The 72089-nt window shown below is 35.4% G+C and overlaps 2 protein-coding genes across 5 annotated transcripts; one reads left to right on the top strand and one right to left on the bottom strand.

Moving 5' to 3' along the window:
* The first annotated feature begins 30454 nt into the window (after window positions 1–30454).
* LOC110729361 (growth-regulating factor 3-like) lies at window positions 30455–33959 on the top strand. 3 transcript variants are annotated; one of them, XM_021909095.1, is made up of 4 exons: window positions 30455–30843; window positions 31359–31556; window positions 31838–32165; window positions 33255–33959. In XM_021909095.1, exons 1-4 carry the CDS (start codon window positions 30567–30569, stop codon window positions 33700–33702), a joined length of 1251 nt encoding a protein of 416 aa, XP_021764787.1. In that variant the 5' UTR covers window positions 30455–30566; the 3' UTR covers window positions 33703–33959. The 3 variants fall into 3 exon arrangements, with proteins under 3 accessions (XP_021764787.1, XP_021764786.1, XP_021764785.1); XM_021909094.1 differs by having other exon boundaries at window positions 31826–32165; window positions 33258–33959; XM_021909093.1 differs by having other exon boundaries at window positions 31826–32165.
* A 367-nt stretch (window positions 33960–34326) lies between these two features.
* On the bottom strand, window positions 34327–54387 carry LOC110729360 (1,4-alpha-glucan-branching enzyme 1, chloroplastic/amyloplastic-like). Of its 2 annotated transcripts, XM_021909092.1 has the most exons (23): window positions 54030–54101; window positions 52892–53283; window positions 52345–52493; window positions 51433–51638; window positions 50014–50112; window positions 48156–48198; window positions 47203–47262; window positions 45989–46069; window positions 45676–45792; window positions 45483–45566; window positions 43672–43793; window positions 43337–43456; window positions 42744–42873; window positions 42550–42660; window positions 41994–42122; window positions 41175–41278; window positions 40375–40519; window positions 38788–38935; window positions 38573–38673; window positions 37577–37654; window positions 35761–35916; window positions 35091–35165; window positions 34327–34895 (listed from the first exon to the last, which is right to left on the bottom strand). In XM_021909092.1, the coding sequence occupies exons 4-23, from the start codon at window positions 51570–51572 to the stop codon at window positions 34713–34715; spliced, it is 2226 nt and encodes a 741-aa protein (XP_021764784.1). In that variant the 5' UTR covers window positions 51573–51638; window positions 52345–52493; window positions 52892–53283; window positions 54030–54101; the 3' UTR covers window positions 34327–34712. The 2 variants fall into 2 exon arrangements, with proteins under 2 accessions (XP_021764784.1, XP_021764783.1); XM_021909091.1 differs by lacking the exon at window positions 52892–53283 and having other exon boundaries at window positions 54030–54387.
* Between the last annotated feature and the right edge of the window lie 17702 nt (window positions 54388–72089).

Below are 72089 nucleotides of genomic sequence, written 5' to 3'. Positions count from 1 at the left end.
TTATTATTTATTATTTATTATTTATTATTTATTATTTATTATTTATTATTTATTATTTATTATTTATTATTTATTATTTATTATTTATTATTTATTATTTATTATTTATTATTTATTATTTATTATTTATTATTTATTATTATTTATTATTTATTATTTATTATTTATTATTTATTATTTATTATTTATTATTTATTATTTATTATTTATTATTTATTATTTATTATTTATTATTTATTATTTATTATTTATTATTTATTATTTATTATTTATTATTTATTATTTATTATTTATTATTTATTATTTTTTTTATTATTTATTATTTATTATTTATTATTTATTATTTATTATTTATTATTTATTATTTATTATTTATTATTTATTATTTATTATTTATTATTTATTATTTTTATTATTTATTATTTATTATTTATTATTTATTATTTATTATTTATTATTTATTATTTATTATTTATTATTTATTATTTATTATTTATTATTTATTATTTATTATTTATTATTTATTATTTATTATTTATTATTTATTATTTATTATTTATTATTTATTATTTATTATTTATTATTTATTATTTATTATTTACTATTTACTATTTAGTATTTACTATTTACTATTTACTATTTACTATTTATTATTTATTATCTATTATAAGTATTTATTATTTATTATTTTATGGATTATTACTCTTATGAATTATTAATTATTAATATTGAGTAGAGCAGATTTCAGTTGAGTAGTGGAGATTTCTGTAAAACAAATTTCAGTAGAGCAGAGTAGAGCAGCTCAAAAGAACATGGCCTAACTGAACATTTTTCAACACGCAAATCGATAAAAATTATTTATAAGTGGAGGTGGCTCGAGTAACGGTGATTGAATCCACATAATGGAATTTGTTAACGGTAGGATAACGACAAGGTCTGTATAGGTAATAATTATACCTGAGGGTTACAATGTGTAACTTCCAAAAAAAAACGGGGCACATCATAGAAAACGCAATATTAAAGGGATATAATGTAGAATTTTACTTTTAATTTTAAATCCTTAATTCATAGTTCCGCTAAAAATCTCCCTAAAACAAAAAACAGGTACACACATACAATGATACAAGTCTATGTATTTCTTACATAGTCACTCTCTCTCAACAATATTAAAACTTTTTTTTTTTTTTTAAGGAAAGCCGAAAATGCCTTTTCAATCCTCCACTTTCTCTGATTATCCAAACAAAGGAGTATGGAGAATTATGGAGTGAGGAAGATCTCAAACATAAAAGGAAGCAAAAACAAAAAATGCTTTGGGAGGTTAAAATGCATGGCACACTTGCCAGTTGCCGGTCATGAGAAGGTGTGCCATGAGCCATTCAACCTCCCATGTGCTTTTGGTAAAAATAATACAAAAGCAAACTTCAAGCACTTGCTTAACTATCAATGTGTTGGGAATATCTCGATTTCCATAAACTATATTACTAAATTAATATTATGATTAGTAAAGTTAAGGACACATGATCTACTAATATGACATTAATTTATTTATTGGGTTTTTGAAAAAAACCATGTTTTACTAAATAAACAAAGAAAGAATTAAAGGGTTAATCTTAATACTCTCATACAATACAATACTAGTAGTTGGTTTATTCCCCATCATTGGATCTGCAGAAGGCTTCTGCAGTTGCCCTAAGGAATTGGGCCTTCCTGTAAAATGTAATCATCATATTTACAGAAACCAGGCACTCCTCCTCTGCTATTGCTGTTTGTTTCAGGTTTGGCCTTTGTGCATTAAATCTAGGTGCTATGTGAGCTCTATTTTTCACAAACTTTGTGTATCAAAAGATGAACAACAAACTCCTCATACCCCTAAGTACCTAACAAATTTTTGAAAATTTTGATAAGTTGGTTGTTGGTACGAGTAACTTTTATATGGATGTACTAAAAGAGTGTTACATTTATAATTTTATGCAAGTACCAGTTTAATAAATTAGCTAAGCTAGAATCGTTGTCTAACATCAACAAAACTGAATCGTAATGAGGTGTAGTAGTGACATCACTCCCAACATCAGATCTATATGGCTCAAGAAATAAATGTCATGGAGTTCATTGGAAAGATTTTCCTCATCTTCCCCTGCTCTAGTGAGTCTCCTTTTCCTTTGAAAAATATAAAAATAAAAACCAGCTAAACTGCAAGCTCTCCCTTTTTTTTTTTTTTTTTTTTGGGTTATAATGTCTTGCTTGTTTCACTTGAAATAATACAATATATTATTGTCTCAACTCTCCACTTTTCAAAATCTAGTGTGACCTACAAAAGTGTCAATTCTGATACCAGATGGAGTTTCAATTTTGGAGTCGGGTCATGATGCGTTATTTTATCCGTTGAATTAAATCACGTCTCGCCGTGTTAGGTTCTCTTGAGTTTAATTCAAAGTTAAGTTATATAAGATGGTTTTTAGCCCCATACCTTGACAATTTAGGATGATAATTTTGCTCTTCGGAGCTCTTTTTTATTGATAATTTCTCCTTCAAGTATTGTTTGTATCGTTGAACTTTCTGGTGATTTTTTCAAATATTTCTACTATAACGGAATCACAGAGGATACTAGTAATGTTTTTTTTCTTCATAAAAAATTTACATACTTCAAAAGAAGCAATCCTATTGTATAAAGATAACTATATTACATACCCAATCACTGTTTATGATTGTTCCATTAACTTTGCAAGAGAGAGAAAAAGGTGATGTGGGGCCCACATGCAAATGGTGAAAAAAACCAATTTGGATCACATTCTAATTGTACCACTGAAAACATTTAAAATACAAGAAAAAATCAAAATAAATAATCCCACCTTTACTAGGTATTTCCAAAATAATCTCATCTTTCGATTATATCAAAAACAATCATACCTTTGACAAAGATCTTCAATTTAATAATCATTTTGACCTACAATTGGTTGAACATGTTAATTTGTTTTTTTTTTATTAAAAAAAATTCATCTCTTCCCACCTCCCTTCCATGGTCACCACCTGAATTGCCACCCCACCAAATTAAACCAAGCCACCACCACCACCTCACCTTCACCCTAACCTGAAACCATCTGAATTGAAACCACTACCTGGCCTCAACCCGAAACCACCACCCCCAACCACTTCCCCTGATTGCAGCCCCCACTCCCACCCCAACCTTAGCTATAACCCTAACCTCATATGAAACCCAAACCCCCACATGAACCGAAACACCATAACCCAAAACTCTAACCCCCATCTAAACCATAACCATACTCACTTGAACTGAAACCACCCTCACCCGAAATCTCTACCACAGACCCGACACTTCACCACGACACCTCTTAAGGCAGCGAAGGAATTGGAAGGAAGCACACCAGCCTACATCGGCCGCTACCAAACTGAGCAGCAACCCCCTCACTTCCCCATTGGTCGCAACCTTTATCCCCACCCACCCAAGAAATCCCCACCCCTAGCCCCGAAAACCCCCTAGCCACGTCGAAAAACCCCATAAATATCTCAAAAATCAAATTAAACCCCCACCTTGTAAACCCTCCAGCCACACTGGAGTGGTTGTTCAGGATGGTGGGCTGGGGTTGCGGTTTCTTTTTATTTTTTAAAAAATTTAACAATTACTTTTACTTTCAAATTATTAAACATGAAATAGACCTATTAAAAACCGCACATGGCACAAAACCTAACAAAATTGGTTACCAACCGATCAGAGATTGTTAAAAGATATTTGTTAAAGGTGGGATTGTTTTGGAATAACTAAAATGTGGGATTGTTTTGGAAAGATCAGGAAAGGGGGGGATTATTTATTTAATTTTCATTTTTTAAAATACAATTGAAATTTTTTTAAACACCATTGAGAGTGTATTTAGTACCACTAAATATCTAGTGGTACTTTTTAATCACCCGATAGTACTACCCTTGTAAGTCAATCTTTTTGCAGCTAACTTTTGTTATAAAAGTCCTCATTTGGTCCCACTCTATGATTTTCCAAAAATTATGTGCAAAGTTTAATGTTTTGATTATTACGAAACGTCAGAATAAAAAACAAAGTCAAAAAATTGCACCTTATTTAGAAATAAAGGGAGTTTTATGAGACATTGATCAATATAATCAAGTTCAAATTAATTTATGGAGTATGTTTGTATTGTATCATATTTGGATTTTTTCCGTAAATTATACTATATGCGTTTCATAATAATTGCAATAGTTTGACTAATATACGTGCCAATGCACAGCTTTGATCATTAATATTTGTAATTATATATTTGTAAAAAAAAAAATGTTGATACAATAAAAGTATAGCAACATTATTTTTTTTATATATTGGTAAAACATATAGTCAAAGTACAGTACAGTTTTATAAACGTTATGACCCGTACACGTAATGTCTCTATTTGACTTTTGCATTATGTTGTTATATTGTATTCCCTCTGTCCCAAACAATCTGGGACGTTAGACTTTTTTCACTATACATGTATTAGCTATGACCATATATTTTTACTAACATAATAAAAACGTATTTTATCATAAAATATATTGTTAAATAAGTATTAATATAAAGTTCCATAATATAATTTTTAAAATAATTTTCATTAATATTTAATTATATTTAAAAAAAAAAGTCAAACTAGTATATTGACATGCATGCAATGTTGACTGTGTCAGATATTTTGGAATAGAGTGAGTATATTGTTATTCTTTGACTATAGAAACATCATTTTTTATATATTTGTAAAACATATAGTCAAATATAATTCAAAAGTCAAATTATTATGATCATTATAAAACGGAGACATAGTGACATGTCGTAATAGAGTCTTGTAATACCAATTGTTAATTTGTTACTCTTAGGCCCTATTCTTTTGAGTTTCTAGGCACAGCAAAGCAGATTTCATCAAAGCAGAGTAGAGCAGAGCAGGGCTTCCAACACACCGCAAAGTAGAGCAAAGCAGATTTAAGTAGAGTATAAAAGAGTAGGGCAGAGTAAAGCAGATTTTAACATAGCAGAGCAGAGCTGGGAAGATTTCAGCAGGGCAGAGCAGAGCAGAACAGCTCAAAAGAACATAGCCTTATTATTCTTCTTTCTTGCAGTTTAAAATAGAACAATACCCTGTAGTTTTGATTAAATGAACAAATCAAAAAAAAAAAAAAAAAAAAACTGCACTCTCATAAAGGTCATTTAGAATTGGAGTATGGTATGCAAATGTAATGTAACTGTTAATATTAGCATGGTAACAAAGCATAAGTCTCTTTCTCTCTTTTTCTTAGCTAATTACTTCCTTCGTTTCTTTTTAGTTGACACATTTCTTTAGTCATGTCTACCATGAAAGGAATGGTGTCCTCCGAACAAGTGTATTTATTCCAATAGAGGGTTCGGAATTAATTAGAAAGCTAATTATTCAGTGAGGTCAAGTGATCAGAATGCCTAGATAGAGGCTGCTTCCGATCATTAATATTAATGAATAATTAATATTACAGCTTAATCTTGACTGACCCCTTCGAGTCACACACAATTGTGTAACCGAATGGAAGCGACGAATTAATCCGAAGGATGAAATATGTCGATAGAGATTTTACGAACTAAGACATCGGATTCCGAGCTCAGAGCATCGAAACCGAGCGTCGTACGTCGAGTCGATTTTAGGAATCGACGAAGACAAGAAGATTAATCAAATGACATATCGTGCTATAATTACAAGGATAGCACGAGCCCTAGCCATGCCTTGGATCGAAGGCAAGTGGCTAGGGGCCGCAAGCACCAAAGCACCAAGCCATCGCAACACCTTACCCCAAGTTGGGGCTGCTCATCAAGGCTAGAAAGCAAGCTGAGCTTGCGAGGCTGCTGCTGGGCCTGTGCTGCTGCTGCTTGCTTGCGGGTGCTGCTGCTGGGCCTGCGTGGGCCTGCGGCAGCAACCGTGGGCTTGCGACCAAGGTTCGGTAGGCCTAGCCTTGTGGCGCAAGGCTGCCAACATGGCTGGCCTTTCTGCCCAAGGCCGGGCAGCTGCCCGAGCTGACCGAGGAAGGTAGGGGCAACCCCTTTCCTTGCTCTCCAAGGCCAAGGTGGTCCTCCCACCTACTCCCTCTTTGTGTGATGACACTTGTCATTTGATTATTGTTTCATGGATTTTAATTTAATTTAGAATTAAATTAAACTCTATTTTGCCTTTTTACCAACTATCCCACATTGAAAGATGATGGGAATTCTTGGGCACTATTCCCTATAAATACCAATCATTTGGGCATTGGGAAAAGGCACTTGAGTTGGTGAACTTTAAGGGATCTTCAAAAGCGAGAAAACCTTTGTTCATAAACTCTAAGTTATTTTTTGTCTAGTCCCGACTAAGCTTCAGGGTAGGGACCAGTTACGGTTAGGTAGCGAGGGTGTGAACCGTTGGAGGTTCTCACACTAGCGGAACTTGAAACCTTCAAGTTTGAGCTCAACGGTTGAGCGAAGAACACTACAAGGGTGAGCATTCTTTCTCTTCTCTCTCTTCTCTTATGTTTATGTTTATTTGCATGCTTTTATTTATGTTGTAGTTATTATGCATGCGATCCGGTTATCGGGTTTTGTTTCCGCGCGGTGTCGGACACCGCCAAACCCAACAGTGGTATAAGAGCCTCTTGCATTTAATTTTTACAATTAAAAATTAATTAAGGTGATTTAAAATGGATTTAAATTTCTGGTTTAGCATCCTAATTAGATTAGGAGCTCATTTTTAATTGGATTAAAATCGTATTTATGCTAATTTTGGATTACGAACTCCGATTTTGACTCAAAAGTAGTGAATTTTGGGTGGAATTGACGTTCTAAATCAAACTTTACCTACTTTGTGATTAATAAATGGCATTCCAGAAGCCAAAATCCACCCAGAAAGTGGTTTTCGAGGGGTTTTTCGTTTTTGACGAAAATTTTTAAATCTTTAAACCTTGATTAATTATGGCATGCAATTGTTGGATTATGTGTTTGATTATACCATTAATTTTCTGCAATTTTAACCCTCATTAAGCATGTTTATGAAGTCATAATTGGTGCTTAATTTTGTTAGGTCTTATTTTCACATAAACTTGTAATTTCACACTTTTGCAAATTAATTGCTTGGAGTGTGAATGTTTATGGTGAAAATGTATTTTTGAAGCCCCTAAAATGTTAAAGATTCAATCTTTAATTGTTTATTTGGTTGGATCTTAACTTTCTAAAATCCACAATGAACAAATTTTTGGTTTTAATCATTTTTGAGTTGATTAGAATCTTAAAAAGTTCATACTTGTGCTTGAAAAATTATTGTTCTTTATAATGGAAGATTACAATATTCAAATGTGCACAAGTGAGAGTTGGATAAAAAATTTTCATTAGATGAATGATTATTCATTCAATTATTTTGTTAAATCTCATTATTAATTTATGTTGGTTAAAATAATTGTGAGAATAGCCCTCAATTTTTTGTAGCATCAAGTTGAGCCAAATATAATTTATAGAATGGTTCTTGAATTAATTTTGGTTTGTGCACTAAAATTGAATTTAATTAAGTTGGACTTGTTTTATTTTCATATTGCTCAACATTGGTTCTAAATAATTTAGAATTAATTTTTTATGTCAAACAAAAATCAGAATGAAATTCCGAGGCACTAGCACGTAAAACGAGGCACCAAGCCTCGAGCACAAACTCTCGGCCAGCTGGGATATGGCTGCCAAGAGTGTGTGCCATGCTGGTGAGTTGGTGTGTGCGAGCAGCACCCTTGGTGCAGCAACTTGGTGCGGCATGGCCTTGCGTGTAGTGCGGTGTGCGACTGCTAGGCAGCACGAGCCTGCATAGCAGCATGGCCTACGCGGCCAGCACTAGCGTGCGTTGCAAGCACGCTACTAGGGCCATCATAACGCGCGAGCGATGCTGTCAACCACTAGCAGGTGGCTTGGCGCAGCTGTGGCTGTGCGGGGCAGCAACCACTCATGGCAGCCCGGGGTTTGGTGCCTAGCAAGCCGAGCCTCGTGGATTGGGTGCTAGGCACTCGGCCGCAAAGGGCTATTGATTTTGCGATTTTGGGGTTTTTCGTCTATAATTAAAACGAGGCTAGGTTTTTCCCGGCATTTGCAAAATAATTTGGAAAAATTTTGGGTTAACCGGCTTAATTAATTTTAATTGGATTAATTTTAATTAAGTTGGATGTGGAATTTAGTGGGAGTTTCATTAATCGCTTGAGCTATTATTAGTGCATTAATTCACATAATCGGATAACAACTTTGACTAGTTTTGATTAGGCGCGTTAGTTGGATTAACCACCTAAAATAGTTACTAGTTTGCACATGTTGTGTATTATTACTTGATTTATTTTGTAAAATTCATAGGCCATTCACGTTTGTGAATGGATGAATGGAATAGATATTCTAATGCAGGTTTTTCAAAATGGCAACTAGTGGGGTCCGACTAGGATAGTAAATACGAACTGCGTTCCGTTTTGTATTTTTGTAAATCTAAATACGGACTGCATGCCGTTAAGTATTTTGTACTTAAATTATTTAGATTAGTCCTAACTTATCTAGTAGTTGCATAATTGGTGATGATGTCTCGAAAACGGCTTTCTAAGAAGACGAAGCCAAGAAGATGCAGCGATGGCCCTTGAAGATTTGAATACTCAAGTTTCAAGGGGTCATGCTAGTTGCCAAATGCATCTTTATTTATGCTTTATATATATATATATATATATATATATATATATATATATATATATATGCTTATGCTTATATATTATTGCGATGTTAGATGCATGTTTAGGATTTCGAATGTTGAATGATTAGTTTAGTTCACTAAAATCAACCAACATAGAAACCCTAAGTCCCAAAGAATATTAATTTAAATCTGCCATTCCAAAATGACACTTGCGGAACTAATGAGAATAATAATGGGCTATGCCAAAGCAAGGCAATACTACTTTCCTAGGGAATTAGGTATGTTGGTGCGCTTGTCAAAGCAAGGCATCATATACACGTTAGTTTTGGTTAAACTCAACGATATCAGTGAGGAGTCCTTAGATGTTGTGGCAATGGAGATAAACGTCAAGGAAGCATTAGATGCAACGTTTTATCAAACCAAGAGTAGCTTAGAGCTATTAGCAATTGGATTGCTTACCTTAAAATATTAAGTGTTAAGACAAGCCAAAGCATGCTTAATCACTTTTTGATTTTTGGGGTCTTGGAATCGTTTTATTCTCGCCTAAAAGGGACAATTTTAAATGTGTGGATATAACGCTTAATAAGATTGAAAACTTGCAAGTATGCTTTAAATTTCAAAACTTATTGGTTATATGAATGGTTTTTCATTGCAAATTCTTTCAATTGTAGAAAAATGTCTGCAATTAACAACAACATGTGCCCGGAACTCCCCGACAAGTTGGCTTTTAGTCTAAACTTGGTAAATTTCAAGGAATGGGAAGAGGAACTCCAGAGAACTCTACGGAATAGTTCCATAGAGTACATATTGGACACTCCCATTCCAAGATTCTTCTCTAAGGGACTCATGAGTGATGAAATTCATGAAACTTGGTCCTTGGATTGTTACAAGGTCACAAATTTAATGAGGAACTCCCTTCCGGAGGATTGGAAGAGGAAGTTCACCTCATACCTTCCGGGCATGCTTCTTAATAGTCTTAAGAGCTAGTCAATATGTCTTCCGAGACTCGGGAATTGAATGTTCATAATTTGACTAGGTCATTTGTGAACAAGAAAATCAAGGCCCAGGAGGAAGGTTGCCTTGCCAAAGAAAGGTACCGAGTTTGGTCTAGGGTCTACAATACCAAATTGAGACCCGGTATGCCCCTCCAATCCCATGTGATTAAAATGACTAGGCTTTTCAAACACGTGGAGCTACTTGGAATCTCATTAAAGGATGAGATGGCGGGTCATATCTTACTTAGCTCACTTCACCCGGGCTTTGATGCACTTAGGATGCATATGGCAGCCAGGAAGGAGTCATACTCATTGAATGAGGTGGTGTAAATGTTTCGCAAGGCCGACTCCTATGGAGCTACCAAGATTTCCTTGAGAGTGAAGAAGAAGGAGTTTAAGAACAAAGCGAAGATGTAATGCTTCTATTGTGGTGGGCAAGGACACTACAAAAGGGAATGCAAGATCTTCCGAGAAGATGAGGAAAAGAGGAATGTTCCATTTACCTCAGGTATCTTCATTAACACTTTTGTATAAGCTACTCATAGGTATTGGATACCATATATGACTCACTTTATGCTCCTATTTTCAGGGACCAAGTGGGAGGCTTCACAAATGAATGTGCGACTACAACCGGACGATGAAGATGGACCTTCTACCGTGTTTGTAGGCACAATGTTTGTCTTTTGGCTTGTAATAGAACTAATTCTTGTTTTATTATGTTTTGCTTACCATCGAACATATATTTTGATCTATGGAGTTGGACGCTGGGTTTTTTTTTATCACAAGATTATAACAATGGTTGTTTTGAATGTCTTGCTTATATTATATGTTTTATGGAATTACACATTTTAAATGTGACTAGACAATTAAACAAGTTTATAATGTTAATGATACCACCAAAATAGCTAAGACCGTTGAGTCGAATCATACCTACTTGTGGCATTCTCTTCTTGGCCACATTAACATCAAACGTATCAAGAAACTTCTTCATGAAGGGATTCTTGATTCATTCGACTAAGAGTCGTTTGAAAACTACGAAGGATGCTTACTAGGCAAGATGATAAAGCAGCCATTTTCCAAGTTGGGAGAAAGGGCTAGTGACTTATTGGGTCTTATGTACACGAATGTATGTGGACCAATGAGCACAACCGTAATAAATGGTTATCGCTATTTTATCACATTCACGGACGACTTTAGTAGATATGGCTATATCTACCTTATGTCGCACTGATAACTTGCTATTTGATATGATTTTAGGGTGTTTTGAACCTAGTTTACTTGATAAAAATTGCGTTTTGGTTCATTTTTACTCTATTATTATGCAATTTTTGTGTATCCTATGCTTCATGGGTTGTTGGTGTTTTTGTTGAGATTCTAGGTTCAAAAGAACGACCAAATGGAGCCCATGGATACAAAGCCGAGGTTAGAAGCAAGAAGATGGTTGAAAGAAGCCAAGGAAAGGAGCAATATATAAGAAAAGATGAAAAAAAGAGATTATAAGACCCTGCACGGCCGTGCCAGACCTTGCACGTCCGTGCAGGAGGTTCCAGAAAGTTTCAGCAAGCTGCCAAGGCCTGTACGACCGTGCTTAATCTGGCACGTCCGTGCAGAAGAGGCTGCACGGCCGTGCCAGACCTTGCACGTCCGTGCAGGAGTGCTCCAAAAACTTAGAACATTCTGCCAAGGCCTGCACGGACGTGCCAAATTAAGCACGTCCGTGTTGATGTAGCTGCACGTCCGTGCCAATATCTGCACATCCGTGCGGAGCTGCTCGATTCTTAGCAGTACGTTCTGCCTCAATTCTGCCCCCTCTGCACGTCCGTGCCGAATCTGGCACGACCGTGCTTATGCTTGCACGTCCGTGCCGAATCTGGCACGTCCGTGCAGACCTGCAGTCGAACTCCTTCCTTGTTTTCTCCGTCCTTTTTATTTGGGGGTCATATAAATACCCCTTTAGAGCTCATTTGATAGGAGGAGGTTTTTTAGAGCTTTCCTCTTAGTTTGTAGTCTTAGAACATTAAATTCTCAAATCATTAGTTAGTTCTCAATTATTAGCTTGGAAACATTCAAATTCAATCATTGTGGAAGACAAAATCCACCATTGTTGCTCACTTTGAAGCTTCATAGTAACCATTTCTTACTCCTCTTTTCTACTTCTCTTTACTTTGTTGTTAATTATTTGCTAGTTCTTGCATGTTTTGGATTGTTAATTAGCTTAATCCTTAGTTTGAATTTGTTCATGAATTGCTTGAAATCTTTAATTGCTTTAACCCCCATGGATTGTGAGTAGTCTAAATTCTAGGGTTTGGGCAAAACCCTCAATGTAGTCACTAATTACTTGTTGCATGTGCTAATTTGGTTGTTGTGGGATGTTAATTAGTTGAGCTTAAGTGGTTTAATTGCTGAGTTCTTGTATATGGCCATTGCTAGAACTATTTATCCAATCTTTCTCAACGAAGGATCGAGAGATGAACTTGAGTTAGCTCCCTTATGCTTGATTGACCCGAAATGCCATGAGAATAGGGATTACCGGTCAAGGGAATGTTTATGTCATCGTGATTATGCTTTAACACTTGTTTTATGCTATGTAACCACGAGAGTAGGTTGTATTCATGATTCAAGTAATCCCTCTAGTTTGAGAGAGTAGTTGGGTGCTTTAGATGACTTCCCCTAATTTATCCCATCATTTTACCTTGATTGTTGCATGCTAATTGTGATTTGTGATGAAGTTGAGTGGTATAACCCAAGCCCTAGATTCCTCTTAATATTGTTAATCTCCTCTTAGCTTTAGTTGAGTTGAATTAGAAGAAGTTACTCAAAACCAACCAAATTTAGAATTCATTTAGCTTATTTAAACGGTAGTTATTGGTGGTTGATTCAACGCCTCTCTTGGGTTCGACCCTTTCTTACCCTTACTATTGTTAGTGAGACCAAGATAGGAGTTATTATCTTTGGTAGGCTCGACGACGGCCTATCAAATTTTGGCGCCGTTGCCGGGGAGGCAAAGTCACATTGAATGTATTATTGTTGAATGAGACTAGATGTGTGTATATGTATAGTAGTTTTCTTACCTTAATTTTTGTTTATGTGTGTTTAACTTGCGATAGTCATTGCTAACGTTTTTCTTAGCTTTGTTTGACTTTACATGACACGAAAGAGTAAGCAATCACCGCTTATTCCCGTTGATCCAGAGCTAAATAGGACTTTGAGAAACGTGAGGAGACTCTTGCAAGGCACACCCGAGTTTTCCATTGTATATTCGGATTCCGATCCGGAAGAGGTTTTTGGAGCTAACGAAGAAGATAACATGGGAGAGAATCCTCCTCAACCATTGTTAAGAGACTATGACCACCCCAACGCATTCCAACTTCGGAGTGGCATACGTTTTCCCACCACAAATGCAAACAACTTTGAACTTTCACCTCAACTCATCCGTATGATTCAAAGCGATCAATTCGGAGGTAGTCCTCATGAGTGTCCTTTTGCTCATTTGGACAACTTTCTTGAGTTGTGTACAACCATCAAGCAAAACAACATTTCGGAAGAGTTCATCCGTATGCACATGTTTCAATTCTCCCTCCGTGATAAAGCAAAACATTGGTTGAGAACGGTTGAAGAGGGATCATTGAGTACATGGGACGAAGTCACTAGAGCCTTTCTTGGAAAGTATTGTCCTCCGGAAAAGACCGCTGAATTAAGAAAAAAGATCACCAATTTCAATCAAGACATTGATGAAACATTGAGTGAAGCTTGGGAGCGTTTCAAAGATTACACAAGGAAATGCCCCCACCATGGTTTTACATCATGGATCATTGTACAAAGCTTCTATGACGGTCTTACTCCTATTTCAAGGGCCAACCTTGATTCCGGGGCCGGTGGTAGCCTCAAAAAGCTATCGGTGGATGATGCATACAAGATAATTGAAGAAGTGGCCAAGCATTATGCATATGGAGGTGATAGAAGGCAACCTCAAACAAAGAAGGGCGGAATTCATGATCTTAGTGCAATAGATCTTATTGCATCAAAGTTTGATATGCTAGCTCACAAGCTAGATCAAGCCACCCTCACACCCTCAAGCTCTTCCTCGCAAGTCATGTCTTGTGAGACTTGTGGAGGAAATGATCACTTGTCCTCTTATTGCAACTCAACGAATCAAGAGCAAGCGGCGGCAATTGGGCAAAGGAATGAACAATACTCCCAATCCCACAATCAAAGTTGGAAGCCCCAACAAAACACGGGATGGAAGCAATACAACCAAGGCCCCCCACAAAATAACTACAACCAAAATCAAACCCAACCTCAAAACCACTACAACCAACCTCAATCTCAAAACCAACAAGCTCCATACCGCCATCCCAACCAAAGGGATCAAAACCACCAAAGATCACAATATAACCAACCCGCTCCTCCTCCTCCACCTCCTCAAAAGACTAGCCTTGAGTCCGTTCTTGAAACTTTCATGAGTCAACAAATAAGGAACAATGCGGAGATGAATGCAAACATCCAACAACTCCAAGCACATAATAAGATAATGGAGGGCCAATTGGCTCAAATTGCACAACAAGTTGGAAGTTCATCCTCCAATCCTAGTGGTCACTTTCCAAGCTCAACGGTAGTGAACCCAAAGGAGCAAGCTAAGGCTATCACTTTGAGATCGGGAAGGGGTTATGAGGGCCCGGTTATGAGTGAAGAGGAGCCACAAAAGAGAGATGAGGGAGTTGTGGTGAGAAGTGAGGATGATTTTGAAAATGAAGTAGTTGAAGTTGAGAGAAAAGAGCAAAAGAGTGGTGAGGGAGCCACAAAGAAAGACGGGGGAGATGAAGAAAGAATAGAAAATCCCCCTATGAGAGTATATAAGCCCCCCATTCCGTTTCCTCATAGAATTGTAGAGAAGAAGTTGAATGAGAAGTTTTCAAAATTTCTTGAAGTCATGAGAGGACTTCAAGTGAACATCCCCTTTCTTCATGTTATGTCACAAATGCCTACCTATGCAAAATTTTTGAAGGATCTTCTATCCAACAAGAGTAGGCTTGAAGAGAGTGCAACCATCTCCCTTCCTAAGGAGGTGAGTGCAATCATTCAAAACAAGCTTCCACAAAATCTTGGTGACCCCGGTAGCTATGCAATACCGGTGAAGATTGGAGATTTGGAAGCTATGGATGCTTTATGTGATCTTGGGGCAAGTGTGATCTTGATGCCCTATTCTATTGCAAAGACCTTGAAAGTTGGAGACTTGAAACCAACAAGAATGTCCTTACAACTAGCCGACCGCACGGTTAGGCTACCTTTGGGGATTCTTGAAGATGTGTCGGTTCAAGTTGGAAGAGTATTTGTGCCATGTGATTTTGTAGTAATGGAGATGGAAGAAGATTCAAGAGTACCCCTCATTTTGGGGAGACCATTTTTGAACACCGCGGGAGTGGTGATTGATATGAAGGAAGGAAGATTGACTTTGAATGTGGGAGATGAGAAAATTTCATTTTCATTCTCACAAACTTTAAAAAAGCCATTGATTGATGAAGTTCATAGAATTGACACATTGGAGAGGGACTTAGAAGAGTTCCGAGAAAGATTGTATGAAAGAGATCCTTTACAAGCTACCTTAACGGGAAGCTTAGTTGAGGAGGGTGAAGAAGCAAAGGGGTATGATCTCTTGCTCAACCAACCTTTGGCCCATAAGGTGATAAAATTTGAAGTGCTTAACGTGGTAGCAAAAGAGGAGAGGACTACGCCTCCTCCTAAGGTTGAACTTAAACCCCTTCCCCCTCTACTTAAATATGCTTTTCTTGATGATAGTGAGAATTATCCCGTTATTGTCAATTGTAAGCTCGATGACACCTCTTTTGAGAAACTCCTAGTTGTTTTAAGGAAGTATAGAGATGTCATTGGGTACAAAATTGATGACATTAAGGGGATAAGTCCCACCATATGCATGCATAAAATTCTACTTGATGATGATCATGCTTCCTCGATTGAGCACCAAAGAAGGCTCAATCCCAATATGAAGGAAGTGGTAAAAAAGGAAGTTTTAAAACTTCTTGAGGCGGGCATAATCTACCCTATCTCCGATAGTAAGTGGGTTAGCCCGGTTCAAGTTGTGCCTAAAAAGGAAGGCATGACCATCATCAAAAATGATAAGGGTGAGACCATTTCTACGAGGTCGGTCACCGGGTGGAGGATGTGCATTGATTATCGAAAATTGAATAAATCCACCCGGAAAGACCACTTCCCACTCCCCTTCATTGATCAAATATTGGAAAGACTAGCATCACATAGTCATTATTGCTTCTTGGATGGATACTCGGGATTCTTTCAAATTCCAATCCACCCCGAGGACCAAGAAAAGACTACATTCACATGTCCTTTTGGCACCTTCGCATATCGAAGAATGCCATTTGGGCTTTGTAATGCACCTTCCACATTTCAAAAGTGTATGATGTCTATTTTTTCCGACATGCTTGAATCATCAATTGAGGTATTCATGGATGACTTTTCTGTTTTTGGTTCATCTTTTGACACTTGTCTTTCAAACTTGATTAAAGTGTTAAAAAGATGTCAAGAGGTGAACTTAGTTTTGAATTGGGAGAAATGTCATTTCATGGTAGAGGAGGGAATTATTCTTGGTCATGTGATTTCTAGTAGGGGCATTGAGGTAGATCGTGCCAAGATTGAAGTAATTGAGCGCCTCCCACCCCCTACAAATGTGAAGGGGATAAGGAGCTTTCTTGGACATGCGGGTTTTTACCGCCGGTTCATAAAGGATTTTTCAAAAATCGCAAAGCCGCTCACTCTATTGTTGGTAAAATATGCCCCTTTTGTGTTTACTAATGATTGTTTTCTAGCATTTGATAGGTTGAAGGAGGCCTTGATTTCGGCTCCTATAATTCAACCCCCTAATTGGGAACTTCCTTTCGAGCTTATGTGTGATGCTTCGGATTTCGCCGTTGGGTCTGTTCTTGGACAAAGGAAGGACAAGAAGCTCCATGCTATCTATTATACTAGCAAAACATTGGATGAGGCACAAAGGAATTACACAACCACGGAAAAGGAGTTTCTAGCCATTGTTCATGCAATTGAGAAGTTTAGGTCCTACTTGTTGGGCTCTAAGGTCATAGTCTTCACCGACCATGCGGCCTTGAAGTACCTCTTGTCTAAGAAGGAACCTAAGCCAAGATTGATACGGTGGGTCTTGCTCTTGCAAGATTATGATATTGAGATTAGAGACAAGAAGGGTGCCGAAAATGTTGTGGCCGATCATCTTTCACGGTTGCCTATCTTTGTAGGTGATCTTGATAACTTGCCAATTGATGATTCATTTCCGGATGATCGACTATTTGCTATCCTTCAAGTACCGGCACCATGGTTTGCGGACATTACAAACTACTTGTCTTGCTCTATTCTTCCTCCCGACCTCACCTATCAACAAAAAAGGAAGTTTCTTCATGATATTCGCCAATACTTTTGGGACGACCCCTTGCTCTTTAAACAAGGTGTTGATGGCCTTTTTAGAAGGTGTGTCCCGGATGATGAAATTGAAAGTGTTATCACAATGTGTCACTCATCACCTTGTGGAGGACATATGAGTGCTAACAAAACTTTGACAAAGATCTTACAATGTGGTTTCTATTGGCCTTCCATGTTCAAAGATGTGTGGGGTGTAGTGAAAGCTTGCGACCGGTGTCAAAGAACCGGCAATATTTCAAGAAGAAGTGAAATGCCATTGAACAACATTCTTGAGTTGGAGATTTTTGATGTATGGGGTATAGATTTTATGGGGCCTTTCCCAACCTCTTTTTGGAATAAATTCATTCTTGTGGCCGTCGATTACGTGTCAAAGTGGGTAGAAGCGGTTGCATCTCCTACTAATGATGCTAAGGTGGTGGTCAAACTCTTCAAGAAGGTCATTTTTCCGAGGTTTGGGGTGCCACGTGCCGTCATTAGTGATGGAGGTTCGCATTTTGCAAAGCGGTCCTTCCAAGCTCTTCTTCAGAAGTACGGTGTGAGGCACAAGGTGTCATTGGCTTACCACCCTCAAACAAGTGGTCAAGCCGAAATTTCAAACCGGGAGATAAAGGTTATCTTAGAGAAGACGGTGGATAGTTCTAGAAAGGATTGGTCTACGAAGCTAGATGATGCTCTATGGGCCTACCGCACCGCATTCAAGACTCCCATTGGCACCACCCCTTACAAGCTAGTATATGGGAAATCATGCCATTTACCGGTAGGACTTGAGCATCGTGCTCATTGGGCTATTAAAACGTTGAACTTTGACCTTCAAAGTGCCGGTGAAAAGAGGTTACTTGACCTCCATGCCTTGGAAGAGCTAAGATTGGATGCATATGAGAATGCACGGATCTACAAGGAAAAGACCAAGGCTTGGCATGACAAGCATATCAACAAAAGAGAGTTCAAGGAAGGTGACAAGGTCCTACTATTCAATTCCCGGTTGAAGTTGTTTCCGGGTAAGCTAAAATCAAGATGGAGTGGACCTTTTACCGTCAAGAAGGTGTTCCCATATGGTGCAATCGAAATTGCCAAAGAGAATGGTGAACCGTTCAAAGTAAATGGCCAAAGGCTAAAAGCGTACTTTGACAGTTTTGTGAATGAAGAGGCAAAAGTTGTTCACCTTGATGAGTTCGATATTCCTCACTAACATTTGATCCCGCAATGTCGTCAAGCTAGTGACGTTAAAGAAGCGCTACCGGGAGGCAACCCGAGTTCCTCACTCCCCCTCAATTATTATTATTTCATTTGTTTTATTTTTATTATTATTACCCCTTTTTCTTTTATTTATATATATATTTTTTTGTTTTGTAGGTATCTATAAAGAAAAAAGAAAAAAAAAAAGGGGGGAAAGAAGAAGAAATCGTGCACCATCAGGTATGCACGGACGTGCAGAACATCGCACGTCCGTGCAGACGAAGGCAGAACCTGACTGGTGAAATCTGAAGCTTCGCACGTCCGTGCCAAAAATAAGCACGTCCGTGCCAAAAATCGGCACGTCCGTGCCAACCACTGCACGTCCGTGCACTCGAAGACAGAACAGATTGCCATTCTGCCAGGAATCTGCACGTCCGTGCAGATTCAACCTGCACAGCAATATGACGGTTTCTACTAAAAAAAAAATAAAAAAAATTATAATAGCAAAGACCCCCCCCCCCCATACTCACAATTCTCACTCCTCTTTCACACTCAAACACTCCTTCCTCCTCCATACTCCATACTTCATACTACTCCTATTTCTCACCCTTCAAACTCCATTTTTCACTTAAATCCCAACTCTAAACTACAAATTTCACTCCTCTTTCAACATTCTTCACAAATTACTACCCCTTTTCACCATCAAAACCCCCAAAGTACCAAAATTTTCTCAAACCCTAACTTTCAAAATTGATTTGGGGGTTTCTTGAATTTTGATTCTTTAAGCAAATTGGGTGAACAAGGACCATCAATCAACAACAAGGAGTACTAGAAAGGTTCATTTGCGGGTTCTACACCCACGACATTCTTGGTATAATCTTTCCAATCTCAAGCTCTTCCTTTATAGTTTAAATACTTGTTGGTTGATATTATGAGTAGTAATAGTTGAAATTGTTGACATTTTGTTAAGTAATTGTGATTGTTGTTAGTTTAGTAGTATAAAAGAAAAAAAAATTTGCGTGAATTGTGAGCATTGAAATTTTGGTTGGTGATAGGTTTGTGTGAGTATGGATGCTTTTGGTGTTGGATTGTTGATTTGTTGTTGGTAAATTGTGCACATTGACAATTTTGGTGTTTGATTGTTTGAATTGATAAGATCATTGTTGGTAATTTTCAATTTTCGGGCTTGTTCTTGTTGTGTGCTGGTTAGGTGGAAGACTTAGAGCCTTGTGTGTTCAAATACTTGTTCATTAGGTGTTGTGCTTGCTTGAAGTGTTCTAAAAAAAATTTTGATCATGTCAAGAAGAAACCAACCAAGAAACACCTCATCCGCTAGGCTTAGAAACCCTCCACCTCCATCAACCGTCGAACCACCACAAGTGGACACCTTAGGTATTGTCTTTAATAATTCGGATTTCATGGACAACTACCTAAGATTTAGTAGGAGAAGAATTCGGCCAACGAAATTTTACAACCATGAGGTAGCCGAAGCCTTAGGTGTAGAGAATGATGTGAGACAACTTTTTTTTCAAACCGGTGTCCCAAATTGGTTAGAAATGCATGCTAACACCTATAAACGGCTTACCTTAGAATTCCTCTCCTCACTATATGTCCACCGAGATAACCGCAACAACCCCCGTTACCTGACCTTCCAATTGATGAACACCCATCACAAGATGACCATAGAACAAGTAAATCAAGCATTTGGGTGGCCAACGGATGGCAAATTCGGACCTAAGGATAAGCCTTCCCGAAAGCATAACCTGAGATCTTTTTGGAGAAAAATCACCGGCCTATTTACTAGAGATCCTAGGACCGACAAGGCCACGGCCATAGTACACCCCGCCTTTAGACTATCCCAGCGCCTAATAGCTAATACTATTTTTGCTAGGGGAGATAGTTCGGGTGTAGTTTCTAACCGTGAGTTGCTTTTTCTTTGGCACCTGAGTGAGGGTGACGAGAGGTTGAACTTAGGGGCTTGGCTTGTAGACCACCTAGATGATGTATCCTCGGGGAGTGGAGTGATAACAATTTGGGGGATGATCACTATTATTGCTTCTTTTCTTGATCTTAATTTTGCAGATTTGGAAATCATTCCCGGGCCAACGACACTTGACATCCGCTCCCTCAAGGCTATGCATTGGTTGGAGGAAGATGAAGAGGGTAGGACCTACACGTGGATGGTAAGTAGGCGCCCCTATGCAACTTTGCCAAATCCGGAAGCCACGGTTATTTACGACCCCGAGAATTGGGTCTTTGAGCCGGATTTTGAGTGGATTCCGGGTGGAGAAGATGACCAAGCCCAAGGCGGTGAGGAACAATTCCAACAACAACAACAACAGCAACAACATCATCAACAATTTCAACAACATCAACATCATCAACAATTTCAGCAACAGCAATTTCATCAACAACACGAGTTCCAACAAAGGGACCAAGAGGGTTACCAAGATCAAGGTGTGGGTGAAAATAACCCATACCTCTCTTTTGAGCAGCAAGTAGCCAACATGAATGCGAATTTTGCCCGCATGACCACCGAATTCGAGACCTTAAGGAAATCAAACGAAGATATGAGGACTTCTTTTGACAATATGAGAACAAGTTTCGAAGGTCTCAGATCGGAGTTGGGCGATTTCCGCACTATGTACCGGCATCTCTACCCAGGGGGCTCAAGCTCCCAAGGGGGCCCGAACCAATGAGTTAGTTTCTTCCTCCCCTTCTCTTTGTGCTTGCATTGCTTTAACATTGGGGACAATGTTTATGATAGCTTGGGGGGGAGTGTTCTCTCATGTGTCATTGGTTCGTGTTGTGTTTTCGTGTTTCCATGATTGAGTTTTCATGTTGTTTATTCCCATTCTCTTCTTCCCTAACATCCAAATCCTTTAAATCCAAATTTGCTCCCTTTGAAATCCAATACCCTAAATCCAAATTTCTTATCTTGTGAATACCTCTCTTATCTCTTCATTTAGATGTATAGTTTTTTTTATTTTTATGCTTAGTTTAGCTAGCCTAATGCTGTAATTTTTCATTTCTTACTCAAAAAAAAAAAAAAAAAAAAAAAAAAAATTCGAAAAACGAAAAAAAAAAAATTGAAAAATGAAAAAAAATTGCCCAAGGATGAAACTCAAATGACGACGCTAATTTGTTTTGCTTGCTTGACTCTTGAGTGATGAGTAAAAGTTCTTTTAGAAGGGTGTATGCAAGAGTTGGGGTCATTTAGAGGTCTATTAATCCTGGTTGCATTAGTGTATATGAAATGAAAGTCGATGAATGCTCAATTGCACGTCTAGCATAGGATATTGTTAAATTTGCCCAAAGTAGGATATGTTTGAGTCAAATTGCGGTCCCTTATGCCCTTAATGTGCCTCCTCTCCTCCTCGAAATGAAACTCTATTAAGGAATTAGCTCTACTTGTATTATGTGTAATAAGTGGCATAATAAGCCACACGTTTCGAATAAAGAAAGAGCCGCTCACAGTTAAAAGAGGCGAGGGCAATAATGTTTAAAAAAAAAAAAATAAAAATAAAAAATAGAAAAGAAGGGAGAACAAAAAAAAAAAAAAAAAACTCCCCCAAAAATTCTCAAAATTTTGATTTTCTTTTCTTTAGAGGTCAACTTGTGGATGCCTCCCACACATTGTCGAATATGTTGTTTATTGTTTCTTGTGAAATTCCCGAGTTAGAGTGTAATTAAGGGGCCTTGGGTGTGCATTTTGGGAGGTGGACTAGCATTTTGAGATTTTATAACCGAAAGAGGGCTCATTACAACTTTGGAATATCTAGGTGTGCTCTAATGAACTAGTAAAAGGCCAAAGGAAGTATCATAGTGCAACCTTGTTTAGTTCTCCTCTCTACCCCCAACTCATGTGTACATTTGTATGATCGGTAATTCTTGAAAGTCGTTCACTTGTCTTGCTTGTGTCTCATATCCCGATGAGTTGACTTGGGCGAAAAATTGAACTTGTGCGATTTTTGGCGATGTGTTGTGGACTGCGTGAGTTGTGGGGCAAACTCATTGGAAACCCTCACGAGATAAAAACTCGTCCTCTAAGGCGACTTAGAGGTTTAAATTGCTTCTCACTTGTGCTAAAAGTGATGATGGTTGTCACCATGCGGATTTGTTTATGTATGCTTCCCCCTTGTTGCCTCTCCTTGGATTGATGATTAGAAAATTGTTTTCCTCCTTTGGTTTGACATGTTTGTTTTGCTCGAGGACAAGCAAAAGCTTAGCTTGGGGGGATTTGATAACTTGCTATTTGATATGATTTTAGGGTGTTTTGAACCTAGTTTACTTGATAAAAATTGCGTTTTGGTTCATTTTTACTCTATTATTATGCAATTTTTGTGTATCCTATGCTTCACGGGTTGTTGGTGTTTTTGTTGAGATTCTAGGTTCAAAAGAACGACCAAATGGAGCCCATGGATACAAAGCCGAGGTTAGAAGCAAGAAGATGGTTGAAAGAAGCCAAGGAAAGGAGCAATATATAAGAAAAGATGAAAAAAAGAGATTATAAGACCCTGCACGGCCGTGCCAGACCTTGCACGTCCGTGCAGGAGGTTCCAGAAAGTTTCAGCAAGCTGCCAAGGCCTGTACGACCGTGCTTAATCTAGCACGTCCGTGCAGAAGAGGCTGCACGGCCGTGCCAGACCTTGCACGTCCGTGCAGGAGTGCTCCAAAAACTTAGAACATTCTGCCAAGGCCTGCACGGACGTGCCAAATTAAGCACGTCCGTGTTGATGTAGCTGCACGTCCGTGCCAATATCTGCACATCCGTGCGGAGCTGCTCGATTCTTAGCAGTACGTTCTGCCTCAATTCTGCCCCCTCTGCACGTCCGTGCCGAATCTGGCACGACCGTGCTTATGCTTGCACGTCCGTGCCGAATCTGGCACGTCCGTGCAGACCTGCAGTCGAACTCCTTCCTTGTTTTCTCCGTCCTTTTTATTTGGGGGTCATATAAATACCCCTTTAGAGCTCATTTGATAGGAGGAGGTTTTTTAGAGCTTTCCTCTTAGTTTGTAGTCTTAGAACATTAAATTCTCAAATCATTAGTTAGTTCTCAATTATTAGCTTGGAAACATTCAAATTCAATCATTGTGGAAGACAAAATCCACCATTGTTGCTCACTTTGAAGCTTCATAGTAACCATTTCTTACTCATCTTTTCTACTTCTCTTTACTTTGTTGTTAATTATTTGCTAGTTCTTGCATGTTTTGGATTGTTAATTAGCTTAATCCTTAGTTTGAATTTGTTCATGAATTGCTTGAAATCTTTAATTGCTTTAACCCCCATGGATTGTGAGTAGTCTAAATTCTAGGGTTTGGGCAAAACCCTCAATGTAGTCACTAATTACTTGTTGCATGTGCTAATTTGGTTGTTGTGGGATGTTAATTAGTTGAGCTTAAGTGGTTTAATTGCTTAGTTCTTGTATATGGCCATTGCTAGAACTATTTATCCAATCTTTCTCAACGAAGGATCGAGAGATGAACTTGAGTTAGCTCCCTTATGCTTGATTGACCCGAAATGCCATGAGAATAGGGATTACCGGTCAAGGGAATGTTTATGTCATCGTGATTATGCTTTAACACTTGTTTTATGCTATGTAACCACGAGAGTAGGTTGTATTCATGATTCAAGTAATCCCTCTAGTTTGAGAGAGTAGTTGGGTGCTTTAGATGACTTCCCCTAATTTATCCCATCAATTTACCTTGATTGTTGCATGCTAATTGTGATTTGTGATGAAGTTGAGTGGTATAACCCAAGCCCTAGATTCCTCTTAATATTGTTAATCTCCTCTTAGCTTTAGTTGAGTTGAATTAGAAGAAGTTACTCAAAACCAACCCAATTTAGAATTCATTTAGCTTATTTAAACGGTAGTACTTGGTGGTTGATTCAACGCCTCTCTTGGGTTCGACCCTTTCTTACCCTTACTATTGTTAGTGAGACCAAGATAGGAGTTATTATCTTTGGTAGGCTCGACAACGGCCTATCACGCACAAATCTGAATATTTTGAGAAATTCAAAAAATTTCAGAGTGAAGTGGAAAATCAGCTTGGCAAGAAAATCAAAGCACTTCAATCGGATCGAGGTGGCGAGTATTTGAGCTACGAATTCGATGATCGAACATGGAATTCTGTCAGAACTAACACCTCCCAGAACTCTACAATGGAATGGAGTTTCCGAAAGGACAAATCGGACTCTGTTAGACATGGTTCGATCAATGATGGGTCTTAGCGATATTCCTATCTCTTTTTGGGGACACGCAATTCTAACTGCGGTACTTACACTGAAACGCGCTCCGTTAAAAGCTGTCGAAAAGACTCCATATGAATTATGGACGAAGAAACCTCCACGGTTGTCTTTTCTTAAGATTTGGGATTGCGAAGCATATGTCAAAAGACTCATATCTGACAAGCTTGCACCAAAATCTGACAATTGTTTCTTTGTGGAATATTTCAAAGAAACAAAGGGGTATTACATCTACAACCAATCCGAGAACAAAATATTTGTTGCTCGAGATGGTGTCTTTTTGGAAAAGGAGCATCTTTCCAAAATGACCAGTGGGAGAAAAATAGAACTTGATAAAGTTCGAGAAGGTGAGCAACAAAGTCAAATTGACAAAACTGATAATCAAAGTGCTTTAGAAGCAGCTGTTGACAATGGTCAGAGTCAAACCGATAATGTTCAAAGTCAAAATGACAATACAAATGCTCAATCTATTACCCTGCGTAGGTCGCAAAGGCAAAGGTCTCAACCAGACAGATACCTCGGTGTTGTCTTAATCGAGAATCAAGACATCCTAGTTATGGATGAAGATGAGCCAACGACATACAAACAAGCTATGACGAGCCCCGACTCTGCAAAATGGCAAGAAGCCATGACATCCGAGATGGACTCCATGTTTGAAAACCAAGTCTAGGACTGGGTTGATTTGCCCGAAGGTTAAACACTTATCGGTTGCAAATGGATTTTCAAGTTGAAAACCGACAAAGATGGAAATGTATATATATACAAATCTAGATTTGTGGCAAAAGGTTACAGGCAAATCCACGGCGTTGATTATGATGAAACCTTTTCGCCAGTCGCCATGCTTAAGTCCTCCCGGATTATCCTAGCAATTGCCGCATATTATGATTATGAGATATGGCAAATGGAAGTCAAAATCGCCTTCCTTAATGGGATTTTAGAAGAAACTGTGTACATGACACAGCTGGAAGGTTTTATAGATCCAAACAATGCTGGAAAGGTATGCAAGCTTAAAAAGTCCATTTATGGACTAAAGCAGGCAAGCAGAAGTTGGAATCTGCGATTCGATGAAGTCATTAGTGAGTTTAGTTTTATCACGAATCCGGATGAGTCTTGTGTTTACAAGAAGGTCAGTGGGAGTGACATCGCATTCCTTGTTTTATATGTCGATGACATATTGCTCATTGGAAACAGCATTCCAATGTTGGAGTCTGTAAAGGCTTGGCTTGGAAAATGTTTTTCAATGAAGGAATTGGAAGAGGCACAGTACATATTAGACATCAAAATCTATAGGGATAGATATAAAAGCAGCTAAGGAGGCAGTTTGGATTCGTAAGTTCGTTGGTGAACTTGGTGTTGTCCCTTCAATAAAGAGACCAATATACCTCTACTGTGATGATAGTGGGGCTATTGCTCAGACTAGAGAGCCAAGAGAGCATCAAAAAGTCAAACATGTCATGAGGCAATTTCACATGATAAAGGAATGGAAGTCCGAGGGTGAAATCAGAATTTGCAAGATTGGAACGGACAACAATGTAGCCGATCCACTCACTAAACCTTTGCCTCAAGTGAAACACAACAAGCACGTTGAGGCAATGGGAATCAAGCATATCGGAGATTGGCTTTGATTTCCCTATTTGTGTGTGTTTAATTAAGTTGTGGAGATATTAATGTAAAACACTAAGTTAAACCATTCATTTATGGAGTAATTTAATTTTTCTGTGATTTATTATTCCATTTCTATTTAATTGTGGTTTAGAATTAAATAATGAGTCCATTCGATTTGAAAATATTCAAAATAAAGTATCAAAGCTATGTCTTGGATAAAGAAACACCTATAAGTGAACATTGAATATCAATCGAAATTATCCCTAATCGAGGTCATTTGAAAGTTGGACGACTAATGATTGCATGAGATTAGTGTGTAGTATGATTTATAGCACCGTTTCTTGTGCTACAAGGACAAAATAGTCATAAATCATTTGCACAGGTATGAGTTTGGAACTATACCGGATCGACCTATGAGAATACTTTAAGAGATTTAACAATCGTCATAAGTATATTACTCATTATGGCTATCGGAACCTCTTTCCTGGACCATGAGTATTGTTAGTTCTCTTGTTTGAGTACTAGTCCGCTTTGATGTTGTCAAATGTCTGCCGTACAAGAGGATTATAAAGGCAACAGTTGGGCGGCTAGGGCCTCTTAGTAAGGGAAGCTGACGATGCAAGACTGAGAATGTCCCCCTATTAACAGTAGGGAACATGTCTTTGTTTTTTACAAGGCCTCTCGAAGAGCGAGACTATGAAAATGCATGGTCGTGCTCAGATGGATTTTAGAAATCATCTGCTTAATGATAGTCAAACTCGGAAATCGAGAAACACTTTTGGACGTAATAAGGATGACGATGAATCTTACCTTATATATATAGTTCATGAAGAGACATTAAGTGACATAGAAAACAGGCTATACAGAATTGGCACACTTGTCCAGAAGGACAAGTGGGAGATTGAAAGGAATGGTGTCCTTCGAACAAGTGTATTTATTCCGATAGAGGGTTTGGAATTAATTAGAAAGCTAATTATTCAATGAGGCCAAGTGATCGGAATGCCTAGCTAGAGGCCGCTTCCAATCAGTAATATTAATAAATAATTAATATTACAGCTTAATCTTGACTGAACCCTTCGAGTCACACCCAATCGTGTAACCGAACCGAAGCGACGAATCAATCCGAAGGATTAAACATGTTGATAGAGATTTTACGAACTAAGATGTCGGATTCCGAGCTTAGAGCGTCGAAACCGAGCGTCGTACGTCGAGTCGATTTTAGGAATCGACGAAGACGAGAAAAATAATCAAATGACGTATCTTGCTAAAATTACAAGGATAGCACGAGCCCTAGCCACGCCTCGGATCGAAGGCAAGTAGCTAGGGGCCGCAAGCACTAAAGCACCAAGACATCGCAAAGCCCAGCTAGGCTGGCCGTGGCGTGCGAGGCTGGCTGGGGAAGCTTGTGGGCCTACGCACCACAGCACCCGAAATCGGGGCTGCCTAGCAAGGCTAGCAAGCAAGTCAAGCTTGCGAGGCTGCTGCTCGCTTGCGGGTGCTGCTGCTGGGCCTGCGTGTGCGCGTGGGCTTGCGGCAACAACCGTGGGCTTGCGGCCAAGGTCCGGCAGGCCTAGCCTTGTGGCGCAAGGCTGCTAACATGGCTGGCCTTGCTGCCCAAGGCTGGGCAGCTGCCCGAGCTGACCGAGGAAGGTGGGGGCAGCCCCTTGCCTTGCTCTCCAAGGCCAAGGTGGTCCTCCCACCTACTCCCTCTTTGTGTGATGACATTTGTCATTTGATTATTGTTTCACGGATTTTAATTTAATTTAAAATTAAATTAAACTCTATTTTGCCTTTTTACCAACTATCCCACATTGAAAGATGATGGGAACTCTTGGGCATTATTCCCTATAAATACCAATCATTTGGCAATGAGAAAAGGCAGTTGAGTTGGTGAACTTTAAGGGAACTCCAAAAGCAAGAAAACCTTTGTTCGTAAACTCTAAGTTATTTTTAGTCTAGCCCCGACTAAGTTTTAGGGTAGGGACTCTTACGGTTCGGTAACGAGGGTGTGAACCGTTGGAGGTTCTCGCACTTGCGGAACTTGAAGCTTTCAAGTCCGAGCTCAACGATTGAGCGAAGCATGCTACAAGGTGAGCATTCTTTCTCTTCTCTCTCTTCTCTTATGTTTATGTTTATATGCATGGTTTTATTTATGCTGTAATTATTATGCATGCGATCCGGTTATTGGGTTTTGTTTCCGCGCGGTGTTAGACACCGCAAAACTTAGCATGACAATGCACATATTCAACCGTTAATTTCTTTAATTATTGAAAAGCAAAAATTATAAAAAGTTGATATTTTGAAAATATATATCGTGATGAATCTAACAAGACCCCGCATGACTATATTTTTCATTACGTATAAATCACAAAACACGGTCAAAGAGAAGTGTGTAAATAGTGCTGAAGTCAAAACGTGTCAACTAAACGATGGTAGTATTTTAGTAGATTTTCCTACTCCTTAATTTATGCCTTTCTTTGTCACATCTCCCTATGCAAAGATAAAAGGAATGGGAGGGAACAACCTGCAGGAGTTACCTTCTCTGATTCAAACAAAATTCTAAAATTTTTTCTATATAAAAAATAAAAGTTGTACTCCATTTGATTTAATTACTGCAAATCATTAAACACCAAATTCAAGAATGAGGAAAAGTAGAGAGAACTTAAGCTCGTATTCCATCTTAAATGCAAAAACGAAGACAAAATATTGATAGAAATCATGATGTTATACTCTTTTCATTTTATATTGGAGTTGTTTGGCAATCGACGGTTGGCTATTGGCTATTTGCTTATTTAACTAGCTGGATGTATTAGTTGAATGAATTGGCTTTTTAAGTTAGTTGTTTAAGTCGACTGTTTACAAAAGTATTTGGTAAAATTATTAATGGTTGTTAGCTGTTTATAAGTGATAAAGTGGGCCAACAAGCTAAAAGCCAATAGAAAAAGCTACTCCTATCAGCTTTTGGTTTTTGACGGAAAAGTCAGTTTAAAAGCCAATAAAGAAAGCCAACTACCAAATATATTTTTCGCTGTTTGACCAAACTAAAAGACCAAAAGATAGGCAAAAAGCCTATTGCCAAACACCCCTATTATTTTCTCTAAAGATGATACTGAATACTAGTATGTATTTCTATTAAAATTTAGGTCAAAATTTTGCAAGTGAATGAGATTTGTTTAAGGATCAACTCAAGTGATAGAAAGTATAATGTTATATACTTTTTTGAATTTGGTTAAACAACTAAAATATATACTCGTATTTGATTAATTGGCTTTTTTGTTAGCTACAAAACCAACTTTTCTAGCCAAAAGCTAATAAGACTAGTTTTTTTTTTTTTTTTTTTTTTTTTTTTTTTTTTGTGTTGGTTATTGTCTTTTAATGCTTATAATTATAATTTTGTATATAATAGCCATCATCCAACAGCCAACTCTACTAAATATATTTACTAGAGCCAATAGTCAAACAATCAACATAAAAAACTAATACAAATAGGTGAAGACTAGCCAAGAGAAACAACTGGCATTTAATTGCCAAACATGGCCTTATCAATCAATTCATCCAAAATCTTAACCCAATAGCCAAACATGTTATTAAAGTTGTTAGTGGGAGTAACGAGATGTACAAATAAAGATAGAAAGAGTTATTACTTTTTCCGTCCCATAGTACTTGGATGTTGGGGTGGACACGTAGTTTAAAAATTACAAGTGGGTCCATTTAAAATCTTTGTTTATTATATAAAAGATTCTCTTTTGTATTTTTATATTGTAATTAAACAAACAGTGGGGGAGGTGGGGTAGTGAAGAGAGAGAAAATGTAGGATTTAATTGGGTTTTGGGGTTTGTGGTCCCAAAGAGAGTATAAGAATTTTTTTTTTATTAGTAGTCTCATTCCATATTTAATAACGTGTCAAATATTTTAGAACGGATAAAAATGATAACTGTGTCAAGTATTATGGGACGAAGGGAGAGTAATTTGAAATATCTTAAAAACAAAAATCAGAAAATTAATTGAAGTAGAAGTAATTAGTTGAGTATTAAGTCAGTCTTCTCTCTCAACTGTCTAGTCTGACTACTGTATCTTATACTTCACAAGTGCTCTAGACTAGAGACTCCCCTTTATCTCTCTACTTTCTCACACTAAAACACATCTTTCTGTCTACCGTTGCAGTGTGCATTAACCTGCAAAAGTTATAAAAGAACCCACACACCCCATCTGCCACAGTGCCACACACAATGACAAAAAACTTGTAAAAAAAAAAAAAAAAAAAAAAAACAAACCCATTCTAACTCAATTAACAAACACCCCCCACCAATTACCATAAATTCAGCTGATTTTACAACTCCTAAACTCTTTCCTCTTCTTCTCTCTCTTTCTCTCTCTACTTTCTCTCTCTACATGGACTTCAATCTGAAGCAATGGAGAGATCAGCAGCAGCAGCAAGAGTCAGAAGATGAACAACAAAACTCTGCCAAAATCCCAAAATATTTGCTCCTTGATTCTCCCCAACAACATCACCACCACCAACACCAGCAACAGCAACAAGAAGTTGCTGCTCTTCCTTTGTTTGTGTCTTCTGAATCCCAAGACAATAAAATCACAAACACCCATTTGCCTGATTACCCTGATCACCATTCTTCTACTCCTCCTACTGCAATTCCCACCAGATTTCCAAGTAATTTGTCCCATCTTTATCGTACTCTGTTTTACCCTGTTTTCATTATGTTTTCAGGGATCAATGTATCTAAAGATTACATTTTTGTTCTATTTTCATATGAAATTTGCGTTTTATATGTACATATTGCTACACAATTTATTTTCCAGTATTTTGTCAAGCTGAACACATCAATAGTCTACTCCTATTGGTGATTATAAGTTATTCCCCTGTTTGATTTTTACTCTGTTTCCCTCTGCTTTTATCTTCTTACTGTTCAGTTTCTTGTACAAAGAAATGTGTCAGAACTCTGAAGCTCAAACCTTTGCAGAATGTTTCTTGGGTTTCATAAAATTTCATTAGTTCTCTCTCAATGTTATCAAATCCGTTTTCCTGTCCGAGCAAATTTAATTGTCACATCACTAGTTCAAATTACACTATCAACGCGACTTATGATTCTGGACCATTTGTCGGATTTCTATGACTGATGACTGCATTTTGGGTTTTAACCATTTTTAGTGTTATTGTGAAAATAGGGGCGGGAGGAAGGTATTCATTCAGCTTGGCACAATGGCAAGAGTTAGAGCTACAAGCACTAATATACAGACACATGGTTGCTGGTGCATCTGTTCCTGCTGAGCTTCTTCAACTGGTGAAGAAGAGCCTCTTTACTTCCTCTGCTGCACCTTATTATCTCCATCATTACTCACCTCATTTTCAGCCTGCTGCTGCTTGTGAGTTTCTACTCTAATCATTATAATATGCCAATTTTAACTCATTTATTTGATGGTAGCCTTGAATTTATGAAATTATTTTGATGTAAGTGCTTTTTCCAATGTTGTCTGTTGGTGTATGTGCAAGAAAAACAAAAACATGAATTTGGTGAAAAGAGTTCACTTTTTATATGTCATTATGATATATTGGTTGGGGTCATTTGGTTATGATTTCTTGAATTTGTGATCTTTTCTTGATTTTGAATGTGTGTGTATATAATCATTAGTAGTGTTGCAAGCAGGGTATTGGGGAAAAGGGGCAATGGATCCGGAACCGGGGCGGTGTAGGAGAACAGATGGGAAGAAATGGAGGTGTTCAAGGGATGTGGTAGCTGGTCACAAGTATTGCGAGCGCCACATGCACCGTGGCCGCAATCGTTCAAGAAAGCCTGTGGAATTTCCTGCTGCTGCTACTGCTTCTGTTTCTGCTAGTGATGCTCTTGTTGGATCACTGAATAAGCCTTCTGCTGCTGCTACCGCCTTTGCTGCTGGATCTGCCGGTGCAGAAACTCAGTTTTCACTCTCTAGATCAGGGCCTTCGTCTCTTGATTCCTTCCACCTTAATCCAGGGTATAGACTATTCTGTTACAATGTTTTCTTGTTTATTTCGATGATTTCGAATTCGAGTTATTATTGTACATACTACGTTTTGATCTCAATAGTTGGTCCAACTTGCTGATGCAATGAAGTATTGAGATAATGGTGCCATTTTTTATTTTTTTTTGGATAGTAGATAATGGTGCCAAATTATGATCTCATTTAAGGTTTTAGGATGGTTTTGGCTTAATTCTGAAGTTATTAAACCCTTAATTGATGTTAGTGGTTATTCATTGCCCTTCATTTGAGGTGCACTTTTTGGTCGCATAGTAGTACAAAGAATAGCGTGCTTATCATCCTCTTGTGCTGTACTAGTTGATACTTTCAATGTGGTCCGAGTAATTGAGATCTACTTCATTTTCTACATTAAATATGGCTTGTTGTGTGACACACTGACATGTTGGTAGTAGAAAATTTAGGAATCACTGGGGACCATTATATTTATGCATAACTCTATATGTTACGCTCCATACGTATATTTGCATAATCTATTATATTGATACTAATTTAAGTATCAATCAGATTGGAATATTGGATTCAAATCAAGTTGTAATTATTTTGATTTGGTTTTTGGTTGAGTCGTGTATAAGTTTAAGTTTGTCTAGTGGCAATTTGCTTATAATAAAGATCTACTGATTGGATTCATAGTAGTTCTCTGGTTGGAATTGTACGGGTTTGGATAAGGTCATCTCAAGTCAGGTCAGTTTCCACGGGTGTAATTCCTTTTTTTTAAGAACAATTAATTTGTGTGGGTGGGTGACTTTGTTCAGGCAAAATTTTGATAGATGTACAGGATGATTTTAACAGCAGGAAATTTGATTCTGCATCTCACTTTGAGTGGTGGGGGAAAAGGGGAGTGGCAAGGCTGTAGAAATCTATGCTAAAATCTACTGGACAAGAAATTTTGATTCTGATGAAACCTGACTTAAGCCACCTCTTTCAGGAAGCAACTGACATTTGTGCTTTACTTGTACTGTACTGTTAGATTCCCTCTAGTTTTTTTGTTTTGTTCCTTGCTTTAGCATATGGTCTACCATCTCACATGTTGTTTTGTTTTTTTAGTAGGTCATCTGACAACAAAACTCTATTTGGACCTCAACATGAATCATCATCAGGTTCTGGGGATGGTGGAAACTCTAATACTAATAGCAGCAAGGTGTTGATGCAATTCTTTGATGACTGGCCGAGATCTGACAATGGCGAAGGCAACACTCTTTCATCATCGACAGGACTTTCAATATCAACCCCGGGAAACCCAACATCGGATTTCCTGAGGTTGTCAACTGGGAATGGTGATGAGCAGGGTCGGAGGGACAGTAATGAGAATGACGGGAGAGAGCGAGCTCACCAATTGAATTGGAGTGCTGGTGGGTGGGGAGCAAATCCTGTGGCTTCAATGGGAGGTCCATTAGCTGAAGCCTTGAGATCATCAAGCAACTCATCTCCCACTAGTGTTTTACATCAGCTACCTCGTTGCTCTGCTCCTGACAATAGCTTTGTCAGTGCCTGAAGATGATTCAGATTTCATTTTTTTTTTCTTTTTTAATTTTCTAGAGAATAAAAATAAAGAGTTCTTTGAATTTTATGCATAATCTATTGGTCTTTTTTTCCCATCTTGTATGTTTTGGACAGTACAACACTAAACTTACCCCACAAGGCATAAACTGCAGCCTGCTGGTGTGTAAGGTGCTGTTTTGACTCTTGTATGTTGTAGCAGAGTTCGCCACATCTGTATTTATTATCTGCGTCATACCATTTTAATTTTCACATGAGTACATTTTAGTGCCATCTATAAAAGATTAAGAAATCATAAATTATATAATATCCAAGAGTAATTCGATTGACATTTTTTAATATATGTCTATAAATCTTGCTTGTATGATTGAATTTCAGCCACTACAAGATTAAGGGTAATAATAATAAAGGATACAAATGAAAGTCAGTGACAGATATTTAGCCGCATGATGCCACAACTTGAGCTTCTCTAAATTTGAAGTGCTTCATACTTCATGTCCTGAAGGCTTGTTAGGACCGTTCGACGACAAGGAAAAAAAAAAGAAATGAGATGTTGCTATGCTAGATAGTATTATCAGAGTAATTACGACGTATATTATGCTATAAAAAAGAACGATCCTGAAGCAAAAGCACTGCCTTGCATAGATAATAGGATAAAAGTTCTAGGACAAACTTATTCTGGTATTTCTAAAACCCTATTATTGATATATATCCTTGACATAATTTACATAAGGATACTATAAACATTTACAGAGGCTTATAAGGGCAGAGAACAGCCTTCTAAGCCCTTGCGCTCATTCTGCAATGCTTCGTTATTTTACTTTTGCTTTTTCAAAGTCTTCATTCTGTATTTATGAAGCAGTCCATCAGTGGACTCACAGCAACTACTGTAGCCCTTAAATGTGATTTTGAGTGCAAGCTGCCATGAAAATGCCCACAACAGAACCAAGACCCTTCTTCTATATCCCACTACATTATTCTAGATAATAAATCTGCAAATGAAGCTTAATCTTCAGCTGGTTCTGCGTCATCTTCAACAACTAAATCCTGCATAGCTAGTACTGTATCATCTTCTACAAGATCATCTGAAGCTGGTTCTGCGTCATCATCTACTAGAGCATACACCACTGCAGCCCTACTAGGAGCATATACCAAGAAGGAACGGGGTCGATTATCATACGATCCCTCCTGCACACCATGTTTTAGTAAGTTTCAATTGACACGAGAAGTAAGTTCATGTAGCATGATTAACAATGGATATCACTACTGCCTTTGAGATAATTTGGTTCACATAAGAATTCACTTTCACCCCACCCACCAAATTCCAAAAATAAAAAATAAAATACAAGAAACATGCTTGTACACAAAGAAATATCGTCTTACAAAAGTGAAGTGTTCAGCATTGTGGTCAATTCTGTTGAATCCACCAAACAATGGATCATCTGAATCCAAAACAATCTGCAAAATAACAACACAGGTTTAACCATCTAGTTATGACAGACCTTTCAGCAATTTTGAACAATGACGAAAACTAGACTTCTCTGAAGATTTACCATAAGATAAGCTGCTTGAAAATTTTAAATTATACTAATTCTTGCAGACATAAGAGGTGATATAATTCCCTTTTATAATGACCAAGATTTTTTAAGCCTTCAAGGAATAATATTTCTTTTGAGTAAGAATGTAAGATACACTCCAGTCTCAATAACACAGCCAACTGAATAAATGTATCCTATTTCAAGATTCTATGAAGATTTAATGATTTCCCACTTCAAAAAAATTAAAAGGGATAAAAGAAAATTGAACAGTTGAACCTAATGCAGCTAGTTGAATACACAAGAAAATTCTTCCATCATAAATTATGCTTTGCCAAACAGTTCCTCATTCTAACTTAGCAATTCATTAATCAACAATTGAAAACTAACTCCTTTCAGAAGTCTATAGAAGGTATTAGTCTCATACACTAACAATTGAACGGGAGTATTATAAGAAGATACAAACTAAATTAGAGTAACAGAATGAACAATCACATATCCCAAGTTCAGAAGCATACCTTATATTTACCTGGCTTCAAGCAACCAATCTGGTAATCAAAGTAGCTACTCGACCAATGAAAATTGAAAACAAACACCAAGTTTCCCCTTTCAAAAACTATGATCCTATCATCTTCAGCTTTACGTGATATATACTGGTGCTCTGAAGTCATGAACTGCAGAAGACACAGAAATAATCTATGATATTGACTTCATTGTCATGTGGTTTTCCTTAACCAGGATATGCAACAAATTGGAGAAAGAATAGAGCAGAAGCTAATATGCATTTATCTTAAACAGAGGCATATGTACAAAAAATCATTTTCTAGCAACTAGAATTGAAGCAACTAGGTTTGAGGCAGGGGTATCCCATGCACTTACTAAGTGTTTTTTTATGGAGTCTTAATTCTTAAATCTCAAGATTAGGTCTGCTAGAGGCAGGAAGGAGTTCATGCAATCCAAAGTATAGCGATATGGGGCTCTTTTGGCTCACACGCCTAAAAACTGTTAATGAACATCTCATAATTGCAGAGAGGGGAGGGGGGCATTCAAAGGATCATGTAATTCAAAACCACTAATAGTGGTGGATGTCTACTGTTTCCTTGCCACATCCAATAATATCCAAAAATCCCCTCACCTCACAAAAGTATTGTTCATACCTTTGATTGACAAAATCATCAACCTAGTCATTTATAGGTCCGCTAATTTCCTTTCAGACGCTAGTACGAGTAGTACCAGTTCTATAATGATTCTGCTACTTGCATTATATTTTTTTACTGTCCCTCATAGTACTAAAAATGAATCAACCAGCTTCCTTCTGTAAAGGCCATTGAGGGGAAGGAGCTATATACCCAATCTGGTCTTCTGCCTAAACTTGTGTCCGAGACTTGTGAGATTTTGTTTTTCTGCTGACCCAAAAAGTTATTACAAGCAACAAGAAGATAGGCAAGGATTTTTCTTTGGGACTCGTTGCCTCAGAAGTGGCATAAAGATAAATGTTTGTATTAATTAAGATAGAACTTGCAGAGACAAGAAGACAAGTGCATAGAACATTTTAGTTAGTTGACGAAAGACTAATTTGCTACGAGATGATTTCTGAGTCCCAATAAAAGCTCAGTATGGATAAGGTGATTAAATACCTATCATCACAGATCACCAGATGGCAGGCTAATATTAGCCAAGATGATCACTGGATTTGAAAAAATGTGACAACTTACATTCAATTTGAAGACAGGTGTTCACGCATTTCTTATGCGGTCAGAAATGAACGTGTTCCGTGGGGTTCAAGGTAGGTAAGGTAGACATGGGATTAAGGATGAATAATAGCTTTGCAGAAACTTACTGATAGAAAATAAAGTATGTTTAGTGCATGAGGGTAGTGTACACTTCTCGTATTTTCTTTCCAATGGTCTTTTGCTGCAGCAGCTTGGTCCGAGGCAGTTCATACAAAATGTGAGCAAATGTTCAATAATCACCATAAAGTGGATGTGGAAAGGTTGAATGGAATAGTGTTCAGCACTTCTATAAAAGTCAAATAATACACACACAGTGTGAGCTTGGTGTGTGAGTGTGAGTGTGTATTTTGGGTAAGGTGAAGGTCATCCCCTATAAATTGTATACTGTATATATTAATAACACAGGTGTGTGTGTGTGTATAGTCCCTAGTTTTGGGTAAGGTGAAGATCATCCACTATAAATTGTACGAAGTATATTGTATTTGATTCCCCCATCCCATCCCTGGCTTTGTGTATGGTAAAGTTCATCCCTGGTATAGACACAGAATGGCATCCTGTTAGGCAAATAGCTTTCTTTAAAAGAATATGTAAGAAAACATACACCATATTTTTCTTCAAGATGCTGCATAGCTTGATCAAATTCTTGCAGTCCACGATATCTAAGATAGTCTGCATCACCCTGCGTACACCCAAAAAATAAATATCAAATAATAAATAAAAAGCTATTAGGATGGATAGATTACAGCAGCTATTTTCAGAATCTTGGAAAGTTTATAGAGTTAAGTGTTCCACAAACAGGCAGAACTTCATTATGAAATAATAACTCCTGCTCAAAAGTTGAAACCGCCTATTGGGTTTCATCTCCATGATATTTGAAACAAAGACCATCTAGTTCCTATCGTAGCCTGTTTTGCTGTGGAACACTAACAATATTTTCTACTTTCTTGACAGCTTGTGCAAAAATCACTCCCCTTTCTCTCCTCCCTTACAATGGCGATTCTGTCAAGGAAAATTTAGCAAAAACTTTTGAAATTTCAAATTGAGTTATGTTCTATCATTCATCACTCTTTATTTCAGTAAAAGGAAGGGTTGCCTCTGTGAGTTGCAGAGGCCAGTTAAGTTGAGTCATGAAGGGATTATCAATAATTACAATTTGCATCTAATTTTTATAGAATATTGCATCATCTCCAACGCCCTCATCAGTCATCACCACCAAATTTGACAAAAAACCAATCAATCAATCAAAACACAAGCATCAACTTTGTTGCTATTGTTTTAGCTAACCTGAGTACTAGAACTATTAAAATGGACAATTTCCAATTTCATAGACATTACGAAAATTATCTCTTAGCCAATCAATTTTATGTGCTTAACATGTAGTGACTCTTATGCTTAAAATTCAGAAAAAATGAATAATACTTGATGACTTGTATAGAAGTCAACATTGTCCAAAATGGCTTACAACAACAAAACCTTAGTCCCAAAATGATTTGGGGTCAGCTAACATGAATCGTCATAAGGATTCGTACCAAAATGGCTTACAGACAAACAAAAATGCTTCACTACAAAATGAAGCTACTGTAAGTTAGGAATATACCAAGTCAAACCTTCGCCGACATTTATCATAACTGTTATTGTTTCCTGGGACAATTTTACCAGTTGGAAGATGTTGATCCCCTCGTGGAAAATCTATCCACTCTGAAATGTATCAAAAGTTGAATCAGCGCCCGTACAGAACTTAAGATCACATGTGAAAATCGCAAAATTCGAGCAAATATATTCTAATAAAGTCAACAGAATCATCAGTTTTACCTGGGTGGCCAAATTCATTTCCCATGAAGTTGAGATATCCTTCTCCACCCAATCCCATAGTAATAAGTCTGATCATCTTATGTAATGCAATTCCACGATCTATTCGTGGTGTTGATGGTCTATCCACAGCCATAAAATCATACATATCCTGAAATCATTAGCAGGTCAGAAAGCAGAATAAACATTTTGTTTAAAAGAGTAGTGAAAAAAAGAAGAATGATATAAATAGGGAGATAAAAAAAAATATGAGCACATGAGAAAGGGCCTCTACAGCAGCAGTCTGCAGGCCAAAGGTTCACAGCTCAAGGTTAAATCTGCTTGTACGCTGCAGACATTGACAGGAGAGCCATGATAGGGTATCCGTGTATGACAATTTCTAAACATCTGACATCTAATATAAACTGCAAGGGATATATTTTTAAGGATTAAGAGAATGACTTGCACATTAGGGGTACTGATTGACAAGGAAGAATAAAATATGCAATCAGCAGGGTAGGATATCTTCAAGTCTAGAAAGGACTATATATAGGCTTACAGGAGTTACAGTCAACAAAATGGCAGAATATGGGATATTCATTGCTGTCATTATTGTAGCTGCTATATCAGTGTCATAACCAAAAACATCTATTCCTTGAATTATTGTTTTTTCTTCACTAGGGTACAAACTTCATGTTTTCATCATAGTATTTTCATCTCCTAAACTTTTGAAACATTGCAAAGACTGTTTATCATATTCGTGTTTCCAGACATAACCAGTAATCAGTCTGCCATAAGTTAAAAATCATCCAATTAATAAAAGCATTGAACCTACCCCACCCCCACCCCACCCCACCTACCCACTACCCCAAAAGTACAGCAAAATCCCCAAAAGCCCAAAATGAATAAGTCTCTGAGCAATCTACACATTTAACAAAAAAATTATTTTAGTATAATAAGCAAACTATAGTGTAATATGAGTAGAAAAACCACGGGGAAGGAGAGGATCAATGAAGTCATGTATTGCTTCTGCAGCCGAAAGGCATAAAATTAAGAGCACAAATGGAAATCTCACTAATTAGGCAGGATTTTTATTAAATTAGTCCATCCAGAAATGACAGTAAGCGGAATGGGATCAAAGCTGCCTTGATCTCAGGAATGACAAGTCAAATTAAGGGAAATAATGTGATAGTTATGCAATCATTTAGAGGTCAATCCACAATCCTTGAGCGAATCTACCGAGCTATTGTTTTAAAAAATAACAAAAATAAATAATCACCACATAAGTAGCCTGAGCCCAGAGGTACAGACTTACAGTGATATTATTCAAGTAATCATACATGTTCAGTACCGTATGCTTGATAGATAGTATTCATTGATTATTAAACATAATAACTCAATACCCTTACATATCACCATCTTGTTACTATCTAGATGTCATCTGCTTGGAATAAAATAATTGCAAATTTGAGCATCAAACCAAAAGGGGGTTTGACACGGACCCTTAATTTTTGTAGTTTAGCTTATATTACTATAAGAAAGATACCATATAATGCATCTGCAAGAGAGCGTAAAGAAACTGAAACAAATCTGAAACAGGACTCGTCTAACCTTGTCCATCAACCAAAATGCAATCGTTTTGTCACCGACAAGAGCTTGGTCATGACTTTCAGCATATGATACACATTTCTCGGCCCACCGCCGGTTGGTCAATGTGTGAACGATGTCACCCATTCTCCAATCTTCATCTCTTAATCTGCAGATATGGTTATCATACAAAAATGTCAATATCATTAACCATTTCATGTTTAGATGAAAAGACACTTAAGAAAACTTTGCACCTTTTCTAGCAAAAGCTAATAATATTTGCAGATATGGTTATCATTAACTCATTCTCAAATTATTGGTTGGTAAAATTGAGGACATGGGATGAATTCTTCCTCACAAACTGAAAGCTCAATGTTATGCTTCACAATTAAGATATTACATACATATCTGTTACACAGAGTAATAAAAGCATGTCTCCTACAATATATGAAGAAATATCAAGGCTGCCTAAACTAGTTGATTCTTCTTATGTTAAGCCACAGCAGTCAAACTAAGTTCCTTAAAAATTACATAAATAAATGAAGACTGAATGGATTAAACTTTATTTGAGTATATGCCCTGGAAAGGTTTTAAACGAATCAAGTTGACACATATTTTAACTCTGCTATATAACCACTTGACCACTTCCAAATCCTTACCCTAACAATAATGAATGGATGGATAGAAGTCCGTCTAAAGTGTGGTTCTCAAAAAAATTACAGAATTTAATCACATTTGAATAAAAGTCAAACATGATCGCACATGCAAGTCCTATCAACAACTAACATAATATGAATATGATACAGCCACAGGTCAGAACATACTGGAGAAGCTCTATCCATTTATCAGCAATAGCCATATGGAGACGGTAATCAAAACCAACACCACCATCTTGCGTTGGAAGACAGAAAGTCGGCATTCCACTGACCTGTAAGCAGCAGGCAACAAATGTCTTTAAAAACATAATTTAGGAGAATAAAATACACCAAGGTTAGCAGAATACAGCTCTTTTCCCCTTGTGCAGGCCAAAGACAAGCCCTTCCACACATAACTAGAAAAGAAAACATTACATACAAAATAAATAATTATAAAAGGGTTTTTTTGTTTTTTTTTTTAAAAATGCAGAGGTACAGGAACAATAATTTTATAGCCATAATTCACAAATTTTAGAATATGTTCAGTTCTTTTCACCTTCCACTAAGCTAAGCTTGTGCTAACTTATTTAAGATAAGTATAGTTTTTGTAGTTGTGAATTGAACTTAGGTAGTCTTCATTTGATCGTAGTGGAATGGTATCAAATCTTATTTTTTTATGAAACTTGCTTTTTTTAAGGTGAAATGAACAAAGCACAACATAGGCAAAATAATTTTGATCACATAAAAAAGGGGAAAAAATAAAATTATTGATAAAAAGATTTTCATATAAAAATATACACTACATCAAACCGTGAGAAAATGAGTGATATTAATGATCAAAATGTTTGTCCTCGATAATTTCTAAATAAAACAATTAACAAAAGTTTAATTAGCATTTTTGATAATTAGAAGTACATAAAGGAATTAATTCAGACTTTCATGGTCAGCAACAAGTGTTAAAACTCAATAAAATACTAAGCATATATCTTAAGAAAATGAGTGACATACATCTTCACCAATGGCTATAGCCTCAGGAAATAATCCATGTATCATGTCATTCACCAGCATTAGGTAATTCACAGCATCCACATCGGTTGCAAAACCAAAATACTCCTCATAATTTCCGGTAAATGCTACCTACAACAAACAAACAAAAAAAAGAAAAAAAAATCTGTCATCAACACATGATTAGAGACCATCAAAGAGAAGAAGGGTCTACCAGGCAAATGATGCTAACAAAATAATTTCAAATTGAAGATGAAATGCAAGCTTTTATATAATAAAATCTGGTAATTTCTAGATAAAAGATGAATAGATGAGCAAGAACACAAAATACTTTTTCATGACATTTGAATTCTCCAGACAAAAAGAACAGTATATTGAGCAGAGTTTCCATATTTCCAGTTTCCACAGATACTAAAATCAAGATCAGAAATCTTGTTGTCTTCAAGAACAAATTTGAATTTAAAGTCAATATGATGATAATTTGATGTGATAAGTAAAACAAATAAGCGAAATGCAAATTGGAGGTTTTGAAAGAGGGAGGTCAAGTTTTAACTTTTACCTGCAGCCCATGATGAGTGTACATCATTGAAGTTACACCATCAAACCTGAAGCCATCAAATTTATATTCTTCAAGCCACCATCTCGCATTAGATAGAAGATACCTGAGCACCTACTGAAGATGACACATAAATTTACACTGACCAAATATGGAACAGAAAGCATACTACTCACAAAGTGAAGAAGAATACTTACTTCCCAACTTCCATAATTGAAAAGACGAGAATCCCACATCCAATGATAACCACGTGATCCAGAGTGAAAGTAGTGGCCATCAGTTCCATCGAACATGTTCAGCCCATCTAGTACATTGTTCGATGCATGGCTGAATTTCACAAAATATTAAATAAAATTTAGCGAGAATCGTACACAAGTAAAATAAAGATGTATAAGAAAGATCATACATCACAATGGACATGAAATTAAACACCCCAGCAAGTGAATGCAAACATGGTCAGAAGACTCAGAACACACTAGATCAATTGGTTAACCAAACCAAGAACAAACACTAAATATGTCTGCGGTGACTTATTAATACAAAACAATTCAGATTTTAGCTACATCAGAAAAAAAGGCAACCCAAATGGATTCGGGAATTCTTCCATGATGCATGTATTATTCACTTCCATATTGCTTTCAGGCTAGAATTACTTGATTCGCTTCCAAATGACATTTAACTTAACAGAAAAGGAACCAAAACCACCAACGGAGAAAAATGATTTAGCCTTCCATCCTAAAGAAACCTCAAAGCTCAAACCAATGTTCATAAAATCATAATACAGTTTTACCTGTGCACAATATCCATCAAGACGACAATACCAAGCTCGTGAGCTCTATCTATCAAGGACTTGAGATCTTCTGGAGTACCAAAACGACTGCTTGGTGCAAAAAAATTTGTCACGTGATACCTAGGAACAAAATATGAAAGATTAATGCATACACAGATACAGTATATGAGACAAATATTGAGGCATAAAAACGTATCCTAAGCATGCAACCGCCAAGCTTAAGCTTAAGAAAGAATATAAAAAATATATGAGTAAAAGTCTTTTGGGGGGGAAAAAAAAAGAGAGAGAGAGAGAGCGAGAAAGAAAAAGAATCAATAGAGATGTATTAAATGTACCCAAAGCTAGCATAATAGGAATGTTCCTGAATAGCCATTATCTGAACAGCATTGTAACCCAGTTTTTTTATTCGAGGAAGCACATCATCTCTGAAGTTCGCATATGTATTAATGATTGGTTCCTGCAACTCACATTGAGGATATCAAAGCATAGTACAACTTTCAAAAATACAAGAAAATGTAAAAGAAACATGTGAGGAGAACTAAATAGTCAAATTTGTCACAATTCTAATGATGTATTGATGACTTAAGACCCTCAAAGAGGAATGGATACGGTGGAGACCTTTTGTTGGATGACTTGACAATGACAATGATAATGGATGAAAGCAATGATATGAAGTTTCATGTTATCTAAAGTCAAAGGATCTAAGGGAATTTTCTATTCAGGGTAATTTTGCTGAATAGAACCTTAAATATCATCGAAATAAAACAAGATTGCCTTTAAAGTTGAAGAGAACATGAACTGACCCATGTGTAATGGAAAGTGCAGTGTTGGGTAAGACTACCTAAAATTGAATCAAATACGGAGTAATACCGATGGAGAACTTCTCATTCAGAAATACTAAATAAATCAATACCCCATATTACTAAAAAAGACTGCGATGAGGGATTGCAAGCTAAAAACTACTTGAAGAATAAGAAATGAATATCTCCAAATGACTATCAAATAAGTTATACCCCTATTTTTTTATTTTCCATTTGGAATGTGCACACTACACCAGTTTTTCCTTATTATATTTTCTTCTTCAAGACTCTGTTGCGAACACTAAAAAAAAAAATTGTTCTCCTTTTTCTCTTAGTTTTCGACTTTTGACAAATATTTAAAGTGGAAGTACATCTTTCTTGAATGTCTTTGATTAATATGTTGTAGAATACACACACACATGTTCAGATAAAGCATATGGGAGTATTATATTACACTAACAACAGATACAAGGGAAGACCAGCAGTCCCAGACTCCCAGGACTATATTAGAAGCAAGTACAGCTTACAATCTCTTTGAACATCTGACAAGGAGACCACTGACAAAACATCTACATGTTCATTTATTTCACAATAAGATTAATCATGAAGGCATGGTGCACGCCTTTGTCGTAATTCCTATACATTGTTAGACTGTACTACTAGTATAAGAAAGTTAACACAGTTAAGAACTAAAGAACTGCTCAGATACATGATATTGGACTACTAGTATGTCTCAATACCTTACAGTAAAAGCATTTAGGTAAATAAACATAAAAATGAAAAAAGAAAAAAAGGAAAAAAATATAAAAATAAAAAACCTATCACTAGAGTTATTGAAATTTTATGTGCATTGCCGTATAAGATACACTATATCCAAGTTTTACAACACTTAGTGGTCATGTGATTGAGCATAGGGAAGTTACAATTCCAAGGAAATTATTACCTGTGAATTGAAAAGATATTTTAAAATAACTATAGTAGGACTTCCCAAAAAATAATTCCCCTTACTTAGTTGGGACTAGGTGAGTCATCCCATCTACATTATGGAAGTGGAACTTCCCCCAAGAACTAGTTGCACTTCGTATGTTTTATCAATCAAACTGCCTTGTACCTTTCCACTGGTCTGAATATTTTATAACCTATGTATTTACATGTCCGCTAAACAAGCACTTAATTGAACATAGAAGAGCATCTCATCCATCATCAAGGAAACAACTCAGCAAAATATCAAAAATATTAAGTATTTAAAAAAGAAAAAAAAAAAAAGAGAGAGAGAGAGGGAGAAATGTTAAGAAACTGATTCCGTATTTAACATCGTCATTCCTAGGGAGAGAAGAAATGCGCACCGTACTACTCATGCCAATATGCGACTCATAAATTCTTAGTGAGTTTGGTCTCTTTGGTTGAGGGTGCTTGAAAACGTACTTTTCCTATAAGAATTACAACACAGAAAGTATTACTCATGGAAACAGAAAATGAGAGATGTTAGCACATAAGCAACAACTTTTACCATATCTAATATTAAACAGTATTTTTTACCTCTTCTGGTGGGTCATAATAGATCCCATTGTATGGGATTTCACCTGGTGCCTGTACAGAAAATTTGATCCAAGCGGGGATAGAGTCTTTGATTCCAGAAGGAGTGTCCATGTGAATCTAAGAAATCAAATCAAAATTTTAAGAAAAAAGCCATATAATTTTGATTATCAGTATACAATTTTTACAAGCTGATGTGCCAACATTTTCTCCACAAATAAGCTGGATTTCCCCTCTCCTACCCCACAATCTATATTATAATGAACAAACAATACATTATCACATTAATTTCCACAAGCTATAGTTCAAACATTACCTTCACCCGAGAGCCATGAGGGATAGCCGATGAACCATCTGCATTGTTCGGCAAAAAGATTTCCCAAACACCAAATTCATTCTGCATTCACATAAGCAATTGTGGAAGTTGAAGCAGAAGAAGTAAAAACACACCAGTACACAGTAAACAGAAAGAGCTTTAAACTCATTCTCAGATACTAGCCAAGACCAAAATCAGCATCAAAAAGAAGAATACCTACTTTAAAAAGCCCTTATCTTACAGGGCACAACAATAATTTACCTTTTAAAGACACTAGGATACATACCAGAGCACCTAATATTTTCGAAAACAGAAACCAAAGTAAACAGCTAATAAAGAGTTAGAAACAGAAGGTTATCTTATCAGGATCCCAATCTCTTTTAATATGAAACAGGACAAACGTAGAGCAGTAAACAGCTAAACACATGCTTCCTCTTTTCTTTTAATTGCTTTGACTTTCACACTTGCCTATTCACTACTTATACCAGCAATATTTTTAATCATATATTAAATAAAAAATTGTAAAAAGTTGATATTTTAAAAATATACATTGCAACTAATCCAACAATCTATCAGAAATTAACATTTTTTTTACAAAGAAAAATTAAAATCTTTTTAATATATGAGTAAGAAAATATGGTCAAAGTAAGGTGTATGATAGTTTAAAAGTCAAAACATCGCGTTTAAACTAGAACATAGGAAATAAACTACACATGTTTTAAATAGACAGCAGTTCATCATAAAGCTCATTCTCAATGATTGAAGTTAGAAATTGGTATGGCTTAAGCCAGAGCTTCCTCAATCATGATCTTCATCTAGTTATTCAACGTTTTCATTGGATTTTCTTCTTTTTATTTGGAAAAGATGGGGAGAGGATTGGGTAAGGAGATTGATAATTTAGTGATCTGATCTTTTTCGATTTCTCAGAGACACCACCATTAGGAAATTGGCTTCAACAACCAGAGTTCCTACTGGGAAGAAAGCAACTATAACAACAAAGAAGTTCAATAAAGACGTACATACATCAGTAGCACATCAGATAGGTCAACAATTTATCTTTCTTACCCCCCTACCTTAACAAGACCATAATCCAGCATTCCATAGATGTAGTGCAAAAAAAAATATATCACTGAGCACAATTTTCTAAAACAAAAATAGCATTTGAGCTTATCATAGCTTACAGTCAATACAACTGGTCAAGAGGAATAGCATACCCGAGTCATAACATCAGCATTAGGATTCCAATTGTTGAAGTCTCCAACCAAAGATGCTGACTGTAAACAAACAGAAAAATGATGTACATGCAGAGAGAAGAAAGAACAAACAAGTCCCTTAACGACAAAATTCAAGAAAAAGGGTAAAGGATACTATGGGTTCTTATTTTCTTTTACTGACCAAAACAAGAAAATAACAATAAAAAAAGAGAAAAGGACAAATGTAGTACAAATAAGTCAAAGATGACATTGTGACCTAGGCAGTATCAGAAACAGCTCTCAAAAGCCCACAAATTCTTCCCCAATACAATGCACAAAGAGTAAATTATTAAAAAGAAATTAGATAAAACCCATGGCAATACAATTGAGAATCGCCACTCAAACACTACCCCGACCACTTATGGCTAGCTAAACTGCTACCTTGCCAAATACATTTAGTTTTTTTCTAACTAGTATTTTGACCTGATTAAAATGCTAATTGGTACCTAAAACACTACCACTGGACAGGGCCTAACTTATTGCATTGGTACAATAATTTCACCATTGCTGCAATTGCTACACAAGTTACCTACATCAATTGGCTGGCCGCCCAGACCAATTATGCCACAATGCATTTACCCAAAAGGTTAGAAGTGAAGAATTCTTTCTTAATATGTTATAAAATTAAGATATTGCTCCATAGATACGTTAATATTTCACAATGCCATAACCTTAAGTCTTCACTTGTATACTGGCCACAATAAAATCCTTCAAATACTCTTCAGGTTACAAAAAAATCTCTCTAGGTACTCTTATATTCATCTAGCTCTACCCTTTCTTAGTAATCAGCACTAAACAATCTGTACAGGGTAGTTTTCACTCAACATAATAAAACCACAGACCATTTGCACCATGCATTTTTTTTCTATATATGTGCAATGACCAATTAGATACAGAGTCACGGCAAAACAAACCTTTGCTCCAGGTGCCCATTCTCTGTATGTTATCCCTGCAGCACTGCATAATATTTAACAAGAAAATTAAGAGGTGCAAATCAAAAGCAAGAACACTTCTGCAAAAAATGACATCAGTCACTTCACACGATCATTTGTGATGCAAGGCAGTTGATGGACAGATAGTAATGAACTCCAGCGTCTAGAGATTTTGTAAGTGATTTTTACAATTTAAAAAATAGAAATTAAACAAAAAAGGGGTTTTTTACTGATTAATTTAGCAACAAAATAACCTGGCACCAATGTCATAATTCCAGAACAAATACCATAGTCGCAAAGTTAATTGTCATTACTTTTAAGGGAAATACCATAAAACTATGCTACGAAATGATGATCAATGAGCAGAAATTTTAACAGATGACCAAGACCACGGTTACCAAGTCTTAAAAGAATCTCAATCCACATTCTTCAACAGCAACCAGATCCCAATCATAAACTTGTTGACAAAATCCTATGGTCTTCCTTTAATACTTCTTTCCAAGTATCTAAAGTCTTTCAAAATAATATTAACCGGAACACTCCTGCCTCCAAAATAAATCATAGGGAATTGTATACAGCATTACACCTAGGATAATATATAGTTTTTCATAAGACCTTTTATCCAAAACACAACAGCTATAAACAATCTACCACATCGCAAAAAAATATGAAGCACAGATACATAAGCCAAAGTCAAAGAAAAGTAATCTTAGGCTAAGTAGAATAAAGACAAATGATTGATATTACGAATGACAACTTCCAGTACTTAGAATCACAATATTATACAAGCATAGTATTGCTAGGACTTAGTACAGAACAGAGTAATCAAAGCTGAGAAAACAGAGTAACAATGGCAGCCAAGGGATAGTTGTATTGCAAATCAGAGTAACTTACAATACAAGCCTTTTTTCGAGAGGAAGGTTCTCTCCACAACAAACTCCTTAACAAATTTTTGCATGCATTTCCCTTGACCCCAAGCCCCTATTAATACCCAAAATTGAAGCAAGTAACAAACTCTAGAAACAGCTAGCAAAAGGAATCAAATAACAAACTCCATAACTAACTTATTTATGAGTTACTATTTTACCCTCTCCCAACAAAACTGATTTTTCTAACAAAATTCCCTTCTCAACCAATGCACATTCTTTGCACATTCTTGGGCCTCGCATAAGTGAAGCGGATGCTAGGCCTAGCCAGATCCCTTGCAAGTATATACCCCACTGTAGGGGTAAAATTGAATAATATGCTGGACACCATTATGACATCATCTAAAATCATAAACATTTTCAAATTTCAAAGTCAAAGTCAAAGCTATTAGAGGATGCAAATTGGCCAGATAAGAAAGTGACTAAGTGAACATAGGGTTTAAGGGGAAGGATTCAATTAACTAGCTATCTAATTTAATAAAGTACCTTTCAATGATACCCTTGTATCTATTTCTTAAACTTTAACAACCCAACCATAACAAATTTATATTGCTTCCAAAATAGTATTCAAGCATTACTTCCTCCACTGTTGTTAGAGCATTTAATCAACTTAAATTACTCCATTACTTGACATTAATAATTCCAATGTGCTATAATTCAGCAAAAAAAAGCCAATGTAATACTCACGTTGCCATTTTAAATTACCAATGCAATATTACTTGTTTGCTTTAAACACCAAATAACAAACAACTCCTTGATGTGTGCATAACTTCAAAAGACACTTATTACGAAACATAGGGAGTAACATGAATTTCAAAATAAAAAATGGTTAGGAAACAAAAAAAAAAAAAGTTAAACAAACTACATTTCTTTAACTCTAAGTTTCCCTAGGTAATATCCAATAGTATCCATACCTGCGAATGAAACCCATCTTTTCATATCCACGAGAAAATTCCTCCAAGCCACCTTCATACTTGTTAATTTCTTCACGCAATTTTCTGTACATTGAATAGCTACAAAAGACAAACAAACATGTAAATGTCCATATATTTTATTTTATTTTTATTAAATGTGAGCAGCAAATAAACAAGCCAAAAGGAGCGTATCTTAAAAGACAAAACTATACCACGTACTATTTAATCAAATGTTCTCAGGCAAAAAGGAATATTTATAATTAAAGAAGGTGATAAAGTTAGCAATGCAAGTATAAAAGAAAACTAATTCAACTTCTTGAGAAGAAGTCCATTCAATACCAGTGCAAAATTATGGAAAGAATCATAGCGTGACTCCTAACCCAAATCTTATAATTGGCATAGTTGCGTGGACTTGCACTGAAAAAGAAAATTCCCTACATTTGAGATAATGCCTTTCCTGTGAGTTTTAATGTCATAAGTTCTGTCCACTTCAATCCAGTGCATTTGTTTTAATAAAAAATAAAGAACACATTTTATCAGTTAAAAAGTGAAATCTAGTCAAATATTTATTTCTTTTGTATTGTATAAGCTATGTAAGAAGGAGATAGAATCAGAAGTGAGGTTATTCGCAAGAAAATGGGTGTAGCAGGCATTGCAGACAAACCAAGGGAAAAATCGCCTACATTGGTTAGGGCATGTAAGACGGAGACCCGAGGGTGCACCGGTACGAAGAGTGGAAGAGTGGGACCATAGAGGGGTTAAACGATGGAGAGGGGGACCAAAAATGACTTGGTTGGAAGGAGTTAGGAAGGATATGAAGTATATGGGTTTGCATGAGAATAAGGCATTTGATCGTAAGGGATGGAGGAGGAAGATTTTTGTGGATGACTATACAGAATAATCACTTTTGGTTCATGTAGCCGACCCCACTTATGGGATTAAGGCTTTGACTGATTGATTGACTGTATAAGCTATGTAATCCCAGAGATTAAAGATTTCAAGTAGATGAAAATAAAAGATAATTTTTGTATTTGACCATAAGAATAGCCAAAATCAGCTGGATGTACAATCAGAAAAAATAAGCTAGAACACCTGGCTCAGAAAGCAAGCCCACAACCCCACACAGACACACACACTACACAGGCATTTTCTTAAAAATTATATGGTAAAAAAAAACAGATATATTCAAAAGAGGAAAAGAAAGAAACTCCCACAAACATTCACCATCCCTCTTCTTTCTCTCTCAAAAAAAAAAAATATGCCAACCATATTGTTGAATGATTCTTCAAAATGCATGACTCAAAAAAACAAACCTAAACTTCCACTCTTCTCTCCAATGACACTCTCTTAGGCGATGAATAAAGCAACCAGCATCACATGCATAACAAAATATAAAGATAGGAAAATAAAAAATCTCACCGGTAATCAAGATGTGTACGATAATTTTTCAAAAGTGGATCTATCTCATATATTCTCTGCCCATTACCAGATGGGGGAACTAATCTTCTAGTGACAGAATCTTGCACATCTATATCTTCGTGAGTATGAGTTTTAGCCATAGATTTCTTATTAGCCACACTCTCTGTGCCTCCTTTCACAGTTTGTACATGTAAATCATGGACACCCTACAGAGAGAGAAAAAACAGATGCATATTTAAGTTGAATAAGAATGCTTAGATAACTTAAATAGATATTACAGGCAATCAGTATGTGATTTAAACCATAACCAACTCTACTTAGCATTTAACCTTTGGAAAAATAGAAAACATATACTATTGCATGCCTAAAGTGCAGTGGGCTTCGAGACAGCATAACATAGTTGGGAAACCAAAATAGCTACCAGATAGCAACCAAAATAAATAATTAAATAAAAAAGTTTTGGCTCATGTCATGGGATGTGACAAAGTTTTACACTGGCTGTCACTGGCCTACCGAAACCCTCTCCTTTATCCAGGCTTGGGACTGGCAGCAGGAAACCCATTTATGAGATTAAGGCTTTGATTGATTGATTGAAAATAAAAGCTTTCCATTAAGGTTGCAGAGCTTGCAACATTATATCTCCAACTTATGCACAAATGTATGAATAGTTGTTAATCAAATTAATCCTACCACATTCTGGCATAGCTTTTAAGATTTATGAAACTGGTTTTCCCTCCTTAAACAGTAGCCAATTATATATGTTTCTCGATAGCAACTACATTGACTGGTGCAGATGATTCTTGCCATCATTTTTCTTCCCCTAAATTAGGAAGTAAAAGGCATACCCAATTCAATCATCAGCTAGACATTATTAGAGGACACAAAACATTGACAAAGAAACCAAGTCCGCACCTCAGTGTCATTCAAATTTGAATCAGAACTTAAGCCTTCATCAGATGGAGAACCTTCGGCGTCACTGCCTGGAACAAGTACTTTTTGAGATTCCGTCAATGTTGCTGATGAAGAATCAGAATCATAGGGCTTCTGAGCGTAAATCTTCCCTAGAAAAAAGGCCAAAGATCAGAAGTTAAGAGACCAACATATAGGGAGTGGTGATAGTAAGAGGAACAAGAATGACACTTGAACTCTTGCCCCCTATAGCCCTAGAAAACAGATATTGAACAGAACAAAGCATGAAAGACATTAAATAGACAAACAAATGTGCCGATTAGATATGAAATCTGTAATTAAAAAAACCCTATGTATCTTATTCCTCCCCTCAAAACAATTGATGCTTGCATTATTAATTCACTTAAGCTAAAGATCTACACCTTAAATACAATTGTTAGATATTAAACTTGTCAAACAGCACCGCCATTTGTCTGCAATCTCAACAATACCATAAGATTATTTCCCTTGTTATGTATATCTAGTGCCTTTACAGTTGTGAGATGCGGACCTGTTTCTCAGGGGATGCTTCCCAATGATGTCAATCATGATTAGCATGCATTATTCTTCCCACTGACTATGTTTAGAGGCCTCCTTGTCCTCTACTGTCATACCTCTTCGTTTTACTACTCCACTTTTTCTTTGTCAAAATATGTCTCAAGCCTGACCTTCAATTATACAAAAAAGAAAAGAAAAAGATTTCCAAAAAAAGCTGAATGATGGATTGTTGTTGCCATCTGGCCTCTAAGTGCATCAACTAAAAACAAAGATTGGTCATCTGCTATACCACTCTAGCTCAATCGCTTCAAAGACGTCATAAATTTTGTCCACCATCGGACTTGTCCTCTATAGCATTTCCTACTACACCAAATCATGGATCCAACTCGTCAACATTCCTACTTACTGTAAAAAAAAAAAAGCATGCCACTGATAAAGTGATAATACACAAAAAAATAGAGACGGTCATATCAACCAACAACCCAACCTCTCATTATATGAACCAATCAAACACTAACAACTCCTCCAAAATCCTACAACTCCTCCAATCAAACATAAACAATTGGGAAGATCAGAATTGCCCCGTCCTACATCATTACTCATTATATTGTAGTTAAGACATATCCAAACATAAAAAACCAAATTTCTTCCTGAACTAAACCAATACACTACCAATTACCCAAAATTCCTCAAAATCGACATAAAATTCGAAGAACAACAGTGAATTTTTACAATTTCTAATTTCAATTGTACCATCAGCCAACCAGACAACATAATAACAGAACAACGGCTCTCAATTCCAAAAATTCATGATACAATCAAAAGTTTCAAACTCGCATAATGCTTTCCCAAATATCATAAATGCAATGCCAAAAATCCTTAATTCCCCCAAAATCACCCATCCAACATTCAAAATGTCCAACACAATCATGCATTATTCAATACTAACACCAAAAATTAATAACAAAAACCACTAAATCTCGATTTCATGAAATTCACGCAACAAAATCAATGTAGAAATTCAAACAAAAAAAACAAAATCAAATTCAACAACACAAAAAAAACATTTCCAAATATCAATCAAAAATCATCAAAACATATCCAAATTCCAATCAAAATTCAGCAATAAATCAGAGAGAAAGAGTGAATACGAGAAAGAGAAGCGGAAGACTTGTTGTTGATAGGGAAGACAGAGAAAGATGAGCTCCTCCGATTATCGCCATGAAAACAGCTCGACTTATGAATAGACGGAACAGTAGTCGGAAGACGAATTCCAGAGATTGTATACACCATTGTTGAAAATGCTCGAATTCTTGTTGTTGTGAGCTAGGGTTTCACATAAATGGAGAAGAGGAGAGAGAAAGATGTGGAGAGAGAAAACAGGGTCGAGCTTGGAAGTGAGTGAGAGAGAGTGGAAGGAGGAGAAAATAAGAGAGAGAGAGTATCGAAAACTGCCAACCAAAGGGGGGAAGATCTCACATGACACAGAAATCAGAATTAATCAATTTTATTTATTTTATTATTTAATTTTATATTACTTAATATGCAGGAATAATATTGAATTTAAATACGATGTAAGATATTTTTAGTTTATTGAAACGTGTGCAGCAGAGATTGCATGGAGATTGGGTGACTACTCAGTTTGGTCCTACTCGCTCTTTTTACATCTTTCTTCATCCTCCATCGTTTATTTTTTTCTATTTTCGTCTATACTTGTTTTGATTCGATCCGATTCAAGTTTTATTTTACCTAGACGTTTATGATACGTGAATCTTTTGTTGATAGACTTGATACCCATTTTTTTTTTTACCACGAAGTCATATTATGGAGTGTTCACCATATTAGCTTTGATTTTAATGATAGTGAAAATGTATTGTGATTGGATTGTCATGGATTCTATTACGGTGGACTTTTTATACCTTATTTATCTATCATGTTACAGATATGTTTATATTTCATTCATCGATTAACCACAACAATTTTACGAAATTTTGTTGTAATATAATTTGGCCACATTTCTATTTTCAATTGTTACTCCATATGCAATTTTTAGTACGTTTAATGGTGACAAATAAAGTAATTGTAACTTCGTCTTAACATTTTTAAACTTTTTCTATTTTATAATATTTGCAACTAAAGATTATATTTTGGGCACAATTATAGGGGAACAAGTGTGGTGTACATGGAAAGTGATTTTTGTAATGTGCAATTGAGCTAATTGGATGTATTTTAAAATTAATGTAGAAGATAAATAAAAGGAATAAAAGATCAAAAGTGCATGTAAAGTTGGTTGGAGGTAACAACCAATAATATAATAATAGTCACATATCTCAACCTTTTACAAAGTTCAAGCAAGCTCTTATAAATAGTGTGCAGACATTTATACCCTTAATAATGTTTGTTTCTCTATTTTCTAAAAAGTTTAAGCAAATTCTTATGAATTATGTGCACACATTTATACGCTTATAAATGTTTGTTTACTTATTTGTCCTCATTAATGTTACAAACTCTTAAATGGACCTGATTCACACTAATTTATTTGTGGACCACTAATATTAGAGACACTATGGTTGTTTTATTAATAAATATAAAAAGGTCACTTTATTAAAATAAAGGTTATTATGTTGAAATAAAAATCATTGTGGTTTTATAAAGACTATAAAAGGTTTTTTTTTTTTTGTAATGAAATTTTTTATATAGTGGTCAATATGAATAATAAAGGTTACTATGTTAATATTAGGGTCATTATGTTTAACATAATGTCGTACTTCAGGTTCACAATAATATTAAAGTTCACACAAGTTTTAATAAAGGTTACTATGTTAAAAATAAGGTTATTATATTAAAATTAGGGTTACTATGTTCCATATAACGTCAGTTGCGTGCGTATAAACCTCATGTTCACAAAAATATTATTGTGGATCAGGTCCACGCAAGTTTTTTCCAATAAATGTTAAGTGTCAATAGCTAAATTTGTGGCATAAGGTCAAACTAAAAGAGGTCTCGGACATGACAAGCTATAGCGCACTATCGCCCTAGTAATAATAAAAAGCACTAAACATCTTTGCTAAAAGAATTAAATATTTTAAATAATATATTTGCAACAAAGTAATACTACGTATATGATCAAATTTGTCAAATACCATCATTTTTTTCTACTATTATACTCCTTCCGTTCCTATAAAAGATTGTCCATTATTTTGGTCAAATTTTAAAAAATGACCATAAATACATATTGACATGAATCCAATAAAATTTCACTTGAATCATTATTCATATCAATGTGCATTTTGTTACGATTAACTTTTTATATTTTTGCATGTGTGAAATGGAAAATTTTACCATTTTAGAATTCAGCCCACCTTTTTTTATCTCTCACTATTTAATTACTAGCTCACTAACACACTTTATTTTTTGTTTTTGAAGGATGTGAAAATGTGTTGGAGATATTTATGTCATCAATTAGAAGGAGGTGTGGAAAATGATTCAGGTGGATCCACGCATGAATCAAATATCACGAGTGAGTATGAAAGAGAGAAATATTAAAAAAGGCATTGGGTCCCCTCACTACTTCATCTTCTTCGGTGCCCATGTCCTCTCCTTGAAAGAGTATCTTTTCGCTTTCATTATTACTCGGTATTTACTTTCACTCGTTCAAACTTCCTTCGTTTTTTTAGTTAATTTACAAGACTTGATTTTTAACACTATTTTTAAATTCCGTTTTAATTAGGAAATTTTGTTAGAACAAATATAATAAAGCAACTTTTTAATTAAATTTTTATGGTACAGGCGTTTGTACCCAAGCTTGGTACAGACGTTAAAAAAAAAAGCGGAAAGAACATATAGTTGTTTTGTAAAGAACATATAGCTATTTTTGTAAAGAACACCCAGCTTTATATATATATATATATATATATATATATATATATATATGTATATATATATATATATATATATATATATATATTGTATATCTAATGTATATCTGTAATATTAATAAAGAACATGATAATATTATGTAATGAACATTATTTATATATACTCACCATAATCCAAAGATAAAATTCAAAGAACATTTCTGATGAACCTTAAGTAGTTTTGATGATGATGGATATGCAAACTTTAACTAATGTGATTTCACTAAGTGTTGAATTAGAACAGGTGAACTTGTTATGAAAATCCAACGAGAAAGAAAGGAAAGATAAAGAGAATAGAAGAAGAGTTCCTTAATGGAACTAGAAGTGGTCCCTAACAGAGAGAAATTCCCTAACAGGAGCTTGACAGCAAGCTAAGGAGACTAGCTTGGATTGCGTTAAAGACAACAAGTTCCAGCAAGGAGCTGGAGAGTTGAAGACAGCAGGAACTTAGTTCTGGTCTGCGTAGAGCCCAAGTATTTATACAATGCGAAGCTTGAGGAGGCAATTTAGTAATAGTCTTAAAGTCTTTTGATAAGGTTTTATTAAGTTTATTTTTATTATAGGATTGCTGTAAATATAACTTGGTTAATGAAGCATGAAATCTATTAGAAACGTGACAAAGCTTGACAAGCTTAATAAATATGGAAAGTTTTAAAAAGATAAGTTTTAATTTATGGAAAAGATCTTAGAGTGATTTTATCTTAGAAAATCCGGTTTGCAAAATAATAATTTTTTTCTAAATTATATCTTTGTTAAGTTTTCCAAAAGATTTTCTTGTAAGATTCATTTCATGTTGGGTTTAAGAAAACAGCAGTTCTAATATTCTATCTTTTGAAAACCCTACTTTACATACAAGTGGTTCTTGTATATAAAGGAGTGATCATAATTGATACAGCTTGTGAGTTTATGCGTGAAAATTTGAAGAATGCTTAAGAGTAAGTTTTGCCTAGTTTAAAGCTTTGTCAATTGTCATATTAGTTTCGGGTTTCATGTGTAGCTTTTCAATCTTATATTAGAATCAAGCGTTTGTATTGTTTTGGGATTTGGGTGAGTGTTTAATTCATTACATACAATTTGTAGGCTTCTAGTGTGAAGCTGACTTGTGAGTACTCTGGGAGTACCCAGTGAACTTAGGTCATGAACTTAAGTTGGGTAGAATAGGGTTCTACGTAATGTGTAGCAAGTTCAGTATGGAACTTGTGAGTAAAGGTCTGTGAGTAATAGGTTGTAACTAGGTGTGTTGCCCTATTATAGAGGATTGGTTTGGTTTGAAATCCCTTGGAGGGTCGAGGTTTTACTTTCAATTGGGCCCTGGAAGGTTTCCTCGTAAAATTCCTGTGTGCATTGCAAGTTCCTACTTTAATGTGTTTTATTATTCCGCAAAAAGTATTCACTAGGAACTCACTACAATTCACCCCCCTCTTGTAGTAGTTTGTCTCAACTAACAATTTCACAATAAACAATGAACCTTATGTCACAAATAAAAGTACATTACGTTGGCCATTAAAGAACATGGACATGTGTTCTTTTCACTCTTTTTTGGTGCAAATATTTTCTTTTCACTCTAGGTATATGTTCATTACATTTTAATAATATGTTCTTTTCACTATAACTATATGTTCATTACATTTCTATAAAATGTCCTTTCTGCTTTTTTTTTAATGAAACGTTTGTACGATGCGCATGGTACAGGTGCCTGTAGGAACCACACATTGACTTTTTTATCAGGAAAAACCTCATAAATTTTTTTTGGCAACTTAAAACCTAATTGTAATTTTTATTTTTTTAATTTTTATTGAAGACAACCAAGGACCTCTAATTCACTTAATTAATCTCTAATTTATTCTAATTATCCTCTAACTCTCACTTAACTATTTAATAATTAAATTAATTTATAAATTTAACAAAACAAAAACCACCACCAACTAGCCACCCCCTCCCCCATCCAACCTAGAACCCCCCCACTCTCGGTGACCAACCTCCACCACCGTGTCCGCACCCTTGGCTATTGCCCAAGCTCTCCTGCTTTGATCAGCCCTCCGCAACAACACGGCACACAACGTTACAACCTTCTTCCTTTTCCAAATACTAGCAACCACAATTTAAATCACAAAACAACCCAACCTACCCTTCAAACAGTCACCAATTCGAATCATCTATCAGAGCTGGTCATCGCCCAAGTCTCGCCGCACCAACTTCCGTTGCAGCTATAGCCTCACATCCATGCTATTGGGTGGGTTTTTTGGGTTAGGGTTTAGGAGGGTGGTCGCGGCGAGGGTAAAGGGGAAAAGGGAAGGGGGTCCGCTCAGCAGTGGAGGTGGGTCGCCAGGGTGGGGGGATTCTAGGCGGGGCTGAGATGGGGAAGGGGGGCTGCTGCGACGGAAGGGGGAAAAAGGTGAGGGTGGCTGGCTGGTGGTGAGGTGGGGATTTTTTTTTTTTTTTAATTTTTTAATTTATTTAAATATTAAATAGTTAAGTGAGAGTTATGGGTAATTAGAAAAAATAATGGAAAATTAGACGTTAATTGAGTGAATTAGAGGTCTTAGGTTGTTTTCAACAAAAAATAATAATTTACAATCAGCTTTTAAGTTGCCAAAATAAATTTATAAGGTATTTCTGACAAAAAAGTTGCTTCAATTTAAAAGGGTTTTTTTTTAACAAATTTTCCTTTTAATTAAATTTTGTAATATATAACTACTCGTTAATAAAACATATTATGTAAGATTTGGTTAGATTTGATTCAATATATTTTCAAAATATCAACTTTTTATTACCCGTGGAAATTGTCAAATTTGCTTGCTTAATACAAACATATGAGAGAGAAAAAAAGGTGGGATAACAATGGTAATTAGCACATGTGATACGTGATTGATGGTAGTTAGGATATTTTGTGTATGAATACATAAAGGTGATAAAGCATACCAAACAACGAAAATGACAATTAATATGCTACTTCCCTAAAAGAAGTTGGTGTAATTAAAAAAAAGTATAGTTTTTATTTAATATTGATGATTAAGAAAATGCTATAACATTAAATAAATGAAATTATAACATTAAAATGGAAAAAAAATAAATGAAATTATAACATTAAATACATTGATTTACGCGTGATTTTGTTGTGCATTTCAAAATTAATACCAAATTAGGAAAAATATTAAATGCTTATTTACTTGTAAGCCTAAAGGCTACGCATAACATTAGCCTTAAATATATTAATTGTTGAACTAATGCATTGATACACTGAAATTAAAAAAAAAAAAAATGTAATGTCCAAGATCTCCTGTATCACTGTTGTGTATGACTATACAAGTACTAAAAATTCTAACATAGTCGTCGACTATGGTCAACTATGGTAATATTTTAAATCTAAACCGTTGATATATTATATGTCTAATCCTAGTCGTCCAATTCAACACCTATGTTACACATTCATCAAGGGATTGTTTGGTTATTATTTTTTGGTTTTACACGCATGATTTTCTTTTTTTGTTAAAATTGATTTTTTTTTTTCAAATTTTAAATATTTCATCTTCAACCTATATAATCTTTATTTAACCTTTATTATTAACCTTTGTATGAATTGAATTAAACTTCTTCTTCGATCTATGTCATCTTTAACCAAAAACATTCATCCTTCATCGATCTAAAAACGTTAGATCTAAATCGTTGATATGTTAAGAAGTTGTTTGATTGATTTATTAAGAATGTAAAAGTAAGATTGATTAAATCATACACTATTAATTAAACATAATTATCCAAGAAGTATAACAAATCAAAAAAAAAAAAAATATCTTCAGCCTCCATCGTGATTCATCTCTATTATTGACCTTTATTGTCAACATTAACATTGAACCTCCATTTTTTACTTCATTATTTACCTTCATCCTTCAACAATAAATCCGGTAAAATTACGAAAATCTATGAAAAACTTGTAAAAGCAACGTCAAATTATCACAACTATGCCTACATTTTTAAATCAAATTAGTTAATTCATTTAAATCAAATCTCAAGGGATAATCAATCTGAATGTAACTTGTTAAAAAAGGCAATTTAAAACTCATGTATCATGTTCATGTACAATAATCATGTGGTCTAACCGGTACTTGATTTTTTTTTTAAGTAAATTTTATCAAAAATAAGCAAACCTTTACTCGATCTTCCCAAAATAAGCAAACCTATTGAATTTTTTTATTTTATTTTTTATTTTTTTTGGAGCAAACCTATTGATTAACTCAGAATAAGTTGACTTTTAAGGGGTGTTTTCTTTAAACAGGTCAAATAACCTACAACCTTCTCAACCGGTTAACTTTTAATTTTAATTTTCATTAAAAAAATTATTATTTCAATTAATTAAAATAAAAAAAAAACCCTGCCACCTCCACAGCCCCACACCCTACCAGAGTACTGCTTCCGCGACCCCTCCGGTCGCCACCCTACACCCTACCAGAGCCGCAGAACTGCCACCGCTCCCTCTCCCCACCGGCGACCCCTTCCCGCCACCGCCCATCTCTCTTTCTCCTTCCCCTAACGCAACCCGATTACTTTCTCACTCCACAACGCACAACAAAACAACAGCCCCTAATTAAATTGCCACCACTGCTCAGCCAACGGTGCAGCAACTCCGACAACAACAACAATTAGACAATTGAAGCAACAATCGCCCCAATTTTAACCATAATTTGACACCCAGATAGGCGCGGGCAAATATCTGTTTTAGGAACTCACCTGTAGCGCGCCCGCGACTTCTCGATGTTTCCGTGCCTCTCTAATGACCTATTAGCTGTTGTTCTTCATGATGGGGTGTGGCTCACCAGCCGTTTACGAGAGGAAGGGGAATCGGTTAGTCTGTGAGACTATGACAGAAAAGGAGGGGGGACTGAGGGAGAGATGTGTGGTGGTCGGGGAAGGAGAAGGAGAGATGAGTGGTGGTGGTATGAGGTGCGGGTAGGAGGAGGGGGAGCCGGTGGGGAAGTAGGCAGTGGCAGGGCAGTTTTCAACGGTAAGAGGTAAGGTTTTTTTTTTTTTTTTTTTTTAATTATTGAAATAATTAACATTAATAATTAATTAAAATTATAAAATGAACCAATCAAGTTGTAACACGTGGCATTATCAACCAAACAACCGGTTAACCCAAAAGCTAACCGGTCATTACTCATTTTCGGAAGATACCCCTTAAAAGTCAACTTATTTTGAGTTAATTAAAAGGTTTGCTTATTTTGGATGACCGGACAAAGGTTTGCTTATTTTTGACAAATTTTTCTTTTTTTTTTAATCATAATCACCATTGATGATGAACTTTAAAGCTTTAAAAATAATTCTCCGTAGCCTGTTTTTTTTTTTTTTTTTTTTAAAAAAAAACGGAAATGAGGTAAATAAAAAAGGAAGGGGAAAAGAAAGGAAAAAAAAAATGCAACTTGGCGTAATTGAGGATTTTATGGAAGTAAATTTTTTTTTTTTTGGGAAGTTAGGCATAATTGAAGATTTGTTTTTTATTTTTGAGAAATTTTATCTTTTTTTTTTTTTGAGGCAGAGAAATTTCATCTTCATTTATCTTTACCTAAAATATTTTCACCAAAAAAAAAAAAAATCTATACATACAAAATTTTGTTAAAATCTTATACTACCTTCGTTAATTTTTATCTGCAACTTTTACTATTTTAGTCCGCTAAACATTATGTGCAACTTTCTATTTTCTTTCTATTTTTAGTAAACAAAAACTCCAGAAATTACATATTTACCCTTACTTAAAAATTCTGATTTTTATAATTTTACCCTTATTTTACTTTAATCAAAATTATCTACAATTAATCTAATTTAACCTAATCTAATCACTCCCTCTATTTATTACCCCATTTCCCCCCAACCACTCTCATCACTCACATTCCCAACCACCAAAAATTAATTGATGATGACTAGGCTTCCTTTTATCATCCGGAGAGTTCCTCAGAACCCTAGTTCTTCTTCTTTGTCTTTCTCTCTCCTGTTCGTATGTAATTTTCTCCAATCTTCCTCCTCAGATCTGACCTTGATACCTCAAATCTTGCAAAAACCGAGTCCCCTAATAACATGATTAACCTAGATCCACTTCACGACGCTTTCATTGTCACCGACGACGTCGGTAAGGGTAATTTGATTGTGTCCCTGATTCAATCTTTTGACACTGGATCTCCTTTTTCTCGCCAATTCTACGAGTCTGGTGAGGCTGGTCGTTACTGTTCTTCGACCACCCACAAAGCTTTGGGTAAGGTTCTTGAAAGCGTTGAGGAGGAGGAGCGTCTCAGAAGGGCTGAGGGTGAGGGAGAGTCCCGTGGCAAAAAAGCGCTTGATTTCAGTGTTGTATCTGTAGATCTAGTGTGTGACAATGGTGAGGGGAGTTTTGTGCCCATCACTAAGCCCAGATCTAAGAGGGCAAGGCCACCCACGAAGATAAGGGCTAAAAGGAAGGCGGCGTTGGTGGCTCTGAGGCAGATGCGTGGGTTGCCAGATAAGGAGATGATTGTTCTGTCTTCTGATGATGAGGCTGAAATTGGTGACGATGGTGAAGTGCTTGGCCCTCCTTTGAAGAAGCACTCTGCGAGGCAGATGAGCCCAAAGGTTCAACCCTCCAAGTGACTCTTGCGTAACGATTCCTAACCCTACAATATTTCATTTTTTGATTTGAGTCCCTGTCCATTGATTTTTTCGATAGTATGTTGATTTGATTTGGTTGCTGGTTGGCTTCGTTGGTTATTTCTGATTTGATCTTGATGCATGTTGGCTTCGTTGGTTATTTCTGATTTGATCTGGATTCATGTTGGCTTTGTCGCTTATTTTTTATTGTCTGATATTTTGTATGGTTGGCTATGTTTGCTGTTTTGGACTATCTTGGATTCGTTGCTAATTTATGATTGTCTGATCTGTTGGATGGTTGGCTATGTTTGCTGTTTTGGACTATGTTGGGTTCATTGCTTATTTCTGATTGTCTGATCTGTTGGATGGTTGGCTATGTTTGTTGTTTTGGACCATGTTAGCTTCATTACTTATTTCTGATTGTCTGATCTGTTGGATGGTTGGCTATGTTTGCTGTTTTGGACTATGTTGGCTTCATGCATGTGTTGGAAAATATTTGTGATATGTTGGCTTGTTGGAATGTGACATTTGGTGCATATGGGGGTTTGATTGATGAATGATGAGGCTGCTGTGTCATTTTTTTTTAAAGTTGGCATGGTCATACCTTAAAGTGTTCTCAATGATCATTTGGGTAGAGAACACATGACAGTCCCTTATTATGTTCACACATTTCTTAAAGGAGTCCCCTTTGAATATCTGTTGTAGCCTGATATGTATTGAGTCTCCCATGTTTCAGTGTTGTTTACATTATCCAAATCCAAATGAGGAAGAGACTCTATTGACTTTCACAACACACAAGTGTTTTGCTCCAACAATTTGCTTAATGTTGTTGTTGTTGTTGAGGTAACCTTGTGAGTTGTTTTATTCAAATATGGGAAACAAAACTTCTGATGGATTGAGTGCCCACATAACATCTGATTATTTTCCATTTCTATTCCATTCAAAATGTAGGTACAAAAGGACTATACATAAGACTGCCTAACATGTTTGATCACTGTATTTAACAAAATACACCTAACCACCTAATAAGTGAATAAAAAATAGAAAAAAAAAACAAACCATAACATAGCTAAGTGGTTATGTGCGGCAGTCCATGTGTTTCTCCATTGTTGTGATGAGTCCTCTAGTCTGCATCTACCTCCATATCTTCTGTTCCTTGTTCAGTCCCTTGATTTACTGGCCTAAACATAGTGTTTAGGTACTCCACAGCCTCCATAACTACTTCCTTTTGCACTTTTACTTGATTTGGCAAAATGCTAAGATTTTCAAGTTTTTTCTTGTTCATGTGGGGTATTTTGTACTTTTTCCCACCTTAGAATCTCAATCATGCACTTTTGCAAAGTCAGCCAAATGTACTTGTTCACTTGAGGATTGAATGTGTCATAAGAGTCCTTCACTTTTGTAACTAGCTCATCTAGGTTGCTAGGAAAAGACTGATATTGCAAAGATTGAATAGACCTAAATAACCCTAAATCAAGCACATTCAAATCTGGGGACTGTGTTGGCTGAAAAACAAATTGAATGTTGAATCCATTTACTGTTGTTGCTTCCATAAACTCTGCATCCTTAGGAACTTGGTGAGGCCTTGCATTGTCCCATTGGATGACAACATTTATTGCCAGACTCTCATGCCACTTTGAGATAATTGCTGGTATGACATTTGTCTACAACATATCTCTAATTACTTCTCTGTTTACATTCTGGATTGCCTTTGTTTCCCAAGTTCCTGCTACTCTTTTTTTACTGGATTTCTTTGCTAGTTGTTTGACAGTGAATAGGAACATGCCATACTTCCCATCATGGATTAGTTCCCCATTTGTGTCATACAATGACTTCCCAATTAATCCCATAAACATTGCCTTGAGCTTGAATCTTTTGGACTGTATTGCCCCGTATGGATCTCCTCACTAGATAGGAGATAAAACCTCCTCTTGTCAGGGTTCAGATATAACCATTTCTCATCCATGTGTATGACATGGTTCATATCAACAAATGTGGGGTCCTTATTACTTGTAACTGGATTAATATGTGACAAAATCCATTTGAGTCTTGCTACCTTATGGTCTGATGTCAATGCTGGCTTGTTGCTAATTGTGTGTGTTCTTAGCCTTCCCTTTTTCTTCAAATTGTGAAGAGTCACATGAGAGATATTTAATGCTGCTGCATAACTCCTTTCTGTCTGCCTTAAATGCAAAGGGACTGATTGTAGGAATTCATCATAAAATTCCTTTGGCTTTCTACCTACTCTGCCATACTTCTTGGACCTGACATCAATCAAATTCCCCTATGCCATCTATTTTTTTATGTCTGTGAAAATTCTTGGGATGGTTGATTTGTGGACATTGAATTGAACTAATAACTGCTTCAAGTGACCTCTTGGAAAGTTCGCTTGCTGCATTTTGACCAACATTGAGTCCACAATTTCTCTTTTCTTTTGCATGGTGAGCTGCTTTTTTTGTGTAAGTTGAGTCCCATATTGAATTGGTTGTTCCATTTCTGGGGAACCAACCTCAGCTTGTGTGTTTTGCTGGCCATGTTCTTCTCCTTGTGTGTCTTGCATGCTCTCATCTTCAGATTCGTAGTCATCCAAGCCTAGATCTTGCATATTTTCTGCATGGTCGTAGTACAATTCTGCCAGTTGTTCTTCTGTTAATATTTGATCAACATCGAAATACATAGCTTCAAAAAATTCAGCCATGGTTGTATGAGTTGTTTTTTTAGCTTCAGCTTAATGATGTAGGGGTGGCTGCTATTTTTTTGTTGGAGGAGATGAAGGAACAAGGAGATGCAACTGCTTATGAAGTTCTTTGGGTATTTAATGTGCAACACTAATTTCAGATTCGGGGTTTTTTTTGGTATTTAATGGGCTGACAATGTGTAATTACTAATTAGTGCTAACTTTTGGATGAACATATTTCTGTTCTTTTGTGGAAACTCTAAGACTAAAACTGTTGAATGTGTATGAATGATGGAGGCTTGTATGTAAATGCCTCTTAAATGGTTAATGAAGGCTACAATTTATTAAAAAAATTTGAAAGTCTTCTGAATTTTTTTTGAAATTAAGGAGGGAACCCAAATTATCACCAAAAATTTAGTCAAATCGAATTTTTGGTGAAAATTTGGGGGGAAATCAAATCCCTCCAAATCTACCAGATTTTCCCCACCAATTTTGCAAGTGGGTGGGCCAACTTTCTCTCTCCTATCACTTTAATTACCTTCATTTACTTTCTCTAATATTTGCCCCTTAAGTTTTGCCTCGTGAACCGCAAAACACTCCAAAGTTGCAAATAAAAATTAACGGAGGTAGTAATTATGTTAATTGGATTTTTTTTAATACCAAATTGGTGTATTTAACGTATAAATTGAGATATACTTGTACTATTGTACAAAATTATATGTCATACTTTTTAGGCATGTATAAACGTATTTTTGACAAATATTTATAATCAAATATATATATATATATATATATATATATATAGGATTTTAATTTTCAAAAAATTATTAGAGCGCCACATATGATTAATATTTTCAAAACGCTACAATAGGATTATGCCACGTAAGATTAGTTTTTTTTAAAGCGCTACGTAAGATTATAATAAAAAATAAAAAATCACTTTATTAGGAATTTTATCTAAATATAATAAACAAAATTAATAATTTATTTTATAATAAAAAAAATTCAAGTAGTAAGCAAGTGAATACCACAAAGTTTTAGAAAAATATATATTTAGTAAAATACTAGATGAAACCCGTGCGTTGCACGGTTTGTTTGAATTTTTGAAAACATTTTTTTTTTGTATTTATGTGCTAAAATTTTATATATTTGATAAGTTTCCTAATATCAAAAGATAATATTTTATTTAATTAATTTAAGCTTAAAATTCTCATTCACCAATTTTGATTACGTGGCATTTGAATTATTTAATTCTAAAAGAAATTAATAATATTTTATTTAATTGGCTACAACTTAAATTTATAATCCTACATGGTGCGCTAAGAAAATTAAATCCTACGTGGCTCTCTAAAAACTCGGGAAAAAACTCCCCTTTATATATATGATGACTAGTGTTGTGTTCGGACGATGCCCGGATTGTTGGTAAAATTTTACGATAAACTTTTTGGTTTGAATGTTAAATATAATCATATAATCCTTTTTGATGATGCAGAATATTTAGACATATAATATCATTCATTTACTTATATAATTTTGTTTTTTGTAGTTTTGCTTGTAAATAGATACTATCTTATTAGTAATTTGAAATTATTTTTATTGAACTTAAATTATTTTTACTGAATTGAAAGTATTTTACCAAACTATAATTTTTTTTATTGATTAAAACTTATTTTTATTAATTCTCTATTTTTTTTAAATATATATTATAAATAAATTTTATTTTGAAGAACTTTTTAAAACGAATTTTATGATGAAAATAGAACAGAGTTATATGATAGTTATTAAAAGTTATGATTAGTTTTGTATATAAGAACTATTAGAAGTATATCGATAATAAAACTCTATACAACATTTTTATCTTAATAATTCTATCTAAAATTCGCTTACTTAGCATCATATATGTCACAATAATACCTATTTGGCGCCTACGTGGCTCGATACTTGGGGAAAAACTGGAATGCCAAGTGTCGATGTCTCGTGGCCTGGATGCGAGACCGGCTTAAATGGATATTATTTTAAAGGGCTTTTTAAAATGAATTTTATGATGGAAATAGAACAGAGTTAATTATAGGATAGTTGTTAAAAGTTATGATTAGTTTTGTATATTAGAAATATTAGAAGTACTGATAATAAAACTCTATACAACATTTTTATTTTAAAAATTCTATCCAAAAATCGCCTACTTAGCATCGTATATGTCACAATAATACCTATTTGGCACCTACGTGGCTTGACACTTGGCGAAAAACTGAAATGCCAAGTGTCGATGTCTCGTGGCCTGGCTACGAGACCGACTTTATTTATTAGTGATATGATATTAGATTTTATTTCAAAAAAATTCAAACAAGCCGGGTTACATCTAGTGTACTTGAATATTCATAGAATCATTTATTTATATTATTTTTTCTGTTTTTTTTATTTCACTATTTTTTTTAAAAAAAATGCGTTTTTTTTTTTAAAACTTTACATTTATTTTAAATCCCTTGTTTTAGTTGCGTAGTTTTTCTAAAAAAAAAAAAAAGTTGGGTAGTTTTCATTTAAAAAAAAAAGCTGGATAGTTATTTTTATAATATTTTCTTATTTATAATTTTTACTAGCCCGAAAATATAATTTGCATATTCACTTGAAAACATTTGCCTATTTGGTAAATAAAAATTGTACTATGTATATTAATCCGTCTCAACCTTCTCATTGAATCCCAACTATAAATAAATACAAAGTATCTAATGGTCATTATATTTAAAGGTTATGGTTATTAAGTTTTCATGAAATTCAATAAAAATATGACTGATTTTGTTATAGTGGTTGCATAATTATTACAAAGTATAATTAGTGTTTTTTTGAACTTATAAAGTTATAATTTGGCTTTCAATTTCAATTTTAAAATATTGATGAAAATTTTGAAAAATAAATGAAATAATTCAAACGGCAATATAATTGAAATTGCTTTAATAGTACACAAAAGTTTGTAAAGTTGCAAAATTACGTAAATGTCATCAATGACAAAGGAATACATGTATAGTGTTCGATTATGATGATATTTAGCCAAGGTCGATCGAATAATCTAAGAAATTCAATAAACAATACAATATCTTAGCTAAAGTCTAACAATGCTTAAAAAATAAAAAAATAATAATATATTTAATTAACTTTAATAGTGGTACATTGCAGTATGCTGCTTTAGTGGTACATAGCAGTATGCGACATTTACTATAGAATTTTTGGATTTCCCACATATAGAATTATATATAAATACATAAATTGTTAATTTTGACGGTTCAAGTACAAATTTTCTAATATATTTAACTTTTTTTTATACCGCTTTCGTATAAGATATAGTGAAAAAGTCGGTTTTCAATTTTAGAACTATCCAAATTATCCCTTAAAGTTTACTGATGATAATTATTTTATTTTTATTTTTTTTATTTTTAATAATAATGATTTTAATTTAATATTCCAATTTAAAATCTCAATCTATACAAGGATCGTTGTGTAAGGTAATGTTTTGGGCGTGCAACTATTACCAGTATTTAAATTTGGGATTTCTACTTTAATAATAAGAACCATGATTATGCTAATAAGATCTTGGTTAGATAGAGTAACAATAAATCTAGTCAAGAGTACTAAAAATGGATGTGATTATACGAAATAACCATAAATTTCTATAAAAAAAAATTAAAATAAAATAAAATAAAAAATTGAACCACTTCGTTTTAGGTACGTCCAAATATAACTTTGGTATACCCAAAATGGGAAACATTTTATATACCGTAATCTACATGTTAATCAATTCTTATCTTTGTCAATCGTCCTGATTGACTAATTATAAAATTCAAATTTTGGGTACGCCTAAAATTCAATACTGGGGAAATCTAAAAGAAAATTTATTTATGATATAGGGGTCGTGAGTTTTTTTTCTATGCAAGAGTAATCTGTTGCGAACAATTGGACTAATAATTAAAATTGTTAGGATTCTTGCGTGTATGAATTTTGATAACTATCCTTCGATTAGAAGTAAACTAATCTTTAGCGATTTATTTTTGGACTAACTAGAGGTCGTTTGGGACCGCCTAATTTTGTTCTTTATTGTTACGTACTATGTACATTCAAGTATATATTTTCGCATATCCCTAAATTAATTTAAGATAAGGGGTTCTCAATCTAAACAAGGATCGTTATGTAATAGATAATAATGTTTTGGCCAAGCAACTACTTTCAACATTTAAAATTGGTCTTTTTATTTTAATAAGAACCGTGATTAAGCTAATGAGACCTTGATTAGATAGAGTTGCAATAAATCTAGTCAAGAGTGCTAAAAACGGATGTGATTATCCGAAATAACTTTATACTTCAGTATTTTGTAAGAAAATTTATTGAACCACTTTGAATTAGGTATGCCCAAATATAACTTAGGTATACCCAAATTGGGAAACATCTTATACGCCGTGATTTATGTTTTAATCAAGTCTTATCTTAGTCAATTTTTCTTATTAACAAATAAAAATCAACTTTTGAGTACGCCCAAAATGCTTGAATGTACTACATACATTCAAGTATATGTTTTAATCATGTCTTACTGATACGTACTACATACATTCAAGTAGATGTTTTAACCATGTTTTAACCATGTTTTATCTTTATCAATCATCCTTATTAACTAATAAGATTCGAATTTTGGGTACACCGAAAATTAAATTGGGGATACCTAAAAGTGAAATTAATGTATGCTCAAAGGGTTGTGAGTTTTGTTCTACGCAAGGTTAATCCGTTGAAATAATAGGATTAATTAATAGACGAAATTGCTAGGATTCTTGCGTGAATGAATTTTGATAATTATACTTCGATTAAAAGCAAACATATTTGTAGTGTTGTATTTCGGGACTAACTAGTAGTCGTGTGGGACCACCTAGTTGTGTTCTTTGTTACGTACTACGTACATTCAAGTATATGTTTTCTTGATCCCTAAATAAATTTAAAATAAGGGGGTTTCTTAATCTAAAATAGGATCGTTATGTAGTAGGTAATGTTTTGGCTGAGCAACTATTTTCAGCATCTAAAATTGGTCTTTCAATTTTAATAAGAGTCGTGATAAGATAATAAGACCTTGGTTAGATAAAGTGGCAATAAATCTAATCAAGAGTACTAAAAACGGATGTAATTATCTGAAATAACCTTAAACTTCTGTATTTTTTTTTAAAAAAAAAAGAATTGAACCACTTTGTTTTAGGTACGCCCAAATATAATTTAGGTATACCCAAAATAAGAAACATTTTATACACTGTGATCTATGTCTTGGTCAAGTCTTATCTTTGTCAATCGTTCTAATTAACTAAAAAAAAAAGAGAATTAAATTTTGGGTATGCCCAAAATTAAATTGGGGATATCTAAAAGCGAAATTTATGTATGTATGCTCTATAGGTAGGGGTTGAGAGTTTTTTTTCTACGCAAGAGTAATCCATCGTTGTGAATAATAGGACTAACAATCGAGTTTCTATGGTTCTTGTGTGTATGAATTTCGTTTATTATCCTTTGATTAAAGGAAAACTAATCTTTAGCTTTTTATTTTGGGACTAACTAGTAGATAGACGTTTGTGACCACCTAATTGTGTTAATTATTATTACGTACTGCGTACATTCAAGTATATATATGTTTTCGCATATCCATAAATTAATCTAAGATAAGGGGTCCTCAATTTGAATAAGGATCATTATATAATAGGTAATGTTTTGGCCGAGTAAGGGTGTGTTCTATTCACCTGATTTTCACTGATTAGAACTTACCTTAACTTATCTGAACTTATTAGACCTTATTAAAACTTATTTTAGTTGTAATTTGTACTTGGGTCGTAACCTTTATCAGAACTAATTAAACCTGAACTGAACTTATCTGAACTTATTACACTTGAAATAAGTGAAAATAAGGTGAACAAAACAGACCCTAACTACATTCAGCATATAAAATCAGGATTTCTACTTTAATAAGAACAACAATAAGCTAATAAGACCTT

Source organism: Chenopodium quinoa, unplaced genomic scaffold (genome assembly GCF_001683475.1).
Source record: "Chenopodium quinoa cultivar QQ74 unplaced genomic scaffold, ASM168347v1, whole genome shotgun sequence".
In the NCBI taxonomy this organism is placed as follows: Eukaryota; Viridiplantae; Streptophyta; class Magnoliopsida; order Caryophyllales; family Amaranthaceae; genus Chenopodium; species Chenopodium quinoa.
The sequence above is the reverse complement of the archived record's forward strand: the minus strand, read 5'-3'. Positions and strand labels throughout refer to the sequence as shown.

Excerpts from the sequence above, each read along its gene's own strand:
- LOC110729361 (XM_021909093.1), top strand. The coding sequence starts at position 30,567 with ATGGACTTCAATCTGAAGCAATGGAGAGATCAGCAGCAGCAGCAAGAG. Across the intron at positions 31,557-31,825 it reads TTTTCAGCCTGCTGCTGCTT|TGTTGCAAGCAGGGTATTGG; the intron begins GTGAGTTTCTAC and ends AATCATTAGTAG. Across the intron at positions 32,166-33,254 it reads TCCTTCCACCTTAATCCAGG|TAGGTCATCTGACAACAAAA; the intron begins GTATAGACTATT and ends TTGTTTTTTTAG.
- LOC110729360 (XM_021909091.1), bottom strand. The coding sequence starts at position 54,171 with ATGGTGTATACAATCTCTGGAATTCGTCTTCCGACTACTGTTCCGTCT. Across the intron at positions 41,279-41,993 it reads CTATAGCCATTGGTGAAGAT|GTCAGTGGAATGCCGACTTT; the intron begins GTATGTCACTCA and ends TGCTGCTTACAG. Across the intron at positions 34,896-35,090 it reads ATGCTGAACACTTCACTTTT|GAGGGATCGTATGATAATCG; the intron begins GTAAGACGATAT and ends CATGGTGTGCAG.